This window comes from Enhydra lutris, unplaced genomic scaffold (assembly GCF_002288905.1).
Source record: "Enhydra lutris kenyoni isolate GAN:26980312 unplaced genomic scaffold, ASM228890v2 scaffoldscaffold21, whole genome shotgun sequence".
In the NCBI taxonomy this organism is placed as follows: domain Eukaryota; kingdom Metazoa; phylum Chordata; class Mammalia; order Carnivora; family Mustelidae; genus Enhydra; species Enhydra lutris.
Genome location: NW_019154105.1, coordinates 16,983,177 through 17,055,265, shown reverse-complemented (window position 1 = coordinate 17,055,265; position 72,089 = coordinate 16,983,177).

Here is a 72,089-nt window from a genome sequence, read left to right as displayed (position 1 = left end):
CTTGTAGAATCTAGTTGATCCCCATACCTTCCCACTTCATGTTCCACTTTCCTTTCTGATTACTGTTACTCCTAAACTTCAATGACTTCATGCTCACCACCTGACAAAGAGGCAAAACTCTTCCACAGACACCTTTACATGTTCCTTATAAATGCTCAATATCTAATTTCTATAACATGCCTTTTATTTCATATCATCACATCAATTCTATTTCCTTGACTGCTCTGATATATAAATCCCAAATATATCCTGTTTATATAACAACATATAAAACAGGCAATGGTAATAGAAAGTGGCAAACATATAGCAGACAAATGTAAACAATTAAAAAAAAATGGAGACTAATAATCTTCACATCAGGCAAAGTACACTCAGGTCCCAAAGCCCTTGCCCCCTGGCCACATAGAATATGCTGGCACCTGAAGTCCACATAGCTCTTTCATGAAATTTGACAGTATATGGGCTCACAGTCAAAAGTTTAACAATTTCATAAAATAAAAACAAAACAATACAAATAAAACTCAGACCACCAGTGAAATATTGAAATTATTACAAAAATAAAAGGGCCTTCCACATTGTGTGTGTGTGTGTGTGTGTGTGTGTGTGTGTGTTTTGTTCGTTTGTTTGTTTTTAGCACATTGTAATATGGCACTTAGACTTAAGAGGAAATACAAACAAAACTGATAGTTTCTAAAAGTAATAATAATGAAAATCCTATCTATAAAAAAAGTGTGTTTGTAAAGAAATAGAAGCAATAATAATAATTTTAAAAGCATAAGTTAATGAATTATAAAACAGTAAAATAAAACTGATCAAGATTTTTTTTATTAACATGTAATGTATTATTTGCCCCAGGGGTACAGGTCTGTGAATCATCAGGCTTACACATTTCAGAGCACTCACCATAGCACATACCCCCCAAATATCCATAACCCAGCCACCCTCTCCCTCCTCCCCTCCCCCAAGTAACCCTCAGTTTGTTTTGTGAGATTAAGAGTCTCTTATGGTTTGTCTCCCTCCTGATCTCATCTTGTTTCATTTTTTCCTTCCCTACCCCCCACAACCCCCTGCCTTGCCTATCAAATTCCTCATATCAGACAAATCATGTGATAATTGTCTTTCTCTGATTGACTTATTTCCTTCAGCATAATACCCTCTAGTTCCATCCATGTCATTGTAAATAGCAAGCGTTCATTTATTTGATGGCTGCATAGTATTACATTGTGTGTGTGTGTGTGTGTGTGTGTGTTCATATATATATTTATATCACATCTTCTTTATCCATTTATCTGTTGATAGACATCTAGATACTTTCCATAGTTTGGCTATTGTGGACATTGCTGCTATAAACATTTGGGTGCATGTGCCCCTTTGGATCCTTACATTTGTATCTTTAAGGTAAATACCCAGTAGTGCAATTGGTGGGTCATAGGGTAGCTCTATTTTCAACTTTTTGAGGAACCTCCATGCTGTTTTCCAGAGTGGTTGCACCAGCTTGCATTCCCACCAACAGTGTAGGAGGGTTCCTCTTTCTCCGCATCCTCGCCAACATCTGTGGTTTCCTGACTCGTTAAATTTAGCTATTCTGATGATGCGAGGTGGTATCTCATTGTGGTTTTGATTTGTATTTCCCTGATGCTGAGTGATGTTGAGACTTTTTCATGTGTCTGTTGGCCATCTGGATGTCTTCTTTGCAGAAATGTCTGTTCATGTCTTCTGTCCATTTCTTGATTGGATTATTTATTCTTTGGGTGTTGAGTTTGTTAAGTTCTTTATAAATTTTGGATATTAGTCCCTTATGAGATATGTCCTTTGGAAGTATCTTCTCCCATTCTATAGGTGGTCTTTTGGTTTTGTTGACTGTTTCCTTTGCTGTCCAAAAGCTTTTGATCTTGATGAAGTCCCAATAGATCACTGTCGCTCTTGCTTCCCTTGCCTTTGGTGATGTTTCTAGGAAGCAGTTGCTGGGCTGAGGTCAAAGAGGTTGCTGCCTGTATTCTTTCTCCTCAATGATTTTGATGGATTCCTGTCTCACATTGAGGTCTTTCATCCATTTTGAGTCTATTTTTGTCTGTAGTGTAAGGAAATGGTTCTTCTACATGTGGCTATCCAATTTTCCCAACACCATTTGTTGAAGAGACTGTTTTTTTTCCATTGAACATTCTTTCCTGCTTTGTCAAAAATTAGTTGGCCATAGAGTTGAGGGCCTATTTCTGGGCTTTCTATTCTGTTCCATTGATCTATGTGTCTGTTTTTGTGCTAATACCATACTTTTTTGATGATTACAGCTTTGTAATAGAACTTGGAGTCTGGATTTGTGATGTCATCAACTTTCGCTTTCTTTTTCAACATTTCTTTGACTATTTGGGGTCTTTCTGGTTCCATATAAATTTTAGATTTTTTTTTTCCATTTCTTGGAAAAAAAATGATGACATTTTGATAGGGATTGCGTTAAATGTGTATATTTCTTTAGGTAGCCTAGACATTTTCACACTATTTTTTCTTCCAATCCATGAGCATGGAACACTTTTCCATTTCTGTGTGCCTGCCTCAATTTCTTTCATGAGTACTTTATAGTTTTTCTGAGTACAGATTCTTTGCCTCTTTGGTTAGGTTTATTCCTAGATATCTTATGGTTTTGGGTGCAACTGTAAATGGTATTGACGCCTTAATTTCTCTTTCTCTTGTCTTGTTGTTGCTGTATAGAACTGCAACTGATTTCTGTGCATTGATTTTATATCCTGACACCTTAGTAAGTTCCTATATGAGTTCTAGCAGCTTTGGGTGGAGTCTTTTGGGTTTTCCACATAAATTATCATATCATCTGCAAAGAGTAAGAATTTGACTCCTTCTTTGCCAATTCAGATTCCTTTTGTTTGTTTGTTGTTGTTGTTGTTGTTGTTGTCTAATTGCTGAGGCTAGGACTTCTAGTACTATGTTAAGTAGCAGTGGTAATAGTGGACATGCCTGCTGTGTTCCTGACCTTAGGAAAAAAACTTTTAGTTTTTCTCAGTTAAGAATGATATTCACTACTGGCTTTTCATAGATGGCTTTGATGGAATTGAGGTATGTACCTTCTATGCCTACATTGTGAAGAGTTTTGATCAGGAAAGGATGCTATACTTTGTCAAATGCTTTTTCAGCATCTACTGAGAGTATCATATGGTTCTTGTTCTTTCTTTTATTAATGTATTGTATCACATTGATTGATTTGTGGCTATTGAACCAAATTTGCAGCCCAGGAATAAATCCCACTTGGTCGTGGTGAATAATCCTTTCAATGTACTGTTGAATCCTATTGGCTGGTATTTTGGTGAGAATTTTTGCATCCATCTTCATCAAGTATGTTGGTCTATAAATCTCCTTTTTGATGGGCTCTTTTTCTGGTTTTGGAATCAATCTAATGTTGGCCTCATAAAATGATTTTGGAAGTTTTCCTTCCAATTATATTTTTTGGAACAGTTTCAGGAGAATAGGTATTAATTCTTTAAATGTTTGGTAGGATTCCCTTGGGAAGTCATCTGGCCCTGGGCTCTTGTTTGTTGGGAGATTTTTGATGACTGCTTCGATCTCCTTACTGGTTATGGGTCTGTTCAGGTTTTCTACTTTTTTCTGGTTCAGTTTTGTGATCAAATTCTTTTTAAAAATGAGAAAGAAAGCATATACACACAACATAAAAGCCAAGGGAAGAATAACTCTCAAAGCAAATAAAATTTTTGAAAACAGAGACTTATTTGCTCAATATTAAGGAAATAATTGTTAACCTCTATCAGGGTTAGAAAACGTTTTATAGAAAAGTCCACATAGTATTATTTTCAGCTATGTGAGTCAGTGCTGTCTCAACTATTCAACACTGCACTTTTAGTGTGAAAGCAGGTATAGAAAAGTCCCAAAGAAATGAGTATGGCCAGATTTTTCCCTGAGGGGAGAAAAATCTGTGTTTTGCTGATGCTATCCTCGATGATGTAGAAAATTTCCAAAGAAAATATAATTTGTCAAAAATAAGTCTCACAAAGAAATGAAGTTCAATGAATTTCTATTAAAGGCATAGAAAATATTTTATCTACCCTTACAACAGTGAAGTAAACTTATATGTCTTCACAGAAAAAATATCAAAATGTGAAAAGCCAGATCATAATGCCCCATGTACTTTGTGTGGAGCATATAAAAATAAGTATGATCAAAATATTATTTCAATAAACATGTTGGACATTGAGTTATTGATTCAAATATTAACATATTAACAAAAAGAATCTAAAAATAATTTAAAAGTGTATGTAAAAAAGTGGAGTTTGATCCCCAATACAAGAATTATTAAATATAAGGACAGTCAGTAAAATATTTCACCATTAAATATATTTAAAGAAAAAAATCGTGTGGTTATCTTCAGTATGTTCAACAAGAATTCAATAAATACTCTTGATTTTGTCATATCTACCCTCATACTTGTATATCTAGCCATCTGTCATCTAGCATATTGTGCAGCTGTTTTGTAAGCCACCATCTTCCTTGATAAGATAATGCTAACACCATTCCTGATAGAATAAAAAAATGAGGCAAAAGTACTGTTCCTATTCAATACCATTGCAGCCAATGCAATTAGAAAAGCAAAAGACAGAGTTACAAGAAATAGAAAAGAAGAAATAAAGACATTTTTATTTAAAAGTAATATACCTGGGTGCCTGGGTGGCTCAGTTGGTTAAGCAACTGCCTTCAGCTCAGGTCATGATCCTGGAGTCCTGGGATTGAGTCCTGCATCAGGCTCCTGGCTCCATGGGGGGTCTGCTTCTCCCTCTGACCTGCTCCCCTCTCATGCTCTTTCTCACTCTCTCTCTCAAATAAATAAATAAAATCTTAAAAAATAAAAATAAGATACCTGAATTACCAAGAAACTTGGTGATAAAACTGTAATAAAGGGGATAAAATATTAAATAATCTAGCAGGATATAAAATTGGCATACAAAAATAGCCTTTTGTATATAATTGAAATAATCATTTAAAAGGCATAATTGAAGAAAAAAAGTTACGTTAGCAACAAAACAGAAAAAAAGTATTTAGAAATATACTTGGCAGAAAGTATGAAAATCTATGAGGAAAACATTTCAAAATTATAGAAGTTATTGGTATAAATTTGCATAAAATTAAAGACATCTCTTCTAAGATACAGTCATTTGACATAGTGGGGATAGTTGAATAAGTGAAAATATGATTTTCTTGTTGCAGAAAAGAAATGTGGATTTTACTGGGAAGTGAAACAGCTTTATACAATGCTGATAAGACTGATTTTGTAGGTGGTGACTAAGATGGACTGAACCCGGTCATGGAAAATGAATTGTTTATTGTGATAACAGGGCTAGGGAAGAGTCATCTGAAGGGACATCAAAGTCACTCTGAATGATATCGGGAGGAGAAATGAATAGAAATACAGTGAATCAGGTATGCAAATCATCAGTACATTCAAGGGAGTATCACAGAACAAGGAGCTCTCTAGATGGGGATGACCCTGAGAGGGTGACATTATGCATTATAATTTGTGATCAGATTAGCTGCTCTTTTAGTGTAAGACTTTATTTACTGCTTTAGGAAGGGGCATATTTTTAATTACCATTGTTTGCTTTTATATTCTCCTTGTCGAAGGGAACGTGTTAAAATTTGTACGCACTGATCTTTTTTATATTATCTAAAGAATAAAATTATATATTGAACCCAGAAGAACAATTTCCATAAGGATAGGAAGGAAGTCTTGTAGGTAATTCAAAAATGGAAATAAGAAAATAAAAATTAGATGCTATATCCTTATCTGTTTTATGAAAAGATAAAAAAGGGTATTTTGGCTGTTTTTTAAAGAAGAAGCTGTTGTAATTTTAGGCCACAGGACTACATGGGCCATCAAACCACAGAAGGATTTGCCTTTGAATTATGTACCTCAAGTTTTAATAGGGACATTGACATCATAATGTTTATCTTAAGAAGAACAACGGAAATTATGTTATGAAAAAAAATTAAGTAGTTGGACAAGTTCACTTTAAAAAACAAAAGCAAGAGGACCCCAGCAATTTAGGATGATGGTCTATTAAAAAAAGGCATGATATCAACTCATTCAAAATAAATGGTTGGTACACAATGTTTAACCCTGGAGAATAGCTCTTCAAGGAACAAGTGCTTTGTCTTTGGAGATAATTTTCCCTGGAAAAGATTGAGCTTCTCTTAATTTGATTGATATAAGTGAAGACTCAAATTGCATTTCTTAAGAGACAGCATGGAATGTTCTCCTCTTTAAGAAAATAACTGTATTAGATGTTTTTTAGACTCTTTAAAACCCTGATAAATAATTCTACATATTATTTGATACAGTATAATGTGTTAGTAAACCACTGGAATTAATAATTCACTTCACCTACTCCAAAAAGAGTTTACTTATGATCTCATTAGTGTAATTAAAACAATAATTTCATTGATTTTTTTATGTTATCAATAGAAAAAATATATGAACTTTAAGTTTACTACCTAGAAATAATTCCAGCTAATCCTTTTAGCCAAAAAATATAAAAAAAAAATAAAAAGGCTTTATGTCTTGATGTCAAGGTCTAAAACTAAGCATTTGGTGTTCAGAAAATGAATTTCTTTGTCTTCAACTTCTATGGGAGAAATTAGTCTACTTTATAGAAAAACACTTATAAGTAGTGAATTTGAATTTCCATGAAGTTAACAAGAATGTTATAAGAAATAACTCTTAAAATAGGATAGGAGAGGAAGACATTACTTGTAGTACATATTTTAAAATCCATAAAATTATATGATACTATAAAAGCAGGAAAATAATTATGTGATAATCAGCCATCAAATTCAAGGTCACAATTTCCTGGGAAGGATGTATATTTATTAATATTCACACTCCTAATTTTAAAATGAATTATGCTTAAAGTTCACTTATATAAATGGTTTTAGCAAAAATATAGAACGTCAAATCTGCCTTGAATGAATTAGGAGATCACCTACATAAAGACAGACATAGATGATACATTTTTAAATAAACCACTACTAAAATTATGTTGATGCATTATTCTATATACTTTAGAAGAATTTCCATGTGAAGTATCAGTTTAAGTTTTCTGAAAAGAAAGGATATGCAATAAATTACTTTACAAATGGATTTTAAAACAATGAACAAAACTACTTACATTGATGTTTTTCAAATGTTCTTTTATATCTACATTGCTTTCCAAAAGTACTTCATATTTATGTATGCATTATATTAGAATGAGGAAAGCTAAGGTCATTCTCAGGAATGACAGCTGAAATGTGAGAGGGAATAGCCATACTCCTTGAAAATGAAAAAAGACAAAATTTATAGACTAGCTATTTATAGTGATAGCAACTTTATAATAAAAATAGTATGTGTACACGTTGCGGGTTTGATAATTTCTTAGCAATTTGTAGACTGAGTGAAAGTTTGTAAGTTGCAAATCAGTACCATCATTTTTTTTTTTTAATAAAGTAACAACTCTATGGTTAAGTTTGAGAAAAGTTTTGTTGTTTTTGATTGTTTCTTTTACTTTAGATAATATCTGAGATAGGCTGTTGAATTTGATGCAACAATAAGATATTTTTATAAGTTTTAGGACACCTGTTGGTTCAGTTCGTTAAGCATCTGCCTTTGGCTCAGGTCAAGTTCCCAGGGTTCTGGGATCCAGTTTCGCATTGGGCTCCTTGCTCAGCCGGGAGCCTGCTTCTGCCCCTGCCTGCCACTCCCTCTGCTTGTGCTCTGTCTCTCTCTCTATCACAACTCTGTAAAAAAATCTTAAAATCTTAAAAAAAAAAAAGACATGTTTATAAGTTTTGTATATTTTAGATAGTGGTTTTTATTAATCTTGTGTAATGGTTTTCTAGTGGTTGTGGTAATCCACATATTTTGGAAATAATTCTTTTCACTAGCAAATGAAGCACAAGAATGATGTGGGAACTAATTTCACAATTGGGTGAAAGTTACTTTAGTATTTTTGTGTATGTGATTTTATTCAAGACTTTTATTTTTTATTTTATTTCATTGTTTAGAGAGAGAACATGCGTATGAGTGGGGATGGGAGGGGCAAAGGGAGATAGAGAGAATCTTAAGCAGGTTCCATGTTGAGCATGGAGTTTGACTAGGAGCTAGATCTCACAGCCATGAAACCATGACCTGAACAGAAATCAAGAGTCAGACTCTTAACTGATTGAGCTAACCAAGCTTCCCTTAAGAATTTTAAATTAAATCCTATATGCTTTAAAAAAATGTATACACATAGAAATGTACAAAAAGTTTCTTTGATCCAAAGGGAAGAAAAATCAATTAATATTAATTATTGATTTAACTTAAATTTTGTCAAACTTAAACACTGAACTTTGGTAAACCAAAATCTTTAGCTGAGATTAATATCATTCATGTTCTGAATATTACTAGTAATTATTTCTGTTTTTTAAATGTCATTTCTGTTATATATGTAATGACAGTTATATGAATTTCTAAATCTATTCTCAGCATCTTATATGTCTAAAAGATATGCAAACATCTTACAGTAATACATGTATAGATATTCATATAAGCTACTGAGAATAAATTTAGAATTTTATATAATATAGTACATTTTTTCTAGCATTTCTGATGCATTGCCTAAAAGTTATAAAGTGGTATAATAGATTATATGTGTTTTAAATTTTAAATTGAAAAACATAGTGTCATATTAACAAAAGAAAGACTGTTAGTGAGTGACATCAGCAAAATGGTGGCATTTCCATGGGCTAGTCACCCCATAGAAACATTAGTGTGAGCAACTATCTATTCACAAACATACCTTCACAAGAGCCAAGAATTCCAGGCTGTTCTTCACCCAGGTGCCTGCCGACCAGTGGCTTCAGGCAGCTCCTGTGTCATCAGGGTCCCAAAGGGTTCTTAGGAACCCTAGCCCCCCTAATGGCTTCCCAAGCTTGTGCAACCCCACCCTGATAAAGACACACTCCCCTTGGGAGAAGGACCGTAAAATAAATGCCCAACATTACTGCAGACCCCAGAGTGTCCCACCTTATCACCAGATCAAATTATGCAGCTCTAGTTGGCTCCCATTAACTCAGGCCCTTCCCATCCTAATCACCCAACACCTATCAGCTCCAGTGGCCCAAGATAACTCCAATGGCTTCAAAAGACATTCTTGGTGCCAAGTTCCTTGTGGGCTCTTGTGAAACCATAACCTGGTTAATCCCTGTGCCTGCCTACTGTAGTGGCCCTGGTGATTTTCATGGTAAGGAGCCTAAGGGCTCCAGGGAATTCAGGCCCATCCTACCCTGGCACTTGCCAACTCCAGTGATCTCAAGCACCTCCCACAGGCCCAGGTAGTTTCCACAGCAGAGCTCCCCACAAGATTCTAGGACCCATGTCCTCTGTCTCATGTTGGCATCTGCCTGCTCTAGCAGTTCCAGGCACCACCCACAGCTCCAGGCAGCTTGCAGGACAGGGCTTCCTGTCGGCTCCCAGGAACAAAGGACTTTGTCTCATCCTGATGCCTGCCAACTCCAGCGGACTCAGGCACATGCTGTGACAGCAGGCTCTCAGCAGTACCTGGAACCCAGGCCCCAGTTGCACTCAGGTGCTTGCCAACTCCAGCAACCCCAGACAGTTTCCATAGCTGGAAAATTATCATAGCTGGGGTGGTTATCAATTTGACCCTCTCAGAGGGCCTCTGCAAACCCAGTTTCTGGCCCACTTGTGTGCCAGCCAGCTCCATAGCCCCAGGTGGCTCCACAGCCCCAAGTGGCCCCTATAATTTCAGACAGCTTCAACAGCTCCAGACTCCCTGACAAGTCTCATGGACTTAGGTCCACAATCCATTTCAGTGTCTGTCAGCACTGGATATAACCTCAGGCAGCTCTGAAGAGCCCAGGCTTTTGTCCCCCAGCCCTCTCAGCATTGGCCATCTCCCATGAAATCTGGTTTCTGGCAGATTCCCATGAACCCACATTCCTGACTCATTTAACACTGGCCAGCTCCCATTGGCCCAGGTGGCTCCCTAAGGACTCTAGCAAACTCAGGCTCCTGGCACATCCCAGCACCAATTGGTCCCTGGAGCCCTGAGTGACTCTTGTGGCCTCAGGTTCCCAATGAGTGGCCATATACTAAGGCTCCAGAGGGGTCCAGTTTCAACCTCAGTATCACTGCCCCAGGCTTTTGACCCACTTCAGACGAGGCTGCCCAAGGATTCCAAGCAAGCCCATCCACAAACAAAACAGAATGGACACCTACAAATGTCTGGATAAGCTGACTGGTGAAGGGTTTTGCCTATTAAAGTCAGTATGTTAAGATTGGAAGAAATATCAATATCTTTAAGTGTGCAGATACAATGCAAGACAACAAGAATTATAATAATAGGATTATTATATATACATAAGAATATATATTCTTATATATACAAAAATTATAATCAAGGAAATATGGCACCATCAAAGGAAATTAAAACTCTAATGACTGACCCTAAGGAAATAGAGATCTATGAATTGTCTAACAAAGATTTTAGAATAAGCTTCTAAAAGAAAATCAGTGAACTACAAGAACAACAGTGTTGGCAAACTAGAGAAAAAGGGTTTGTGGGGGCGCCTAGATGGCTCAGTCATTAAGCATCTGCCTTCCTCTCAGGTCATGACCCCAGGGTCCTGGGATCCAGCCCCGCATTAGGCTCCCTGCTCATTGGAAGCCTGCTTCTCCCTCTCCCACTCGCCCTGCTTCTGTTCTCTCTGTTGCCGTGTCTTTCTCTGTTAAATAAATAAATAAAATCTTAAAAAGAAAAGAAAAGAAAAAGTGTGCAAAATTATGGGGAGTATCTTTTAAATCTTTTTAAAACTTTTTAAATCTTTTTAAATCTTAAATTTGAGTATTAAATGTTACCACTGTACTCACACAAATATTAATTATGTGAATGGGTGGAGATGTAAACTAACCTTACTTTAGTAATCATTTTGTGATATGTATATATATTTAATAATCACATTATACACCCAAACTTGTTATATGTTAATAATATTTTAGTGAAACTGAAAAAAAGACTATGTCAAATTTAAAAGAAAACCTAGTATCATGTATAATAATATTGTTTGAGGACAGACTATTTTTTAATATATATCATGCATATGTATTATGTAATATGGAGTAATTTTAAATAACTTTAAATAACTGCATTTCTTTCTTTTGCTTTAGTTTAAAATCCCAATAATGAAGATTATGAAAAGCTACATTTTATTATATGATTATAGTTAGTATAATGTTATAAGGCTTTGAATATATATTAATTCATTTAGTTTGTTCAATATTTCTACTAGTTAGCTACTATTATTACTCACATTTTATAGATGAAGAAATTGAGTTACAAAAAGTAGGCATAATTTCCCTGTTGCATACTTAGTGGCAGAGCCAAGCTTAAAACTAGGCATTCTGGCTCCAAATCAGACATTTTTCCCCTAGGGGTACAGTGTTTATTTGCTCATACAAGTTATGTTAGTATTTATAGTGATATGATAAAATGTTTTATTTTTTTATTTTAAAAAGTTTTTCTTTGTCTCCTAACAATGGAAGTAGTATCTGAAATAAATAATGCTTAAGTTCTAGTGCATTACTTCCAAGAATAAAGTTTATTTCAGATAATCTATGTTATAACTGGCATCACCATAAACAAAGAAATTTGAGTTCACAGCACAGTATTTTGCAAAATTCCTTTTCATTTTAAAAAAAGTGAAAGTAAATTGAATTCAAAATCATATGACATTAATCATATTAAATTTTAAACTAAATATCTGTCAAGATATATTAAAGATTAAGAGGGGTACCTGGGTGGCTCAGTTGGTTAAGTGTTTGGCTCTTGATTTCAGCTCCGGTCATGATCTCAGGGTCCTGCAATGGAGCCTACATCAGGTCCTGCCCTGGGTGTGAAGTCTGCTTGTCCCTCTCCCTCCCCCTGGTTTTCTCTCTCAAATAAATAATAATAATAATAATAATAATAAATTAATAAAACATTTTTAAAAAGATGAACAATAAAATACATTTAGAATGCTTGTTTGTTAAGTATACATAATTTTCTATATGAATATTGCAGTAGATGATTTAAAGGAAATAGGAATTATTGACAAGTAACAATTAAACACATAATGTAGAGGGTTAACCATTAACGGGTGATGAGTTAAATAATAACAGGAAATATATTGAATGTTCTGAGAAAGAGGGAGGAGGAAAAAAATAGCAAATGCAGGATAAAATTTATAGAAGTAAAAAATAAAAAAAATAATTTTGTTATCAGGTATCTGATTATCAAAAAATTAAAGATCTTTAGAGTTCTATAGGTTGTTAGAGGAAATTTACAGCATCTATATTTTGAATTAGATAATTCCCAAAGATCCATAGCATCCAAAATATTCATAGCATCTTTCTCAAGTGGTGATTCCAAAAAAAGCTTTTACCAGCTGTATTTATGGGACAGTCAGCGTATTTGAATGCAGCCTCTTTCATCTTCGTTATTTCTAACTGCTAGATATTCTTCCTTGAATTGATATCTAAATAGCTTTCTTTAGTGATCATATTTTTGCCCCAGGGATAAACGTATTCAGTACTAATCCTTCTTTTAAAGGACACTCTTAAACTGTCATAATAGATGTAGTTAAGAACAACATTGGATGTACTACAAAACATGTCTCCAAATATCCTTGCCAAGGATATTTCTAACATGAAAGAACAAGAAGGGAAAAGTAATTTCAACATGAAACTGTACACTTAGTCTAGCTTAAAGACAGAGAATGACAAATTGCAAAATAACAGTGAGTAAAAGGTGAAATATCACCAGATTGCTGTATGTAGCATGTTTGGGTGCCACCACACCTCAGTCCAACTGCAAGACTTTGAGAAAAGCAAATACAGACAGAAAATCTTTAGGAAAGACAGATGACAGAGACTAGTGAAGGGCCATGAACATGATTTGGAATAACCACCAAGAAGATTAATCCACTATAAGACCAAACCACGGGAAATGTGTCCAGACAGACTGAGTTCTATAGTGAATGGAGTCAGAGGGTCAGCAACTTGAAAAGGCACAATTTTAAGCCACAGGTATTATTTAAAGAGGCCAGTCAAATTTTAAAGGATTGTATGGTTTAAAGACTAGTTGTTGTAACACAGATTCTGTGGGAGACAAATAAGAAGCAAAAAGAAAGGGAAAAGCATTCTTTATCAACTATTGGGAAGGAAAGGGGAAATTCTAAGGTGCTGAAAGACAAAAGTAGACTATCAATTTGGTGTTCCCACAACCTTTCACATTCCCGTAACAAACTTAAAAAAAAAAAGCTGAAGTAACAAGACTTTGCTATCCTGACAGAAGAGGGCACCATTCAACTAATAATCTTATGACATACTTCATTTAATGAAAATCAGTTAAGAGGAAAGTAAAACTCTCAAATAGCTATTGTAGAAAATCTAGAAAAAAAAAATTCCAAATATGTCAACTGAGATGCAATACCTATTGAAAAACATCAATGAACAAGAAGAAAATGTAAGTCAACACTCCAAACAAAATTAAATGTATTCAAATTCAAATAAGCATTGAGTATATAGAAATGTGTTGAATAAAAAATTTAAAAACTAAAACCAAAAAATGACCAAAAAAAACACAAAAGAGTGACTCATGAAGAAAAGAGACTGAAATCAGAGAAATGTTAGAAAAACCCAAACTCAAGTTGAGGGAAATTGGAAGGGGAGGTGAACCATGAGAAACTATGGACTCTGATAAACAACCGAGGGTTTTGAAGGGGCGGGGTGGTGGGGGGAGCCAGGTGGTGGGTATTAAGGAGGGCATGTATTGTATGGAGCACTAGGTGTGGTGCAAAAACAATGAATACTGTTATGCTGAAAAGATATTAAAAAAAAAAGAGAAAAAAAAGAAAAAAAAAAGAAAAAAAAAGAAAAACCCAAATTCTCAGAAGTGAAAAATAAATTTTAAAGGTCTCTAAGAGGATTCAATTCATATGAAAATTTAATAAAGAATTTTGAAGAAAGTAAGAAAACAACCAAGAGAAGGAATGTGACAGAAATATATTAAAAAAAATAGAAATGAAAAGATCTAGAAAAAAATTAATATGGGTTTAAACTTCAGAATTCCTGAAGATAGTAATTAAACAACGAAGAAATAAAACAAATTTTAAAAAAATGAAAAGCAAAACTACAACTGAAGAGACTTTCCAGAAACAGAAAGAAAAAAAAAAAAAAACATGAATCTAAGCATTTTAAAGTGGTTATTGAATATTTGGAAAAATAATGAAGAAATAGTAAATCCAAGTTTATCCTAGTGTAACTATTAGGTTTTAAAAACAAAACAAAATAAAATTATCAAGGCCTCCAGGAAAAAGTATCAAACAGCTTACAAAAGCAGTAGTTTCTGGGACACCTGGGTGGCTCAGTCAGTTAAGCCACTGCCTTCAGCTCAGGTAATGATCTCAGGGTCCTGGCATGGAGTCTGGCACTGGGCTCTCTGCTTAGCAGGGAGTCTGCTTCTCTCATTGCCTTTGCCTCTCCCCTGGCTTGTGGTTTCTCTCTCTTGCTCACTCTCTCTCTCAAATAAATAAATAACATATTAAAATCAAATCAAATCCAAAGCACTAATACCAATGTCAATGAGGCTACAAAGCAATAGTAGCTCAATGGTTGATGGAAGAAGTGAAAACTAGTAGACACTTTGGAAGACAGTTTAGTATTTTGTTATAAAGCTAAATGTATTCTTACCACATAATACAACAACTGAACTATAGTTGTTTGCCCAATTGATTTAAAGATTAGTGTCTACACAGAAATCTACCTGTGAATGGGTATAGCCCCTCCATTAATATTCATCAAAAACTGAGAACAATGAAAATGTTCTTCAATAATTGTTACAGTTAGCATGTGAAAGTTTGAAATATGCTATATACATAAGTTTAAAGTTTTGTCCCCAAGACATTAATTAGTATAAAGATAGGAAAAAAAATAAAATGACAGTGGATAAATCCCAATAGACACAACTGTTACTAAGTGGTTGAGGCTAACATTTTCTGTAATCAATAACAAGAAATACTGACATTATGATGTGATGTACTGGGAAAAGCACAGCACTTCTGAGGTAGTCAAGGCAAAAATATGTAGCTTTATTCTAATCATGGGAAAGTATCAGACCATCCCAAATCGAGGGACTTCAAAATAAAAACTGACCAGTAATCATTAAAAGTATTAAGGTGATGAGGGGCACCTGAGGGGTTCAGTCAATTAAACATCTGGCTTCAGCTCAGGTCATGATCTTGGGGGCCTGCGATTGAGCCCTGAATCGAGCTCCTCCGTCCTTCCCCCCATTCCTCTCCCTAGTCCATGTTTGCTCTTTCTCTCCCAGGTCTCTCTCAAATAAATAAGTAAAATCTTTAAAGAAGAAAAGAAGTATCAAGATGATGAAAGATAAAGAAAGAATGCAGAAATACCACAAATGTAATATATAATCTTTGAGTCCTAGATCAGGAAATAAAAGGTGATTATTGAGAAAATACTAATGGAGGTCAACAGGGTAAGTACAATATTGTGCCAATGTTAATTTCCAGGTTTTTGGTGATTATGTTACGGTTATGCACAATGACAACAATAGAGGAGTCTAGGTTAAGGGTATATGGAGACTCTCTGTGATATTTTTGGAACTTTTGGTAAGCCTAATATTAGTGCACAATTAAATGTTTCAAAATATATGATAGATATGTCTCCCTTCATTTTTCACTTCCACCAAGCTAGATAAATATCATCAGTCTCCACAGACATTTTCCATATTGCATGGGTTTATATTCCTTTCTTTCTCTGTTCAATATCATATTAAAATGTCCCATTTGTTCCTATTTCTTTCAAACTGTGTTGAGAACACATTAACAGACATTAAGAAACATTTAAAAGACCAGTTTATAGTAGAGACACATTCAAAACACCAGCTAAAAGCATGGTAATACTGTGTCAAAAACATCTCCCAAATCCTTTTCTATAGAAATAAAAATGTCGTACAAACTAGCTTATAAAAACCACCTCTGTAAACTAATCAATAAAAACTAGGTAACAAGGTATTCTCATAAGCAACATACTAGAAATACTCACCAAGAGGGACAATATCTATATAATTGTAATCCACTTAGAAACAAGCAAAGGGGCACCTGGGTGGCTCAGTTGGTCAAGTGTCTGCCTTTACCTCAGGTCATGATCTCAGGGTCCTGGGATCAAGCCCCACATCAAGCTCCCTGCTCAGTGAAGAACCTGCTTCCTCCTCTCTCTCTGCCTGAGTCTCTGCCTACTTGTGCTCTTTCTGTCAACTAAATAAAATAAAATCTTTATTAAAAAAAAAAAAGAAACAATAGTATACTAAAGAAACATTAAATGACCTTGAGACCTACAAAAACAGAATCTATAACAAATCTTCATTATGTTAGTGAGTCTTAATTTAAAATGGAAATTTGGTAAGACTACCTAAGAAAAAGGCAAATGATTTTTAAGTTCTGGTTTGTGCCGAGTAATACATGTATGAGTTGTAGCAAATAGGAAAATATCTGGGTATTGCAATACACCAGTATTGCTAAAAATACTCAACCAGCTGGCCAAAACATCCTGCTGGACTCTAAAATGAGTAGACATTTCTGAGAATATCAGTAGATTTGAGTCAAATACAGTCAGTAGGTGGTAAAGGGAAAATAATTTTCAGGTAGTAGATTGAGAGGAGAACAGAGTGAAAAAACAAAACAAACCAAACCAAACAACACTGAAGTCTAGCTCTAAAGACGTGCCCATAATCAGAAAAGATGTGTAACCCATTTGTCAAAACAACTGAAAATGAAATTTTGGAAATAGTAGTAAAAATAAAAGAAGAAAATAAATCAGAATTAGCTTAAATGAGAAAAATTATTGAGCAAACACAAAAACTAAAAAAAAAGGATGATATCTGAACTCAGGAAAAAAAAAACAAAAGAAAAATCACTTCATTAATAAGCATTAAAATTAAAACTGACACCAATATACAAATATATAAATGTATACCATAGAAAGTGTTCTAAAGAAAACAAGATTTATGGTACAAAAGAAGAAAAGAAACTCAAGAGAAATGAGAAAGGCATAAATTATGACATGTCAGATTGAGAAAAGTTTGGCAAAATCATACCGTGGAATTACAGAAACTACAAAATGGACACAATTCTGAAAAACAGCCATTTTAAGAATCTGGAACTTGATAAAAGGAATGCAACAAATTCGAAGCTTCTTTTCTTGGAAAATTATTAAGCTTTGGTTAGGAAGAGTACAAGTCCGTGGCATTCCTGCTTGAGGCTTTTTTTATGTGCCCTTCTTGGCTTACTTCCAGTAGAAATTTTGTCAGGGTGGAACAGGTCATGAAGACTATCATCTCTGCCAAAGGAGGCTTATTTCATTTGGAGCAGAAAGCAATAAAAATGCCCAGCAGCTCCTGAAATTACCTTCCTGGTTGGGAAAGCAATGAACTGGTAGACTAGTTACAGATTTAACATGTATTATAACACTTGGTAAACGTGATTGTGTTTCTCTGTATCAAGACAGGAAATACAATGAATAATGTGTGTTACATTTGAAAATCTAGACTCCGAAGTTTTAATGCCACTTACTCTCAATGTTCAATGGCTATAACTCAGTCACAAGGTTATCCTTGACTCCTTCAAACTTTGAAATATGTAGTGAAGCAAGATGCCCAGGAATAAAAAGCACTAGGTAACATCATTATTCAGTAATTTCTGACTTATTAAGATTATAATCCTAAATTGGAATCCATTTTTGGTATTCGACTGCATACAACTTTCCAGTCCCAGCACTGCCACTTTCCTTCTCTCCCACATCTGAGCAAATAGGTTAGAGAGCCAAGGGGCTCCCTGTTTTGCATTCCTAGAGAAATCAAGCCATGCAAGCACTCACCCAAGCTCTACACTTTAATCATCACAAAGTCAATCAAATTTCCTTTCCCTGTCTTGCACAATAATCTTGGACAATCTTGTTCTTTCTCACAAGCCTTGCTTTGTGAGCAATAAACTTTCTCATAACCTCTTGGTGCATGTGTGGCTCTAACCATCTCAACGAACCAAGTTTTGGGGGTGTGGTGGAGTACATTCCACCTCTGAGGGGTTACCACAGCAGATGTGTGATGACTTACTATAAAGAACATGATAGGAAATTGATAATAACTGGAAAAGAGATAGTAAGGGAACACTTGAAGCTTTAAGAATAGTTGTTTTTCCATTTAACAATAATTAAGTATTTGGAAATATTTTTACACCTTCAAATATACTTTCCCTGGAGGGAAAATCTTATTAACATAAAGTATATCAATTAAAAGACAGTTGACTCTCTTTCAGGGCTGTCATATTTGCCTGGCAAATCGTGGGCCAATCGTAACTAATATATGTAAAACATCTTCCTGCTAACTTTTCACACTTTGTTTTTAAGTATATTCCCAATATGTTTGAGTTTGGCTTTTGAAAACATTTAACATGAATTCTCAGTATTTGTACAAAATTTTGAGTGTAAAATTTTAATAAGGAAGGCAGGCATCCAATGATGCAAACAAAGTGAAACACTAATAAACTCTGCAGATGATTAAATTGTTGAAAGAATCAATTTCACCATCCTTCAGTTGTTTGAATCTGTGAGCTTATGTAGAAAAATAGCCTGTGTTTTTGTGTGTATTGAAGTAATTACTTCTCTCGAATCAAACGCTTCTTAAACAATTCTCCTAATCTTACTTCTTAACTCACTCTTCAATAATGTGTGTTGCTTAGTTTTCACAGCTTCTGAGCACATAATATAATTAATTCAAATGAGTCTCCAAGCCAGCAAGATTTTTTTTTATTAAAATGAAATTAAAGTCTGGAAATGATTGTTACTGTGTGAATAATTGAGTGCCAGTTATTTTATTAAATCAGTATGCAGACTTTAAGGTATATAAGAAAATCTCTTCCTTTCCTTTATTCTTGTATTCCTTGCTATTTACCCATGTTTTATTTGTTCAATAAATGTGAATTGGTATTTACCATATACTTAAAAATACGTGTAACAGGGGTACCTGGGTAGCACAGTCAGTTAAGCGTCTCACTCTTGATTTCAGTTCAGGTTGTGATCTCACCGTCATGAAATCAAACCCTGCATGGGGTTCTTTGCTTAGTGTGCGGTCTGCTTGAGATTTTCTCCCTTGTCCTCTGCTCCCCACCCACTAAAATAAATAAATAACTAAATAAATATCTAAAACAAAGAAATCTTTAAATAAAATAAATAATATATTCATAAAATAAATTTTTAAAACATTAAAATGTTTAAAAATTTAAAAATATGCATAACATTTTATGATTGAATTTTCTAGTGTCTTTTAATGTCAAAAATGCATGTAGCTAAGAGAAATTATAGACCATTAATTTTAACCTTTGTGTTTACCTTACCAATGGTAGTCTGTTCTTTCCCAGTTTATTGAAAACAAAGATACAATTAACTATGAATATGATTTTATGATTAAAATCATAAAAAGTAACTATACAAACGAAAATATATTGAATTAATGCTGTATATTAATTACACGCTAATTACTGAAAGGAATAGAAGATTTTAGGTTAAAACATGGAATATTGTCCTAAATCTATTTCTGCTTGGTCAGATGTTCCCATTATAATGAGAAGTGTGAACTGAATTCAAATTTAAGAATGTTTGAAATATATCAAACATACAAAACCTATAAACATATAACAAAATATATATATAGTTTATAAAGTAATACAGGCCAACAGAGGTCTCGGTCTGTGGACTTCTCACTAGGATCACAATACTCTATCTCTCCTCATTCCTTCACACCCAGAGGTTACACCAACCTTAAATTAGAAATTTATCATTTCCATGCATGACTGCATATTTTTATTACATATATATATATAATTATAAACAATATGGTGGATTAATGGCCTAGTTAAAACTTATACATGGGGCACCTTCTACTGCATTATTTTATGAAGCTATTTTCTCTTGCTTACATCTGGGTCCTCTTCAAATATTCATTCAAGGGCATGAATTTCTTTAATCATGTAGTTCTGCTATCCTCAATACGTGTGTTTAAAGATAGCTGTGATAGTATAAGTCAGGTTAAAGGAAGGAGATATTTGTGTACATGTAAGATATTTCATTACACTTAAATAATGGAATATAACAGAAGTATTAAAACAGATAAGGTGGATCTATATAGTGACATGGAATTTCTGAATACCATATTACACAAGAAAAGTAAGAATATTAAACATTCAGTATAATTTGCCATCATGTACAGAAGTGCCATTTATACTTAAAACATGTATGTATATATAGGATACATTGTATATATAGGATATATATATATATATACACACACACACACACGTGTATATATAGGATTGTATATATAGGAGATACACACACACGTATATGTAGGATTATATATCTAAGATATACATATATACCTATACATGTATGTATAGGATACATTGTCAATTTTGAACTTCATATAAATGATATTATCTGTGTGTTCTCTTAAAACACTTGATCAAAACTGTATTTGCTGTATTTGTTACATTAATCAATGTAGATATTAGAATGTCAGTGCATTCTTTATTGCAATGTAGGATTCCATTTGCACAAATCTGTCATGATTTATTTAGCCATTTTCTTATCAGTGGAAAATATTTTTCATTTGTTTTGCAGATTTTTTGTTGCTGTTCGTTGTTGCAATGAGCTTTCTTTACATGTTTCCTCATGCACATTTGTGAATTTCTCATATAAAAATGACATGAGGGGCGCCTGGGTGTCTCAGTGGGTTAAAGCGTCTGCCTTCAGCTCAGGTCATGATCCCAGGGTCCTGGGATCGAGCCCCACATCCGGCTCTCTGCTCAGCAGGGAGCCTGTTTCCCCAGCTCTCTCTGCCTACTTGCAATCTCTGTCAAATAAATAAATAAAATCTTAAAAAAAAATGACATGAAATTGCTGAGTGTGTGCATCTTAAACTTTTTAAGTTATACTCAAATTACTCTCCCAGGTAGTTGTATAAATGTTCATGTAGAAGAACTCACCTAAGTCACATTGTTAACATCATATCTCACTGAAATTTTATTTTTATTTCTTTCCTTGCTAGTCAGATTGAGTACATTCATATGTTTATGGTATGCCAGGATTTCCTGTTCTTTTAATTGTCTTTAGGACAATTTAACTCTTAATTACAAGGTTTCAATAGGTAATGGAATGAGAAATAATATTTTCTAATGTTTCAATACATACAATTTCAAGGTGAAAAGGAGTAGAATGGCAGTAAAGTCAGCTAAATTTGTATTTACTATTTCAAAATGTTAGCAGATACTCTTTTAAATTAATAAAATATCTGGTATGGTGAGAGCTGTGTATTGTGTAAGACTGACGAATCACAGACCTATACCCCTGAAACAAATAATACATTATGTATTATTTTAAAAAATTTAAAAAAATAAAATAAGAGATCTGGTAATACTAATGTGTTATTTCAAGAAATGCAATTAACCATCACAAGTGGAAACTTATCAGTTAAAAGAATTTTCCTCTTGAGAGTAGGACTGATGTTTGATAATGGAAGTTTCTTTCAATAACTATACATATGCATACAAAACATATATGTACATATACAAACAAACACTTGCGGAGTTATATATATATGTATTCAATATTTTCATAAGAATACACAAAAGATGGACAATTGCAACCAGTACTGGATCTAGAAAGAGGAAAGCTGAGGGATTGGCAAGCAAGGCTTATTTTTCACAGCATGACATTTTTTTTCCTTTTCATTTTTTCCTTTGTAAATATATTATGCATTATAAAATAAATAAAATATAATTTAAAAAATCGAGCATACCAAACTATATTCAAATATGTTTTAAGTATTCCTGGAGGATAGTAGTTGTTAAAATAAATTTAACAAAATCTTTAGAGCAGAGAGAGAAAAAAGAAGTAATGCATAGTATCTGCATTTAATGAGTTATCAATTTCTGTATATTGAGAGTGCAGGGATGTGGTAACTTATCTGTCATAAAGAATATCCACACTGTTAATAGCTCTACAAAGACTCTCACATTTTCTAAAGAATATACTTTATATTTGTTGCATTGACAATAATGTCTTAAGGCAAAGAGCCTATTTATTAACTTCAAAATCCCATTTTACAGGTTATAAAGTTTGAGGTCATTCATCTTTCCTAACATAGACTCTCCACTTATCACTGTATAGAACATGGTGACATTGACAATTGAGGAATTACTACTAGTCTTTTTATGTGTATTTTACATTTCATATTCATATCAGGAAATCTAATTGTAGGATTTCATCTCCTTTCTTTCTTCCCTTCTGTCACCCTGTGATTTCCAGCCCTTCCTCAAATTTGCATACATTGACATTTTCAGCATTTCAAAAATTAGACAGCTTTATTTTGCTAAGCTGGAATATGAAAGCATCTAGCAATTACATCTCATTGATATTCAATCCTAGTAAGTGTACTTCTCAAATAAGGGCTAGCATTTGTTCTTTTCAGAACTGTCTCCTGGTGTGTTTTGTTGTGATATGTCCTTAATTTCCATATCTGTATCTAATATCTATGTATTTTACAAAGTTGTGAAGTATTATGATACTGTGGGAACCATTTTTATGGCTTCCACACAATAGATGTAAAACTTAAATTAACAGATTTTTCTGACTTTCATATTGAATTCATTTAAGAAGGAAGACAATATTTTTTACATGTTGTTTAATAATAAGCTTTACATATTTGCAAGATTTTTGATATGTGTCTTATTACTTACTGGTTGCCGCTTTAAAAATTGCCCGAATTTAGCAGCTCCCAACAATACTCATTTGTTATCTCAGTCTCTGTTGATCAGAAGTCCAGGAGCAGTTTAGTATTTCACAGGGCTAAAATCAGTTTGTCTGCCAGGAGGCTGTCTCATCCGGAAAATTAAGTAGGGAAGATTCTGGTTCAGGCTCTTTCAGGATCTTGGATGAATTAATTTCTCTGAGGTTGTATGAATGAAATCACCATTTTTATTCTGTCAGCGGATGAACCCTCTCAGCCACTAGTAACCACCCTTAAGTCCTCACCGCATGACCCCCTCCTCTCAAAGTATGGCAACTTGCTTTTATAAGGTCATCAAAAAGTTGCATACCATTGGATTAAATTTCTGATTTAAACAGAATTGGTAGTGAAATGATTAAAAGTAGATTTGTCATGAAATATTAGACAACATGATTGTACATGTTGAAATATCTTTAGCACATGTATATTACATACATGCACATACATACATAGGCATGTATGTTGTGGATAGGGCAACTTTTTTATGTTTAAGCATCCGTCTAAAGGAAGGAATCACAACACTTTAAAAATCAAATCAAACTTAGATCTGAAAACCAGAGAGACAGATGCTGATCTCTGTGGGAGATGGGTTGATTCCAAGTACTCACAACTGCCCATTGGGTAACCTTCACTTTGTTTTGACCAAACTCTACTCAGGCTCTGTCCTTCCTATTGGTCCCCCAACTCCATTCACCTCCAAGGATGTGCAAGAACTAAAGAAGTAGGCGGGCATCCTTATTAGCTTCTCCTGAGTATAGGCAGACCACAGGCATTCATTTTTCTTGTCAGAACCCCCTGATCATTTCAACTAATTTATTCAACTTCCTTTTGCTTACTATCTATCCCTTCCTAAAATGAAATGCCTCTCTCTGCTTGTTCTTGAGAAACTTGCTGATTTAACTTTGGATCATTTTCCCTACTGCAATAATCTTTCTAACTAACACATCCCTATCTAACTCCAGATTTGTTTTCATTTGGCAGTGGATATTTTATTAAATGTGATCAGGGAAATATGTTCTGAAAAAATAGTGATGATAATAAGCCTGTTAAACAACTTTCCACCAGAAGGAAAGTGAGAGGCCATATACTGAACATTCTTCTTTTGGAGTGTAAGAATCTCATTTTAGAAAAACCAAGAGAGTTTAGTCATTTGCTTAAACTGAGCAAATTAAGTAGTGTCATAGCTCTGTGAAACTCTCCTACTAATCTAGTGTACTTAGATTTGCCTAGAATTAACTGAAATGTGCCTAGAATCATTCTCACTAATTATTCATTTTCTTAAAGTTAGTACTAAAATATGAGTATCAATTTATTTACTTTTGCTCACTCATATTTTCTATATAATGTATTAATAATTCAAGGCTAAATTAAGTATGAATGGTAAAAAGAAGTAAAAATATATATGGGTGTATGTTTATATATTAAATGTATGTGTATATAGGTATATGTCTACCTGTCTGTGCATCTATATTGAGAGAAAACCAAAGACATACTACACCCTACATCCTACATTTGGACCCCAAATCTCCCATCTAAAAATCTGAAAACAAAAAATTTCTCACAAAAAAATTTTATTTAATTACAGATTTATTAGGAAGTCTTATTTGACTCAAACAATGTATTTGTAGTCCATATTTAATGAATATTCACTCACTTCCTTGAGGAAACATACAGTTGATGGAAGGGAGACATCCTAAATTCTGAAATGATATCATACAATGTAAGATACATATACCTATTACTTTCATTTATAAAATCCAAAAACATTCTGGATTACAAATTAAATGTACACTTAATGTTTTAGGCTTAGGCTTTGTAGATAAAACATGTATATTGTACAGGCACATATAAAACTGTATTCATTTTCTTTTTAAAGAAGACAGAATACAGTGAGAGTACCTAATTGTTTCTAATGATCTTGCTTCACTAAATAGTAGGAACATTTTGTAGTTTGAAACAACTTTTGTATTTTGTAAAACTCATGGAATAAAATACCCTTAAAGAACTGAATGCCTGGAATTTTGTTTTTCCTTCTGAAAAATTCTGGTAGATGTTCATAGTAGTTAATGAGCTCTCAAAATATGAAGATTAAATAAAAGAAGCAATTCACCATAAGACTTGTTTGAAATTTTCACATTTTTTCCTTTTGATTTATATAAGCATTTAAACATCTGTTCATATTCCACAATTGTTAGTGTTTCATTGTTGTTTTTACTTGAATTTAATTGTTTTAAACATTATTTATTGGTGCTGTCTCTCACTTGTTTTGAAAAACAGAACATGTTTCTGCAGATACATGTTCCTCAATAATATTCTTTTGTATTTTCTTTATCTATTAATATAATAATGCTGATAAAACTATTTCAAAAATGTTCTCTATCTGTTCTCTTCTGAGAACTGTGGTCTCATAAAATCTCTAAATACTTATTCTTTAATTATATGTAATTATTCATTCAGTCACAGATACAGGTGACTGTGTCATCAGGCCTGTCTCACCAGAAATCTTTTGTCTTCTCCAAGCATATCAGACCACAACTTTTCCCAGAAGGATAACCCTTGAATCAGAATTTCCCATTTCTATTTTCTATCCTACATGTTCTTTTGCAATATAAACTTACCGAGTAAGTAAGTTTATTCCCTCAAGAGGTGGCTATCTACTCCATTTTCTCATGAATCTGGGCATACCTCTGACTATAGTATGATAAAAGTTAACATTGTATGACTGTCAAGTTTAGGAAGTAAAAGGCCATGTAGCTTCAACCTGGTTATCTTTGGACATTCACTCTGGGAAAATCCATGTACTCAGTGACCCTTATGCTGGAAATGCCATGTATTAGGGTTCCAGTCAGCGGGACTAGCTGAATTTCTAGACAACAGAAAGCCACATGAGCAAGCCATTATGATTGCCCAGACTACTCAAGTGTTTAGATTATTTTAGTTCCAACTAACATCTAACTGAAACAGTACAAGACATTCTAAATGAGAGCTGTGCAGCAGAGTCCTGCCCCAACTCCTAAACCACAGAGTCCAAGAGCATAATAGAACTGTCATTGCTTTATACCACTAAATTGGATTAATACAGTAGTCATAGCAATTTGGAAAAATATTTTAATACTAATAGTGTTTATAATTATATAATGCATTAATAAGATTCAGTAAGCTTTTTAATTCAAGGAAAATCACAAACATGCATGATGATGAAAATATATGTATATGAGGTGGCAAATAATTTTTATTTTTATGTATCCAAGTTTTCAGTGTACTTAATATCACAAGTTTTTTTTTCAATTGTTAACATTTATTGAAGTATCCTATTAAACCAGTGCTTAATCAGTTTGTATTAATTTCCTTTGGATATCTACAAGAAATCTGAATTAAATGTTATTTTATAATGCAGAAATGCATATTTGAGAGGATAAATATCTTTTAAAAGTTAGGACACCTGGCAAGTGACAGGTCTAGCAAATCTTAACAACCTTTAATTCTCAAACTATGGTATATTCAGAAAATAGAGTCATCATAATGGTTTAATGTTGCAGTGGATATACTATATTGGATGTTTTACAAAATCACACAGCTTTCCCTTCTAAGTACGTTCTTTCATTTTTGTTCCTATTTCTCATTTGAGTATATATTTCATATTTTCTTCAAAGTGTATGCTTTCTTTATGTGCCTGTTTATTTTATACAAATGAATGGCTCTGGAATTTGTGCTGAACAGGTGGCATTAGCCAATCAGTTATGGTTTGGGATATTAAAGAGGTCCAGCTGTCAGACAGTGGGAGAAGTATGAAAATGTTGCCTGTGGTAAGATTACTTATTTATCTTTGCTGCATATTTAGAAACCAAGGGTTATTTAAATAATTTGTGTTCTGTGAGCCTTGAAAAATGTGGCAATATATTGTGGTTCACATACTCAAGGGTACATTTGAAGACATTTGCAAAATGAAATTTATATCCTATTTTGAATATAATTTTCTTAGTATATATAATTTAGAAAAAAAATAAATGCAAGATATCTTGGTCGCATGAACAGAATAAACATTTCAGACGTAGACCATGTTAAATGTGAAAGGATATTACTTGTTATAAACATCCTAAAAGAACACTTTAGTAAGAATAATACTTCTATTTACAGATCCATCTGTGTAGTTGCAAACCACCTTAATATTGTCCTTACTGAATAGTTAAAAAAATAAGCTGCTTAGAAAGTGGGTTGATTGGACACCTAGGTGGCTCAGTTGGTTAAGTGACTACCTTCGGCTCAGGTCCATGATCCCAGGTCCTGGGATGGAGCCTGACATTGGGCTCCCTGCTCTGGGGGGGAGCCTGCTTCTCCTTCTCCCACTCCCTTTGCTTGTTTTTTCTCTCTCTGGCTATATCTCTTTCTGTCAAATAAACAAAATCTTAAAAAAAAGAAAGAAAGAAAGGGAAAAAAAAAAAAGAAAGAAAGTGGGTTGATTATTTTGAAATGTGCCATAGAATCAGTTTTGCTTTGAGGTAGATTGTGATTTTGAAAATTTTCATTGTACTTGGTTCCTAGACAACAAAGCAAAAATCAAAATGCTTCATGCTGAAGACTTTTCTAAGTACATATTCTCTTCTAGACACAACAGTAAAGTGCAATAGGAAATAAATTTTAATGCATATTCCAAAAGGATGAAAATTTGCAATCAACAATTGCCCTATCACCATTTTCTCTGATGTTGCAAAAAATTCTTAGAGGTTGATGCGTTGACAAATCAAAAGGAGATTTTTTAACTCTATTTCACTTATTTATCATTTCTTTTGGTAATAGTTCCTTGATTCCACATTGCTGCAAAGACCACTTTTTTAACAGGTTTTTTTCTTTCTAATTTCCATTGTACTTTTGTTCATGTGAGAAAGCATTATGCTATTCCAATGCCACACTAGAATGAGTAAAAATCTGGATCCATCTTATGCTTTATATAGATGTGTCACATACTTAATTTTGGGGTGTAACCTGATCCTTCTTTAAGATATTATTAGAAGAATAAAACACGCATTTTCACTTGCTTTTATTTATTTATCTTTTTATCTTTTATTTATTTTTTTTCTCCTCTCTATGTCCTCACATGATGAAATGGGCAAGCAAGCTCTCTGGTGCCTCTTTTATAAGGGCACTAATCCATTTTATGGAGGTTCTGTTCTCACAACCTATCACCACCCACAGACCCCATCTCCTAACACCATCACTTCAATATATGAATTTGGTGAGGGACACATGCATTTAGAAAATAGAAATGGAAATAGTCTATATCTTCACTGGAATGTCTCACCTGATTTTAAATATCATAAAATGGGAATTTGGTAACTCATCAGTAGACTTCTGATGTCCAAGCTCTCAATCTCCTCAAATCCTACTCAACTCATAAGTGTGAATGATTTTTTTTCCCCTGTTACAGGCTAAACTTTTTCTATATATCAGCAATTAGCAATTAAGGTTTTACTTTTTTTCTTTTATCTTCTTTTAGAGGATTAAAGTGAGAGAAAGGGGAAGATGAAGAGGGAGAGAGAGGCTCTTATGCAGGCTCCATGCCCAGTGCAGAGCTGGTTTTGGGCTCAATCTCACAACCCTGAGATCATGATCTGAGCTGAAATCAACAGTTGGACCCCTAATTGACTAAGCCACCCAGGCACCCTAGCAATTAAGGTTTTAAATTAAACATACAACACTTTATAATAATACTATAAAATGAACTTTTAGGTATAAATCTAAGAAAACATATACCGATTCTATATGTAGAAAACTATAAAATTCTGTCACAAAAGACACCCAATGCCATCTAAAAAAATGAAGAGTCATCTATGATTATGGAATGGAAAACACAATGTTGTGAAAATATCAATTCTTCCTAACTTGATCTAGAAATTAAATATAATCTCAAAGAAAATCCCAGGAAGTTATATTATGGATATTGAAACACTGATTTGAAGTTTATATTCAAAGGGAAAAGATCCAAAGGAAGCAGCAAGACACTAAAGAGGAACAAAGATAGAGGACTGACACTACTGAAATTCAACATTTACAAATTAAAAATCTGCAACACTTCTTAACAGATTTCTCACTAAACAAGATAGGCAGGTGGTAAATAAACATGAATGATGTTCATCATCATTTGCAAATTAAAACAATTGAGGCATCACTGCACACTACTTAGAATGGCTACAATGTCAAATGCTGGTGAGAATGTAGAGCAACAGGAATTCTCATTTGTCACCTGTGAAAATGAAAAATGATATGTGTACCTTGGAAGACAGTGTGTCAGTCCCTTAGAAGCTAAACAGTTTTACTACTTGATCCATCAGTTGTACTCCTGGATATAAGTGAAATAAGTCCATGAAAAGCTTCTGCATGCAGAATCCCAACTTTGTATCATTTTTGACAAGGCAAAATTATTGAGACACTAAAATGGTTAGTGTTGGCAGAATTTGTGGTGAGAGATAAATAAGTGAAATCCAGGAGCCTTTTAAAACGGCAAATTTATTTTATAGAATACCATAATAGTGGATAAAGGATATTATGCACTTGTCAATGTCCATAGAAATGTATAGCAAAAACATGAATCTTAATATGTGCAAACATACAAGATGTCCTCCTGGGCCCCTACCACTGATACAAGAGAATCTAGTTGTATGAAAGAACCTCACTGAAGGTCACAGGGGGAGAGGTGATGACAAAAGTAACTTTAGGAATGAGCTATAAGGAACTGCACAGAAGCACTACATACTAGTTAATAAAGTAGTTAAAAGAGTACAGATTGGCAAAACTTGGAGTGTGAAACAGTTATATGGGAATGGAATAATTAAGTAAAAGGATGGCAAATGGCTGAAGCCTGTTTGTCACTGTGGGATTAAAAATGTACTAATGAATAAGGTAAGGAAATTTAAAATGATCCATGTGGCAATGAATTAGAATCAGAGATATCTGTATAAAGTCATGTTTACATTAATAAAGATACAGATGTTTATGTATAGGAATCTTCACAAATATTGCATATAGGTGGGTTAGTAAAAACACATTTTTTTTGTTTTGTGAGTAGCGAGGACCCCCCAAAAAAGACACCCCAAATACAATAAGTACCCATATCTTGGTTTCTAATACTATTTTCCAATAAAGGGAAACAATGCTCCTTGGGAAAAATGGCTGATTAGAGGATTAGAACAGGAAATATATAGAATATTAGCCTGAAGTATTTTGTAGTGCTAAGAAGAAATAAGATCAAATTTGGGTACCTGCAATTCTAACAAAACTTACTCTGTGAATTCAAAGACAATAGTAACTGGAGTATATTTCTTTGAGTCATAAGGAAGACAACAGTCAATTATATCCACAGTAACTTGGTACATTCAAATATTAAGTATGATTATTTGTTGCTTTGGCAGAAAAAGAATAAAGAAGAAGGGAGGAAAGGAGAAAGGAAAGAAGCAAGAAAACTGACAGACATTTGAGTTAAACATGATTTCTGGGTGTCTGTGAGGGTGTTTCTGGATGAAATTTGCATTTGGATTGGCAGACTGAGGAACGCAGATTGCTCTCCCCCCTGAGAGGGCCTGAATAGAACAAGAAGATGGAGAAAGGGAGAATTTGCTCTCTCTGCCTGACTGAGCTGGATATTGGTCTTTTTTAGAATTTACACACTATCATTCTCCCAGTTCTGAACAGACCTCTAGACTCAATCTAGAACTATCCCAATTACTTATCCCAATTACTTATAATAAATCTGCTGGTTCTATTCTTCTAGAAAATTCTAATACAATGGGTTGTCACAAAAAATTTAACCATTTGCAGAATGTTATATCCTTATATAGTATCTTCAGATCAAAGGGGAAAACAGAAGTACTCTCTTATAAGTCATGTCTTTCATTCACTTCTTTTTTCCTATTAGACATTTCTAAGTGCTTCATGAGGCATTAGTGATGTGCTTTTAAACCCCCTCTAGTGAGTTTTCTTCATCTATTCCTTTTTAAAATTTAACTTACTATCACAGCAGTGATTTAAGAAGTATTTTGTGATGCAAAAAGGATTCAGTCATTAAAATATGCCAGTTTATTCTTTTTTTAATTTTATTTTTTATAAACATATAATATATTTTTATCCCCGCCAGTTTTTTCTTATCTGTTCTTTAAAAAATATGGACATCGGTCTCCATGTTTAGAAAAACAAATATCATGTGGAATGTAATTTGGAGTGAGAATCTGATATTTTTATTGAAAATATGTGATCTCTTGGCATCAATAAAATAATTTACATATCTGAAAATGTTTTCATAAAATCATTCTGTAAAAATCCAAGTTAAACATATTATAAAAATAAATAGGAGTTATAATATTGTTCCATTTGGTACTGTGGAGCTTACACCATTTAATTTAGATCAGGAGATTTACCACTAGCCTGAGAGGTTTTGAAATTGGCTTATTCATCAGCTTTATTTTCTGTCAAATTGCAATCATTACCTTTTTTTTTTTTTTTCCCCCTGATGGTAATTCCAAAGGAGTATTGACTGTCTTAACTATTGAGTGTACAGAAAATTTCCCATTCTCTCACTGACTGGAAGATTTTTAAAGAATATGGATTCCTTGGGAAACATTCCATTACACACAGGATTTTATACAATTTCTTTATATACTCTCTGTCTTTGAGATCTTTTCACTTGTCATTTTATAGACAGGTGAGGACTTTGTCCATTTTTCTCATTTATATAGTGCTATATACCACATTTGTTAGCAAGGTAGTCTTAACTTGAGAGCAGAGGGAATTAATATTTACATTTCTTAAAAAAAAAAAAAGCTCTGATACTAACATCATCAGGAAAAATGAAATTTTGGAAATCATAAGTAAAATAAACTAGCGGATCCCAACTGGACCAGAGGCAAAGGAAAAAAAAAAAAGTTATAGCCAAAATTTTGATTCATCAATAGTCTGATTAGAACATAGTAGGTATTGATAACTATTGAATGTGGCCTTTCCCTGGCACTGAGTCCTGGATACTTACTGTAGTACTTCCAGACTCTGTGAGTCCAGAATCCTCCCAGATATCATATTGTGACTGAGTCATTCTGCTTATACTTAAAGTTACAATTAACAACTATTTATTTAAAAAAAAAATCTTTACTAGTTAAAAAAGACAATAGGGATAATCCTTGCTCTGGGCTATTCAAAGCTTAGCAGGATTTAGAATTAGTTTAAAGATGTGTAAAAGCTAAATATCTCATTGTTACACATAGTGCTTCTGGAATCCAGAAAGGTTTGTTTAACAAGTATAAAAATCAAATGGATAAAAATATATAGGACTTTCTGTTCTACATTTATTTGACATCTAACTTTTAATTCAACTCACTAATGGTGTTATATGATTAAGTAAAATATTGAACCAGTGGATATGGAAGAAGGATTGTACTAAATTATTTTATTTCCCTTTATTTTGGACACACTTTATAGCTGTGCAAGAATTTATCTACATTATAACATTATATATAACATAACATTTTAAAACTCTTGATTATAGAAGGTAGTTAATGTATACACACTGGTCATCAGAACTGTAACAAATTTTTTAAAACCTCTCTAACAAAGTGTGGTGGTTAGTTTTATACATCAACTTGGCTAAGCTATAGTAGTATCCAATTACTTAGTCAAACATAAATCTAGGTGTTGCTGTGGAGGCATTTTGTGTATGTGGTTTACATTTACAATCAGTGGATTTTAAGTAAAGATTACCTTCAATAATGTGAGTGGACCTCATCCAAGTAGTTTAAAGGCCCTGAGGATAAAACATGAGGTTTCTATGGAGGACCCTAACTTATCTTTTATTGTTTTCTTTTGTCACATTCTTTCGTAATAGATAGTTTGAAAATTTTTATAACAAAAGTGAGGAATGTGAAATTTTTCAATCCTAAAATATTGAGTTTTTAAATAATTTTTCAATGTTTTAAACGTCTGTTATAAATACATAGTCGTGCACTTTTGTAAAATTAATTAAGAATTTCTTCAATTTGATAAAAATATATCAACTATTTTATGGTAGCTACAATAGAAATTCCATCTGCTTCAGCCATGATCATTAATCCAAAAACTTCTGTGTGTGTTGCTTTAAAGTTTTATTTTTCTTTTATCTATTGTATCTAGCAAACCTGTTAAGAAGATGTCACTTTTTGAAAGACAAAGCATATTAACCTATTACCCTTCAAGATGCACTGTTTTACACAAATATGGGAAGTGTGCTATAATGGTTATAAGAAATTTTTTTGGAGTTAGAACAAATTCAGTGTCCATCTAAAGCTTTTGGGAAATTTAATTAAGCTCTAACTAAGCCTTGGTTGCCTCAAGTGTAACAGTGATAATAAGAGTGTTTACTACCCAGGCTAAACAGGTTCCCTAGGGACTGAACAGGGTGAATTTCCCGCCACCTAACGTTACTAAACTCTTAGTCCTGTTCGACCAATACATTAGCTGGAGTCATCTCAAAATATATGTCCAAATAAACATCCAGAAAATCTTTCCATGCCACCGTGTGATGCATTTATCTCCCAAATGTGAGAACTGATGAAGCTAAGGAGTTGGGGATGCTGAAATCTTTACTAAATAACAAAGATATTTGCTGGTCATCTCTAAAAATCTCATTTATTTGCACTTTCTTTGGATAGTATGTAAACAAAGCTTAACCTCATGGTAAGGGGTATGGATAATGAGTCTACAAATGAGCCCCATGTGTTTCATGTGTATCTTAGTCATATTAGGTTATTTTCATTACATTTGTCATTCTTCATTGACTACGCAATCTCACTTTATGGACATACATATGATTTTTGTATTTCTGGGGCAAAATCAAAGGCCATAGCTTTCAGTGGCCAAATAGAATAGGTAACTATGAAACTGTCTCAATTTTAATGTTCATAAAATGAAGTGCTTGTGGTCACTTCTGCATTTTCTATCTTCTACTCCTAAAATAATTAAAATGTATGAGAACAGAAAGGGCAATATTTTCTATGCATTTTTTCTTAGATATATGTTAATTATTAAACAAAAATTCAAATCATTAGAACTTAACAACAGAAAACTAACATCTATAAATCTGAATGTTAAAAAAAAAAAAAAGTCAATTCTGGAGCACCTGGGTGGCTCACTTGGATAAGCGTCTGCCTTTGGCTCAGATCATGATCCCAGGACCCTGGGATCTAGTTCCACATGTATAATATATTGAAGAAAAAATCAATTAGAAAGGATTAAAAATTCTGTCTGCATGTGTGGTATATAGTTGGCTCTGAGTCTAGTCACAGATCCACAGTTGACCTCTGAACAATTGTGGGGTTAGGGATGATCACATTTCACACAGTAAAACCTGCATATAACTTTTGACTCCCCCTAAATTTAACTATTGATAGTCTACTATTAGACTGGAAGCAATACCAATAACATAAACAGTTGTTAACATACATATTTTATGTATCATGTAAGTATTATATAATGTACTCTTACAATAAGGTAAGCTGGAAGAAAGCAAATGTTTTTAAGAAAATTATAAGTAAGGTGTGTAGGTGGCTCAGTAGGTTAAGCAACTGCTTTCGGTTCAGGTCATGATCTCAGGGTCCTGGGATCAAGCCCCACATAGGGCTCTCTGATCAGTGGGGAGTCTACTTCTCCCTTTCCCTCTGCCCCTCCCTCTACTTGTGCTCTCTCTCTCTTTCCCTTTCTCAAATAAATAAATTCATTAAATAAAGAGGGTTATCTCTGCTTATCTAGGCTAGTTGCTTAGGGAAATATTGACATCATTTTGTGTCAGAGTCTTTTAATTGCTTACATAAACATCCTCCCTCAATAATAGTTTGTGGTACTATCCAGAGATCCCAAGTAACTTGCTTGTCTACTTTCTATCATAAATTGAACTTTTCAGCTTTCAATTTTCTAGTTGAGTACTTTGAGAAAGACTTCTATTATTCTATGGAAATTCATGGAATGTAGAAAACTCAGAACTCCCTCAAAAATAGATACCTTTAAAAAAGCACTTTTAGCACTTGATTTCTGACCTACTACAGAGTTATTGTAATTAAGTAGTGTGGCACTAGTTCATGGTTCAACACATAGCTTTATTGAACACTCCAGAATAGACCTACAGTTTTATTTATTTGCTTTTTTATACTGGATAATATTTAATAAGATCTACCCTCTTAAAGAAATTTTGAGTGTACAGTATAGAATTGGTAACTATAGGTATAGTGTTGTACATCAGATCTCTAGAACTCATTTATCTTGCATAACTGAAACCTTATACCCATTGAGTAGACATTCTCCACTTTCCTCTTTTCCTGAATACTCACTGCATTTTTGATAAAGGTACTAAATTAATTCAATTTGAAAGAGAATGTATTTTAAGCAAATCATTTTGAGACCACTGGTTATCTATCAATAATAAAATGATCCTTGGGACTTTCTCATATTATACATAATATTTAATAAGTGATGGATCAAACACCTAAAGAGATAATATTATGAACCTTTTCAGAGGGCTATACTAAGGGAATATCTTCTTGACTTAATAATAGAAAAACTTTCTTAGAAATAATTCAGAAATTATAGCTCAATGGCAGGGAAGCTTTGTCTGTGACAGGCAAAAACATAAGGGAATTTCCTGCTCCACTATGTTGAAGACAGAAGTGGCTTCCTATCTCCCTAGACCAGAAGGATTTTTTCTTTATTCTTTCAGCTGCCTATTGTTTTTTCCTAGGACAAGATTTTTTTTTTTTTTTCTTGTTTGTTAACTTCTTTCTGCATTGGAAGTAGTTTTGCCTCTATCACAACAATGGGTCTTTGCCTGGACCCATTTTTTGCTGCTTTCCCCACAGTGGCTTGAAGCTTTTATTTCCTATAAAAGAAAGATTTGGGGAACAGGCAGCCCTTTGCGTCCATGTGCCACACTGATCTCCATATCTACATAAAATCTTTATCAAGAGTATGGAGACCTATGGAAGAGAGCTTGTCAGTGATTTCAGGCTTTTCTTATTTGACATTCCTATGGATACTAAACTAATTGACAGTTTACATTCAACAGCTGAAATATCCTAAAATTTTAAGCCATTCCTACCTGCCTCTATGGTGACTATGTTTTCTTTCAGTGATCTGCTAAAGGTGAAAGAAAGAATTCAAGTCCTGTCTCACCTCTGTGGGGATTATCACCCTTTGGAATCCAATTGACTAGGTTAATTTACAAATTCACACCTGACATACTCAAGGAATGTTATGATTTGCAGATTATGGAGCTTTTTCAGATTGTTAGGGTTGGACCAACACTCCCTGTATCTTTACCTCATGATTAGAGTTGGAATTCTAATATTATTTAAAGTTATGTTTTTGCAATGTTTTGTTTTATTTCACTAAATGACTTTTGAAAAATTTACAGTGTAATATATATATTATGAAATTCATGTTTTTTGTTGAAAGGTTCTGTAAGTTTTAAAACACATAAAGTTGCACAACCATCAACATGAACAAAATAAAGAACAATTCAATTACCACCTCAAAATTTCCTCATGTCCATTTGTAACAAATCCTTCCATTTATTCTCAACCCTTAACAAGTATTTATCTTTATACTTAAATACTTAAAACAAGTATTTTGTCTTTAGATTTTTGACTTTTACAAAATGCCCTACAATAGTATCATATAGAATGTGGCCTTTTGAATCCATTTTTCACTCAGTATAATGCTCTGAAAAGTATTCCATCATATTTTTAGGTGCTTATTAGTCATTCATATTAACCCATTTTAAATTATATCATTTGTCTTACAAGTAATAAAAGGTAAGCTTATTCTTTATATGGTGTTAGATAAGCTATTTAAAAATGTTACTTGAAAATATTCAAAAAGTTGGGGCATGTGGGTGGCTCAGTGGGTTAAGCCTCTGCCTGCAGCTCAGAACATGATCTCAGGGTTCTGAGATCGAGCCCTGTATCAGGCTCTCTGCTTCCCCACCTCCCATCTACATAAAATCTTTATCAAAATGTCAACTGTTGTTGCACTGTCATATAATAAAAGGCCTAGTCATAAAAATCATATTCAGTGCCAGGAGAGAATAGTCTATAAACGATTTGAGTGATTTTTAAAAATATTTGACATACATAAACATTTGTTTTTGTATTTATATATAGGGGAGTCTGCTTCCCCATCTCCCATCTCTCACCTGCCTCTCTGTCTACTTGTGATCTCTGTCAGATAAATAAATAAAATCTTAAAAAATATATTCAAAAAGTTAAAAATAGGGGCGCCTGGGTGGCTCAGTGGGTTAAGCCACTGCCTTCGGCTCAGGTCATGATCTCAGAGTCCTGGGATCGAGCCCTGCATCGGGCTCTCTGCTCAGCAGGGAGCCTGCTTCCTCCTCTCTCTCTGTCTGCCTCTCTGCCTGCTTGTGATCTCTCTGTCAAATAAATAAATAAAATCTTTAAAAAAAAAAAAAGTTAAAAATAGAATCACCCTACAACCAAGAAGTTGCAGAAATGGGTATTTACCCAAAAGATACAAAAATACTGATTCAAAAGCACTTGTACTCCAATGCTTACAGCAGCATTATCCACAGTGGCCAAATTATGGAAAGAGCTCAAACCCAAGTGTCCATCTACTGATGAATAGGTAAAGAAGATACATACATATATATACCACATAGAGAGAGGTAGATGATAGATAGATAGATGATAGATAGAATAGAATATTATTTAGCCATCAAAAAATTGAAATCTTGACTTTTGCAATGATGGGGCTAGAGCTAGAGTGTATTATGCTAAGTGATATAAGCCAGTCAGAGAAAAACAAATGCCATATGATTTCACTCATATATGGAATTTAAGAGACAAAACAGGTGAATGTCAAGGAAGAAAAAGAAGAGAGAAAAAGATAGGCAAACTATAAAATAGACTCAAGGATAGAGAACAAACCGAGGGTTGCCAGAAAGGAGGTGGAAGGGAGATGGGTTAAATGGGTGATGGGGATTAATGAGGACACTCATTGTGATAAGCCCTGGGTGTTCTATGTAAGTGATGAATTACTAAATTCTACTTCTGAAACCAATATTACACTATCTTTTAAATAACTAGAATTTAGTGAGAAACTTGAAACAAACAAACAAAAAAATTCTCCCAGTCTGTGGCTTATCTTTTAATTATTTTAATGATAATTTTAAAATTTTATTGTCTGTTGCCATTTGCAAATGCAATAATTTATTTAATTTCGAGTTCTGATTGTTTGTTGCTAGCATATAAAAATATAACTGTTATTTGTATAATGAACTTGTGTACTGTGACCTTGCTAAACGTGTTTCTTATGGTAATTTTGTGGTGTTCTCTGTGATTTGTTACATGCGGGATCATATCTTCTCACCTTAAATACAGATTTACACTTTTCTTTCCAAACTAGATGCCTTTAAATTATTTTGTTGTTCTTATTCTTCTTGCCTTAATGTGCTAGCTAATGTACTGTACACAGTACAATGTAGAATAGAATGGCAAAAGTTAACATCGTTAAGTTGTTCATTATATTTGAGAAAGCCTTCAGTCTTTCATCATTAAATACGATGTCAGCAGGGGGATTTGCATAGATGCACTTTACGAAGTATGGAGAAATATCTCTTTTATTCCTAGTTCACTGAGGGTTTTACAGTAAATAGATGTGTTATTTTCAAATGACTGATCAACATGTCTTTGTGTGATCATGTGGTTATTATTTATTCTGTTAATGTGGTATGTTACATTAATTATTTTCAGAAATTAAACCAACCCAGCATTGGAGATCAACCTTAGTTGTTCAGAGTGTACGATACTACTGTCATGAATGTTATTTGCCATATGTCACATTGTTGGCATCAACTACCTCATATTGCTTAATTCCTGTTATACAAAGGCTTTCTTTTTATTTGAGTATAGTTGACACACAGTATTAGACTAGTTTCAGGTGTACAACATAGTGATTGGACAACTCTATACATTATGTTGTACTCATGGTAAGAATAGCTCCCATCTGTCACCATACAATACTATTAAAATACCATTGATCATATTCCCTATGCTGTAACTTTATTCCCATTGCTTATTTATTCCGTAACTGGAAGGCTGTATTTGCCAATCCCCTTCATCCGTTTTGTCTATCCCTCCGCTGTACTCCCTTCTGGTAACCATCAGTTTGTTCTCAGAACTTATAGGTCTGATTTTCCTTTTTATTTATTTATTAATTTGTTTTGTTCTTTAAGTTCCACATATAAGTGAAATCATACTGTATTTTTCATATATATATATATATATATATATATATATGACATTTTCTGTAACTATTCATCTATGAATGGATATTTGAATTGCTTTCTTATCTTGGCTACTGAAAATAATATAGCAATAAACATAGATGTGTATATCTTTTTGAATAGTGGTTTAATTTTCTTTAGGTAAATACCCAGTTGTGGGACTATTGGATCAGGTGGTATTTCTATTTTTAATTTAGTTTTTGAGAAACCCCCATATTGTTTTCCACAGTGGCTGTTCCATACAAAGATATTCTTATCTACCAGGGCATCCCGTGGGTTCAGAGGTTATCTCCCAGGAACTTGTCAAAACCCATTCCTGAAGAACTTTAGAATGTACAGGGTTTAGGCAACCCAGAACTACTGAGCTAATGCTTTACTGCATAATTTCCAAGTAGTGCAGTAATAAAATATTTTTTAATAAAAAATAGTTACAACTCATGAGATTTAACTTAAAGCTCTGAAGGGGTATTAAATCAACTTTTATAAAGCCAGTTTCTTTCAAAATGTCAACTGTTGTTGCACCGTCATATAATAAAAGGCCTAGTCATAAAAGTCATATTCTGTGCCAGGAGAGAATAGTCTATAAACGATTTGAGTGATTTTTAAAAATATTTGACATACATAAACATTTGTTTTTGTACTTATACATAAAACCAGTTTCTGCATTCTAAAAAATTCAACATGTGGAATCTATACTTAATGTATTATTGGCAAGATTTATCATCATATTATTTTCATTATAAAAAGCAGTAGCAAAAAACAAAACTATGTTCTTTGAAATATATGTACCACGTACTGAATTGAATGGCATATTATAATTAAGAATGGGATCAAATATACATGTAATGAAGTGGTAAAAGAGTAACCATTCTTATATGAGGTTTTAAAATGACATAGTTATGATTTTTAGTAAATTAAGTCATAATATTAATAGTATATAAAGATGCATCATTTTTCATCATATAGTTCTTATCATTCACACATTTCTGTCTCATAAAAATAACAGAAATATCGGTAATTTTGTCTATGTTGGATACTTACTCAAAATGAGGTTTATATTTATGTCATATGATAATTATTTTGTTAAATTTCTCATTTTTATAGTTTAATGAAATTCACTTACTTGAGAAAACGTTTTCAATTTTTTTAAAGATTTTATTTATTTATTTGACAGAGAGAGATCATAAGTGTGCAGAGAGGCAGGCAGAGAGAGAGGGGGAAGCAGGGTCCCCACTGACCAGAGAGCCCAATGCAGGGCTTGATCCCAAGACCCTGAGACCATAATCTGAGCTGAAAGCGGAGGCTTAATCCAATGAGCCATCCAGGCACCCCAATGTTTTCAATTTTATATGTTCAAGTAATAGACAAGTTGAAATGCCATGACTTAATCAATAGTATAAAATCAAACACTATGACAAAGTTATTTTCAGTATATATTCATGTGTTTTAGTCTTTGTCCACAATAAAATTATGCATGCTTTCCTTTTAGCTATTCATGTTACATTCAATAGCTCTAACGCATAATAAGTTATTTGCAATCTAAATGCCATCTTCTTCAAAGTAGGATTTTAGTTGACAATATGTAATTATTTAGAGCACTCTATTGAAGTACTAATATGTTTGAAGATTTCTACGTGTGCAGATGGAATTTGCCTGTTTAGTTATGCCAATTTCACTAGTCTTCAAGGCTCTAGGATGGGAAAAAAGAAAAACAAAGCTTTTAGGTTACTCTTAATGATGGGACATTATATGGACACTCAAATATATTTCATGGTGGTCATTTTTTTAAATTGTATTATCAAGGACTGCAAGAGATTCAAAGTGGTTCCACATGGTTGGGGCATGGGATGTGACATGCTGATGGGAAGAGTGGAAGTAAATGGGGCAAGGGAGATAAGAAGTAATGTATTTATGGATGTCCTTATAAACTACATGATCTATTATGCTCTTTTTCCCCTGAGGGCATTGGGAAGTCACAGAATATTATGATTGACAGATAATATTTACATATTGTGGAAAGGGCTAATGTACTTTAAATTGGGGGTAACATATTTGAGTTGGATGAAAATGGTGGACATATGGTCTTTGATAAATACAGACCTAAAAATGGGAGTGGGTAAATAGAAGATGATTTAACATTTTTTCCAACTGTAGAACCATGTAAACAAAACCCATTTGGCTGTTGACACACAATGTAAACTCCATGATAACTGAAATTTCACTTTCTATTGTTAAAGTAATTAAAGAGGCCATTAGACTGAGGTGGATTTATTGCTTTAGCCATCTATGTAAGCAAACAGAAAGGTAAACCAGAATAAATTCCTCAAGGTTAAGAAATTAAAACTTGAGAACAACCAGTCACAAACAGCCAACTAGGTTTTTCCAAATTAAGCAATCAGTTAAGCTTTACTTCTGTCTGCTCTACAAGAATCTTTCCCTTAGGTTCTGTTGGCTGAGTGCTCCTAACCATTTTCATTTTGGCACTGCTAGATTCAAGTTCATGTTTGCTCAAATAAATTCCTCAAAATTTTAATGTACAATTTATCTTGTAATACTCTTCTCTTTATTATCAGTCTCCATGGTACCTGACACACATGTGCACAATAAAATTTTGAATGAAGTAATGAAAATGGTGATCATTTGAAGTTGCATAATACTATGGTATCTAAAGTTTGGTTTTTAAGGAGATAGTGAAGAAAAGAGGTTGAAAGCAAGGTAGTCGATGTTAAAACACTTATTTAAATGTTAAATACACTTTAAAGAACACAAAGTAGAATATGCCAAATAAAGAAAAATGTTGATATGAATAGAAATATCTTTGCAGGGGTGCCTGGGTGGCTCAGTGGGTTAAAGCCTCTGCCTTCAGCTCAGGTCATGATCTCAGGGTCCTGGGATCAAGCCCCATGTCGGGCTCTCTGCTCAGCAGGGAACCTGCTTCTTCCTCTCTCTCTGCCTGCCTCTTTGCCTACTCGCGATCTCTTGTCTGTCAAATAAATAAATAAAATCTTTAAAAAAAAAAAAGAAATATTGTATCTTTAACATAGTGATTCTGATTTGCAAATGAACACATAACAAATAATTGGAGAGCATAAAAATAAGGCCTGGAAAACCATGGTCAGGTTAGGTAAATTAATTATATTTAGAATATTTAACATAGAATGTTGGATTTGGTTATGAATATTTTTCAGAAATTTATAATTTCTGGTATACTATACTTAACACAGAATATCCCAAGGAAATCTTTTAAGTATTCATATCTTCTCTATTTCCATAGTTTATTTTTATCCATTTTCATTTTCAGTTACTTTTATTGCTAGTGCAGTAAATGTAACATTTGTAGAAATTTAAAATTGTTGGGAAGAACTGAACATTTTGCTCTGACCTAGAATGAGAGTCACATTTATAATTTTTAACATTTATTTCAGACCCTGAAGGAATTATGCTAAAATATATAGAACTTATTTTTTATAAAAATGTTTAAAATATGACTATTTAATGGTAAGGTACTAATAGAAATTACATTTAAGGACATTAAATTTCCAAAGATTAAGACAGGCTCTGCTTTTGATACAATTGGACCACTTAGATGGATACTACCATCAAAATTGATATCTTTATGATTTTTTTTTAATTTGTTCTCATTGGCAATTTTCCTCAAGATTCAAATCTCATAGTCATTTCATGTAAACTATTTGGTGATAGTCACATTTCTAGGTCGTGTTTATCTTCAACTAAATTTACCATGTGCCAGTTTGTCTAGGGCAATCTCGGTTTATGCTTACCATCCAAAATTAATTGATTAGCAGTGTCCCACTTTCATTTCCAAATCTCCTAATTTCAACTGTAACTTTATAAAATATATTGTCACCCAATCTTTTATTTTTATTATTTACTTAATTCTTTGTTTATTCATTTATTGTTATGTTCAGTTAGCTAACATATAGTATATCATTAGTTTTTGATGTTGTGTTCAGCGATTCATTAGTTGTGTATAACATCCGATGCTTATCATACAAAGAATTTTCCCAAGATGCTCTAAGTCTGAGGTGGGGAGTAGAGAGAGGAAGAGAGAAAGAGAGAAAAGAATGTGTAGATGAAGAAATTAATTTAAAATGGAGTTAGTAATGAAAGAGTACTTTACTGGGTTACTGAGTCAGAAATAATATCACACCACTAAATTTAAATTAAAATACTGAGATCTTTATTATTATGAAATCACCAAGATAATGGTACATAGTGACTGAGTTAGATCAACAAATCAGATATAAAATAGCAAATCCTATATTCTGCACACTGTCTCACTAAGCAATCTAGGTTCTACTGAAATTTAGATAATTGAAATTTTGATATAATGTTTTTATTCTATGTTTCTTTATTTATAAATGAGTTCCTGAACCACTGGATTCAGAATCCTAAAGTATCTTTTAATAAGAAAACACACACATGTACAAACACATAAACAGTTATATAGCATAAACAGTTCATTTTCTTTCTTCTTCTATGTCTTATTTATTGATCTTATTTATTACATTTAGTTTAACAAAGAATAAATAATTACCATTAATTGTTATTATATGGTGTACTGGATATTTCTTTAGAAATGTATGATATGCATTGTGTATAATGCATGGTTTATATCCCCAGCTAAGTTATGAGTTTCTGGAATTTGAGGTAAGGTGGTTATTCAGATTTCTGTCTCCTGATATTTATGAGAACATACATTATTTAATAAGAATGCAAGAATGTGGGACGCTTGGATGGCTCAGTTGGTTAAGCATCTGCCTTCGGCTCACTTCATGATCTCAGGGTCTTGGAATTGAACCCTGCATCAGGTTCTCCACTCAGCAGTGAGTCTCTTTCTCCCTCTCATTCTGTGATCTCTCTTGCTTTAGTTCTCTCTCTAATAAATAAATAAAAATTTTTAAAAATGCAAAAATTTCTATTACCCTAGTAGCCATATTCACAGAAATGCAATTATTTGATAAAGTAAGTCCAAGTACATGGACTTTTTATTTTTTTGGTTAAAAATTCTCTTTGTTCTTTAATAATTAATTATTTAAGATTTTTATAGTATTCTTGTTTATTTGCAGGTGTTCCTAACAAAGCTAATTCTCTCTTTTCCTGTTCCTGTAAAAACAGGGTCAATCTGTATGAAGAATTCTATAATTTTGTGTTTAAGGAGAATGATGTCTTATTTTGGATATATTAAAATTCTATCACACACAAACATTTTAGCACATCATGTTTTATTTGAGGTGTGAATATTTTAAAACCTGCCACATAGTAACACGGGACATTTGTAAGTTGGCTGGTATAGAATTAAGCTTTTTCATCTGTCAGATTTTTTGTTCTCGCTAATTCTGGCACAGCTAAAGAAAATTAATAGGTTTTTAATTTAGCCGAATGGAATCTAATGAACCAGATTTTACAATCAATAGTTTCATAAAAGTAATTCAATCAAATTCATATATAAAAATGGTTTGGAGTTAATCAATCAATCAAATCAAATAAATGGTTTGGAGTTAATCAATTGAGTTCAAAATGAATTATTTCTAATTTATATTCTTGTTACCTATTTAGACTTAGTGTTGCTTCTTGGTTACTTCCCATCCTAATGTACTATGTTATTAGTTATGTTGAAGGTCATTTATATTTTCCTAACTGAAATAAGAAGAAGCTGGAAGAAAAAGAAAGAGAAGAAAAAGAAGAGAGAAAAAAGTCTTTAAATTGATGAGAGGTCTAGTCATCAATGAGCTAGAAAAGAAAAAAAAAACACAGGAGGAAGAAAATTATTATTTATTTGTTATAATGGCCTTTATTATAATGGCTGAGGAGGAGTAAAAGTAACTTCATAAAATCAGTGTGCTCCAAATGCCAACAATGAGGCATAAATATAAAATGTACAACGTGAGCCTCTCCAAGTCAGAAGCAAAGCATTCATTGCTTCTCCTCCTCCTCCTTCTCCTCCCTCTCCCTTTTCCCCTTCTCCTTCTTTTTCTAGTTCCTGATACTCAGAAATTATGTTACAAGTGATCATCTCATTTAATTCCAAAAGCAATCTTATGAATTTGTAGCTGTTGCCTATCAAAAATAAAGAAAATTGAGCTTAAAGAAAAAACAAAAACAAAACTAATGTGTGTAATGTCCACAACTGAAGAGCTAAAGAGCCAGACTATTTGTCTCTAAAATATGGATGTTTCAGGGGAGCTCTTTTTTTTTTTTTAAGATTTATTTATTTATTTTAGAGAGAGAGAGTGCATGTGTATGAACAGGGATGGTCAGAAGGATAGGCGGAGAAAGAGAATCTCAAGCAGATTCCCCATTAGGTGCAGAGTTGGACAAGGGGCTCAGTCTCATAACTCTGAGATAATGAACTGAGCCAAAATCAAGAGTCAGAGGCTTACTTGATGGCTAACCAGGCACCCCTCAGGACAGCTCTTTTTAAGCTATCCTAAAGAGGTCCTAACCATGGAAAAATCATTTTCTCTAACTATGACATGTCTTAGTTATTATTCAAAGATTTTTCTACTTGCCTCATGCATCAGTGTGATTTGAGGTTTTTTTTTTGTTGTTATTGTTTTTGTTTTTTATTTTTAATTTAGATTACTCTAGAGCTGTATGGGAGAAGCAATCTTTTCAGGGACATTTCATCAACACCATACATCACATACTCTAGACAGTTGGCCAAAGCAACCTGGAACTTGCCTTCCCCTTAAGAGACCTCTAAAGTCATCACTGTGCCCTTATTTTAAAGTCATGATGTATTTGAAATGTGCTTGTGCTTAGATTAATACAGTCCCTTTGCCATTTAGGCTAGTTTTAAATCAATTACTTTGCAGTTTACTTGTAGACTCTATATTGCTCTGATAGCAATTTATATTATTTTACCTAACTCTTAAAAGTTTTAGCAGTTCTATTCTCTAACTAACTTTCATTTTCCACCTAAATCACTGGTTTCAAAATATAAATTTCATATATTTTTTTCTATTTCTCATTGAGGCCTACATAATAAGGCCACACTATTTAACCCTTATCTATTACTATTAATACCTTTTAAAATTTCAATAGTAGTATGATAGTCAAAAAGGGTATAAGACTATTTCCAAAGAGTTAGAAAATGTCAGCCGCATATGGAACAAATAATTACATCAAGAATATTTTTAAAAATGAAAAAACAAAAAGAAAAGACAAATGAATGGCACTATATATTGAAATGAAGAATATACATAAAATTTGATAAAGTAAATTTATTTCTAGATTGATATTCTTCAGAAATAATTGGAGTGTACAGATATAGTCATGTGCAAATAAGGGAAGAAAGCATGGTTTGTAACAACTAAATCTTTGAAAGTAGTCTTAGAGATTTACAACCAATAAGGAATTGAATTTGTATATTATAGAATACATATTCTATAGAGTAATTTGCAATTTCAAAAAGAACAAGGCAGAGAAAAATGTACTGGTAAGGGAAAGTTTCCAAACCATTGTTAATTGAAAAGTAAATTCATGTCTGTGTGTGTGTGTGCATGTAGATAGATTGTAGATATAGATATAGATATAGATAGATATAAGTATAGATATAGTGTTTGTGTCTATCATATAATTAGCTACAGCTAAAGGTTTTATACATGGTTATTCAGGGAATTAGAATGAATTTTAGGGGCGCCTGGGTGGCTCAGTGGGTTAAGCCCCTGCCTTCGGCTCAGGTCATGATCTCATGATCTCAGGATCCTGGGATCAAGTCCCACATAGGGCTCTCTGCTCAGCAGGGGGCCTGCTTCCCCCCTCTCTCTCTGCCTGCCTCTCTGCCTACTTGTGATCTCTCTCTCTGTGTCTAATAAATAAATAAAATATTTTTAAAAAAGAATGAATTTTAACCTGTTTTTTTCTAACTTGAAACTTTTTACAATAAAACAAAATGTGTAAACTAAGTATTACAATATTTAAATAATAATTACTAGCAATCTGGAAAATTAGGAAATACAAATGAATATAAAGCCAAAATAATACTCACTTATAATCCCATTATCCAGAGATTAGACCCTGGTAACATTCTGGTATAATTCTTTACATTATTCACTTGATAGATAGGTGATAGATACATATTTATATGTATGCATTGAATTTTACTATACAAACAGTCTCCAATTGAGAATGCTTCAACTATACAATGGTGTAACAAGTGATATGCATTCAGTAAAAAGCATGCTTTGAATGTAGAGTTTCCATCTCTTCCTGAGCTAGCAATATGTAGCAGGATCCTCTCATGATTCTGGGCAGCAGTGAGCTGAAGGGAGCTGAAGCTCCCAGTAGCCCCTTGATCACCAAGGCAACCAACCAACACACTTGCAACCACTCTATACCCATACTGCCATTCTGGTTTTAACTTTCAGTACAGTATGCACTAAATTACATGAGACATTCAATGATTTTTTTTTAAGATTTTATTTATTTATTTGACAGAGAGACAGCAAGAGAGGGAACACAAGCAGAGGGAGTGGAAGAGGGAGAGGTAGGCTTCCCAGCAGAGCAGGGAATAAGATGTGGGTCTCCATCCCAGTCCTCTGGGATCATGACCCGAGCTGAAGGCAAATGCTTTAACCCTGAGCCACCCAGGTGCCCCCATTCAATGATTTCTTATAAAATAGGTTTGTATTTGATGACTTCACCCAACTGTAGTCTGATGTAAGTGTTCTGAACAAGTTTAAGGTAGGAAAGGTTGAACTATGATATTTAGCATTTTAGGTGTTTTAAATGCATTTTTTACATACCATACTTTAAACTTACAATGGGTTTAACAATGTAACCTCATCCTAACTTGAGGAAGATTTGTATCCAGATTTTGTTTTGTTGTTAGTTTGAATGCTGTTGTTTTGTATATTTCCTTAAGAATGATGCCAGGACAAGAACTTTTAATATTTATTTTTCCCTGATCTACTACAGAGTATGAGTGTCCAGTTCAAAGCCTATTTACTAACATTGCATAAATCTTAATTTGCTTGAACTTGTTGTTGTTTTTATTTTATTCATTTATTTGAGAGAGAGAGAGAGAGAAAGCACAAGCAAGAGAGCAATAGACAGAGAAAGCAGCAGAGGGAGAGGGAGAAACACTGAGCAGAGAGCCCACAGGGAACTTGATCCCAGGACACCTTGATCATGACCTGAGCTAAATACAGCCATTTAAACAACTGGGCTACCCAGGTGCCCCTCAACTTGTTAATTCAGTGAAATTTATTTTCACTTTTTTTTTTTTTTGAAGATTTTATTTATTTATTTGACAGAGAGAGATCACAAGTAGGCAGAGAGGCAGGCAGAGTGAGGGGGGAAGCAGGCTCGCTGCTGAGCGGAGAGCCCGATGTGGGGCTTGATCCCAGGACCCCGGGATCATGACCTGAGCTAAAGGCAGAGACTTTAACCCACTAAGCCAGCCAGGTGCCTCTATTTTCACTTTTAAAGAAAAATTTCGTTTTAACTTTGAGTCATGTCTCCAAATAACTGTTTTTCAGGGCATAACTTCTCCATCAAACTTTCCTCCTGATAACTGTCTTCTTTATTGTTGAAATTATTTCTACTCTTACTTGGTCAGTTTTCCTTTATTTTTCAACTGATACTGTTATATAAAGATTTTTTGTTGTTGTTGTTGTTCTGAAAGAAAGGTGGAGAATAAAACCACTCTTAGGAAACATAGTTGTAACTATAAAACAAAACCTTAACTTTTGATTTTATAAAACAGTGAAATTCGGAGATAACAAACAGATATTAGAATTTCTATACTCAAATCTTCTGGGTAGAAAAGGCTGCAAAACTAAAAGTCCTATGAAAGATGATGTTTCATGAATAAAGGGTAGGGGGTTTTGGGGGGTTGGGAGGAAATGAAACAAAATGGGATCTGGAGGCACACAAACCATAAGAGACTCAATCTCACAAAACAAATTGGGGGGTGCTGGGGGGTAGGGAGTTAGGGATAGCGTGGCTGGGTTATGGACATTGGGGAGCGTATGTGCTATGATGAGTGTTGTGAAATGTGTAAGCCTGATGATTCACAGATACCTGTAACCCTGGAGCAAATAATATATTATATGTTAATTAAAAATTAAAAAATAAAATAAAATATTCAAATAAATAAATAAATATACTGAAAATATGCAGAAATACATGAGATACAAATGGGGATAAGGAATGATAAAAATTCTATCCTTGGTATATTTTAATTCAATGAACCCCCTTTTTCATTTTTCATTTTATCTTTTGTCTCAGGCAAAACTAGAGAATCAAAAGAAATGTAGATGGAACAAATTATTTAGAATACTCTCAAAGTCAAGTTAGACATGCAGACATCTGTTCATGTTCCGAAGCTTCTTAAACTTTATCAGCTGCTTAAAGTTTTGAATATTGAAATGACTTTTTAAAACAGGAACGGATTCTTAAAGAATGCCATGTAAAGAGGAGAAAATTAAAATAAAAGGACACCATCATTTTATTAAGTATGTGCTTTACCTCATGTTACCTTTCTGAAATGAGTCCTTTGTTTAAAAGAACTTTATGCTTTGATCAGTGATACAGGGACAATGATTTAATTACTCAAGAGTATCAGGTCACTCTCTAGGTGCTCTCATTAAGCACTAAGCACCTATTCAGGAGGGAATTCATTATGGTCCTTATCAGAATATTAGTGTAATTTTATATAGCAAATCTATCACTTTTTAAATTATTTGTTAAGTACTTAAACTTGGTTTCCTCTTTTTAGGCTTTATTTTTTTTTTCCATTTAGTATCCCTGAAAATGAATTTGAAAAAATATCTTTATGCTTATAATATGACATTTCAATATATAAAGATGCAATCATTAACAATACAGAATTTCTAAGTTATATATTCTCTAAGTTATATCAAACCACACATATTCAGGGAATAGGTGAGATTCAACAATACTTCAAAAATGTAGGGGCGCCTGGGTGGCTCAGTGGGTTAAGCCTCTGCCTTCAGCTCAGGTCATGATCTCAGGATCCTGGGTTCAAGCCCTGCATTGAGCTCTCTGCTCAGCAGGGAGCCTGCTTCCCCTTCTCTCTGCCTGCCTCTCTGCCTACTTGTGATCTCTCTCTCTGTCAAATAAATAAATCTTAAAAAATAATACAGACTACTTAGCTAAGAAACTTAAATTTCTAGTCTTAAATAACCTGAAAATTATAGTCTAAATAAAATATATTTCCTCCATTGTCTATAATAAGTCAATTATAATTTTTGTTGTGTGAACCATTATCACAAATTTTATATACACAAATCTACATTATGCATATGGGCAACTTATGTCTTCTACTTAAATAATCCAAAGAAAGATAAAATAGAGAGAGAGAGATAATCAGATTTCATAGATAGATAATGGGATTGATTGTTTAAAGTAGAACATAGCACTTTCCTTTCTGTAGTTGCCCAGGTAACTGTTAAATCTTGATTTGAGCACATATACCCTACATTATTTCTTCTTCAAAAATACCTACATTAAAAAAAAGTCGCATGAAAATCACAGTTTTAGTTGATGTCATTTTATAATTTTTAAGCTTTTCATTTAGGAAGCATATTTCTTCTGGAAGACAAGTGAATATTTGTATTTCATTAATTCTCTATGCAATAGACCAATTTTTAAATAATGAGAAAATAATCAAACCTCAGCTAAAAAGCAACACTATTATATGTTTTGAAAAAACTAGAATAGAAAAACAATTTTTAAATGAATAATTGCATCATGCTTCTATTTTGGTTTAATACAGTGCTTAAAAAAATGTGTTTTGTGCTACTCTGCTCTCTAAAATGCTTTAAAAGAATGAATGATAGAGGGACTTAAAAAGGAATAGAGGAAGGGAGGCAAGCAGAGAGCTAATAAGGAAAAAAAGTTTTATTTTTAAGTAATTTGAAAATGATGCATAATAGGTCTCTATTCTCTTTTTCTTCTTTTTTTTTTAACAGATGTTTATTCATTTATTTGACAGAGAGATCACAAGTAGGCAGAGAGACAGGCAGAGAGAGAGAGAGGAGGAAGCAGGCTCCCAGCAGAGCAGAGAGCTCAATGCGGGACTTGATCCCAGGACCCTGAGATCATGACCTGAGCCGAAGGCAGCGGCTTAACCCACTGAGCCACCCAGGTGCCCTAGGTCTCTATTTTCAAACTCACAATAGACCTTTCCATTTTAAGAGCTCTAAATAATGTAAAACAACTGTGCTATTTTTAATACTACAATGGTTTTATATTGTTTAGCCATATTATTCCAAATTTACTTGGCTGAACTGAATCATAATAAAAAGGGATAATTCACCGTAAAGGCTGACCAAGAATGATGACTTGTATTATGTTTATGATTGTTTTCACTTCTGTTCATCTGAAGCCAGGAATAGCCATGCAAAACTTGGATAACAAGGGAAGTGAAATGGGAAGGCTGCTAACCTGAGAGAGGTAGCAGTGATTCTGAGACCAGCTAAGGGTGATGAGGAGACAGGTAGAGAAGGGTGACTCACTGTATGGGTAGTGAGGAAACATTAGCTCAACTGTATCATGCGATAACATGCGAAATAGAAAGTACACTTAAATGATCTATGGGTTTGGGTCAAATGGCCTCAAAACAGAATGTTGATTGTTGAAATTTGTTGTTCCTGGAAAAAAAAAAAAAGCTCACAAAACAACAACAACAAAACTGGTTAGATTGCAAGAGAATTTACACACATATACACACACACACACACAGAAAATCTAGGTCAGGTGAATTTGGAAAATGAAATGTTTTCTCAACAATCCAGAGATGTAGGGGTACCTGGGTGGCTCAGTCGTTTAAGCATCTGCCTTTGGGTTGATAAGTTCAACATGGCTGTATTAAGTCTAGCTGTAGGCGTACAGGTTATTATTATTCTATCATAAATTTGGAGGGGGAAAACCCACTATATCTTGCTTACAGTATTACTGAATATTAGATGGATGTCAGTCTAATTCTTCCTTGTAGGTGATCGTCTTATTTTCTAATGTATGATAGTCATTTCTGTCTTACACCCTGAAGTTTCACTAATAGATTTAGATAGTTAGATGTGTAAGTTATGGTATTTGTGTGTTACCTCCCCACTTTTAAATCATGATCTGCATTTCTCATCTCTTTTTACCTGAAGACAATACTATTTCTTCAGTTTTGAAAATGGTCAGGCTTTTTTCCCCCCATGTTTTCCTTCATCTTTTTCCCTTTATGGTCTCCTTGATGCTCCAATTAGAAAGGATTTGGGAAATTCTGGATATATCTTTTCTTTCTTCCTATCTACCTCTTTTCCTATTCTATGTTCTCTGAGAATCATTCAACTGGACCTTCCATTTCACTAATATTGCTTCAGCTCTATAGAAACTACTATTAGAGACTGTTGTATGGATTTTATTTTAATAATTAAATTTCATCTCATTTTTCAAGCTTCCATTTTGTGATATAAATGTGTCTAAATATTGCTTTATAACAAATCACATGTGGACACAAAAATTAGGATTTAAAACCTGGAAAAAATCATTTAATGTATTAATGATTTTTTTTTGCACATATAGATTCAGAAATCATTGGCACATTTAATTACAAGTTAATTATTTAATATTAATAATGTTTGCTTCTGGTAATTTTAATGACTAACACATTTAACTAGATCATTCATCTTAATGTTTTATTCAAAAAAGTTGCAATCAAGTTTTCCATTTTCTTCAGGCTTCAGCAATTTAAATATCAGATTCATGTTAATTCCTAAGATTTACTAGATTTTTATGTAATTTCTTTCTATGACATTCATTACTACTTATAATAGAATGAAAACAACAATAACAATTATGCACAAATATATGTATATTTGTATATTTGTGCATAATTGTTATTGTTAGTCAAGAAACTATTGGTCAAGATTTGGCAGAATCCCTGATTCTCAGTTCCCATAATGCTAAAATGGGAAGGTAGAATGCTAGAATTTTGTTATAGACAACATCTGGAAGGATGTTAGAAAGGAGTATTTTTAGGTCTCACCTCTCAAAAACTTTGAAAGGCTTTGTATTAGAGAACTTCCAAAACATTTTTCACTTTTGATCAAAGTGATCCTGAGATGAACACTTTGGTGTGTGGGCTTTATTTCTTTTTCAGCAACATAATGGTTGTTTAATGCCACATGGAAAACACTCCAAAATTCAAAGACAACACATTTATCATTTATAAATTTATATAATTTAAAATATAAACTTTTATACACATTTTCTCATTTATAAATAAAACATTTGTAGTACTTTAACCATTTAATCATTGTCATCTTATGATGATGAGCAGCTCTGATCTGGCTGAACCACTCATGTTTTCCAGTAGGCTGCTGGTTTGCCTGGACTTAGCTGTTTTCCCATGGCCTTGACTAATATAGTCAGGAAATTGGGATTTCCTTATACAGTCTCTCATCCACCAGCATACTACCAAGGCTTCTTCACATGTTGATAGTTACAGTGTTTCCAAGTGCAACAGAAGATGTAAAGCCTAAACACGCAACATTCAAGTCTTCATTTGAACCACATATACCATCATTCCATTGACCAAGCTTAGATTCACAGTGGGAAGGGATACAGAGAGGGATGGTGGGCACAGGAAGGTGTGAAATAATTGGGGGAGAGATTCTATAATAATCTACCCCATTAATATAATAGGAAATAAAAACAGAATTCCTATAACGTAATGGTGGAAAGAAAATGTTTCCTAACTAATCCTCCCTTATAATGTCTGTCATTATCTCTCTTGTAGTCTCTTTGTTGTTTAGAAAATTAAGGAAAAGCTAAGTTACCTCATTATACTTACATCTAAAACTGCTGTGTATCTCACCTTTATGGTGTGAAATTCATAGGATGATATGGTCCCAAGTGTAGAATCCAGTACAAGTGTAATGTCCTTTCTATTTACTCTCACACCTGTTTACAGACTGTCAGCAGACATCTGTGCTGCTCTCTGAATAAAGAATTCATCGCTCACACTGGGTCCTATCATAGACTTTCTCTGACTTGCTTGTCATCAACTTTCATATGTGGAAAAAAATTATGAAAATGATAAATATCACAGCTTTCTGTTCCATAAGTTAACCACATAGCTAGTGATCAACAAATAAAAATGCAGTCTGTGTCTGAATAGGAAGGAATATCATCAGACACAAAAAGTTCAAAATTTATAAGCACAGAGTGAACCACTGTTATTTATAAATGGCCAAATTCTATTGCTTTTACTCTGGTTGCTATTTATTCCACTAGATTTAAAACACATACACACATACACTCCTCTGTTTTTCCCTTTTGACCATATCAGCAACCACATCAATGGGAAAGAAGAGAGGTAATAGAGGAAAATATAGATCTATTCCAGCTCTAAGGTGCACACAAGGGGTCCCCAAGGCCTACCAGGTCATAATTGTAAGCTGGCACAATGCCTGCCCATACTAGCTACTGTTTTTTTAATGTTGCTGTTTTTATCTATTGCAGAACATCTTATAAGCAGACTAGGCTCAGTATCGTCTCCTTTGTGTGCAGAAGACTTCTCAGTCTAGGAACAGGTCGAAGAGACATACACCAACTTCAGCTAAAAGCTACCTGCTGTGAAGAGAACTGACACATATGATAAAAAAAAAAAAAAAAAGAAGAAAAAAGAAAGAAGGAAGGAAGGAAGGAAGGAAAGAAAGAAAGAAAGAAAGAAAGAAAGAAAGAAAGTAGATAGTGACTATTTTCACATTATCAGTGTTTTTCAAAGTTTTTTTTATGACATCTGATGTCATAGTGGTCACTTTTTCATGCTGCTGGTCTGTCTCTCTCATTTAAATGAAGTCATTAGACTTTTGAGCAGCAGTACCAAGTTCATTATCTTTCTCTATCAAACTCCCCCCCACACACACAACTATATTTGATAATATTTTATAACATTATTTAATTAATACAATGAAACTAATTTATCTAACCAGGACTGCAGGAAAAAAAAATCTTAATTTTATATAATCTTCCATGTTTTTTTCTTCACTCATTTTTCTGTAATGCATTAATAGATTTCTGTCAGTTTGTACGTATGGGTTGTCACTTCCCCTTAACTATAGGGATTTGGAAAGTACTCTTACAAAAGCAGGTTGGAGTAACCTATTTGTTTTTTTTAGTCTTTGGTCCAAATAGCTTCTCTCCAAATATTTAAATATGAAGAATGCAAAGTAAATAAGTTAGGATATAATAAGATACCATGATGTAGGTTAAATTTTTATTAATATTTAATTTTATTTTCCACTTTTTAAATTTTTAGATCAGTAGCTTTTAGCTGAGAGCTGGTTAAAGTGGCATGCACTATTTTTGCTGTTTGGGATGTCCCAAAGACAAAGCTCTTTTTGTCATGAGAGTTTATGCTAAAGAACCACACAACCATATTTCTTACCAAAGAGGTAAAAGATCTATACTCTGAAAACTATAAAGCACTGATGAAAGAAATTGAAAATGACACAAAGAAATGGAAAAACATTCCATCCTCATGGATTGGAGAAACAAATACTGTTAAAATATCTATATTACCTAAAAAATCTACGTAGTTAAAGTAATCCCTATCAAGCAAAATACTAACAGCATTTTTTCAGAGAGCTAGGACAAACAATCCTAAAATTTGTATGGAACCACAAAAGACCCCAAATAGCCAAAGCAACCTTGGAAAAGAAAAGCAAACATGGAGTATCACAATTATGGGCTTAAAGTTATATTACAAAGGGGTAGTAATCAAGACAGTGTGATACTGGCATACAAATAGACACATAGATGAATAGAACAGAATAGAAAACCCGTAAAATGAACCCACAACTACATGGTTAGTTAATCTTCAACGAAAAAGGAAAGAATATCCAATGGAAAAAAGAAAGGCCCTTCAACATGGTGTTGGGAAAACTGGACATCAACATGCAAATGAGTGGAACTGGACCACTTTATTACACTGCATATAAAAGTAAATTCAAAATAGATGAAATACCTAAATGTGAGACAGGAAACCACTAAAATACAATAGGAGAGCACAGACAGTGACCTCTTCGACATCAACCATAGCAACTTCTTTCTAGTTATGTCTCCTGAAGCAAGGGAAACAAAAGTGAAAATAGGCTATTGGGATTCATCAAGATAAAAACAAAACAAAAGTGTACAATGAAGGGTGAAGAAAACAATCAGCAAAACTAAAAGGCAACCTATGAAATGGGAGAAGATATTTGCAAATGATATATCTGATAAAGACTTGGTATCCAAAATATATAAAGAACATATCAAACTCAATGCACAAAACACAAATAATCCAGTTAAGAAATGGGCAAAAGACATGAATAAATAATTTTCCAGGAATACATCCAGATGGCCAATATGTACATGAAAATATGCTCAATATCAGGGAAATAAAAGTCAAAACTGCAATGATATATCACCTCACACCAGTCATGGCTAAAATTAAGAACACAAGAAACAACAGATGTTGGTAAGGATTCAGAGAAAGGGAACTTCTTATATTGTTGGTTGGAATGAAAACTGGTAAAGCCACCCTGGAAAACAGTACGGAGGTTCATCAAAAAGTAAAAAATAAAACTACCCTATGACCCAGCAATCATGCTACTAGGTGTCTTGTACTAGTTCTGCATTTTTAAAAAAGATATTATTTATTTATTTGACAGAGAGAGACACAGCAAGAGAGGGAACACAAACGGGGAGCAGGAGAGGGAGAGGGAGAAGCAGGCTTCCCCCTGAGCAGGGAACCCGACGCAGGGCTTGGTCCCAGGACCCTGGATCCTGATCTGAACCGAAGGCAGACACCTAACGACTGAGCCACCCAGGAGTCCCCTAGTTCTGCATTTTAAAATTATTTATTTATTTATTTATTTTTTTGTCTCCTCCCAGAAGCCATGTGCAGGGTAGTGATTAGGGCTTATAAGCTCTGGAGCCATATTGTGTGTGTTTGAATCTTTGCTCAACCACTCACTAGCTGTGTGACCTTGGGCAAGTTACCTCTCTGTGTGTCAATCTCTTCAACTGTAAAATGGGATAATGATAGTACTGTGTTTATGGAGTTCTTGTGAGGATTAAATGAATAAAAATGGATGTAAAGCCTTCAGAACAAAAAAACAAAAACAAAAACAAAAAGACAAGGGGTACAAAAATACAGATTTGAAGTGGCACATGAATCCCAATGTCTATAGCAGCATTATTAAAAATAACCAAATTAGCATTATTATAAATAACCAAATTAACCTGGGTATTGTACATAAACAATGAATCTTGGAATACTGCATCAAAAACTAATGTATTTTATGGTGACTAATATAACACAATTAAAAAAAAAGAAAAAAAAAACGGATGTAAGAATTAGATTTTTGTACATCAAGACTGTGTTTGTCAATATCATTCTTTCAAAAACAATAAGTTTATGATTTTATGATCAATTTCTTCCTTGTGAGTTCATGTGCATGCAAACCACAAGGTTGGTTTCATTTAATCTTTTTTTTTTTTTTTTTTTTTTTTTTTTAAGGCCTGACAATTTTGATCTTTTACTTTCTTGGCCACTGTGCCCCACCTATATCCCTTCCCCTAAATTGATGCTGAATTCCTTGGTACTATGCAAAACAGGAAACGTGAATTGAGCAGGGAAGGAAATATCTTAATTCTAAGCTTTGCCACTGAATAACTCATTTGTCAGAGCACTTCAGAAGAAACCCACTGCTTCATTACTAACCTCACACTAGTGTCAGGGTGCCATACTGAAGCTGCTGGTATTCAATCTCAAAATGAACAAGTCTCCTACTATTCATCAAATTAGGTATACGCACAGTCTAGCCACCTCCCTGATCAGATCTCTTTTTCTTTCCATGTTTTCTGAGTCACTGACAAATTACAGCATGAGTTCATTTCTCCTACAGAAATTTGCTAAAAGTGGCTAGAAGCAGTCTACATAAATCAAAACCCAAAATTGTCTATAAATAATTTCACCTAATTACTAGCATTGGGTGATCAGCTTTCAAAAGCAAGAAGTGAAGTTTACCATGTCTTACATCACCATATAATTTGGTCTTATAATGACAAGTCTATCTTATCAATGGGTAACAGATATAGATGTAGTTTTGTAGAGTATGCAAAGCAGGTAGGCTTTAAATGCCTAAAAATCTTTATTTCCGAGCTATTTTTAAAGTAATTGATGTGTAAAAATTTGAATTTGGTTTCTGAGGACTTTTGTACTAATGAACATCGGCCTGTAGAGAAGAAATAGGGATCAATATACAGAGATAATCTTTGGCACATTTGTTTAACAATAAAAAAATTGCACCCAGCATTAAAGAAAAGATAAAAAGATATTCTTCTCCAGAATATGGAGGGCATTTTCGCCAACTGACCCAATTTTCAAATTGCAAAAGATCAGTAGTAACAAGTAGAACACATTTTGTCAACAAAATCATGCAGTCTGATGTCTGCTGTAAAAGTATCACTATCTCCACGCATTTTACAATTTGGAAACACCTCTAAAAAAATTTTACATCAAAAAGAAAACTTTAAAATATTAGGAATTGAATGATTTAATTTTATGTTTTAGAACACTTGGGATATTTCACTTGGTAAATTTCTAGGCTCAAAAACTCAGAAAATATGAAAGACTGATTGGACGAACAAATTATGAAAGTGAAGAAATTACAACATCAGGATTAATACATATAAAGAGAAAGATCATGAAGGTAAAAGCAGAAATTAATGAAATTTGAATAAGGTGATTAGAAGAAAACAATATATACAAGTAGGTGACTTCTATGGGCAACTGCTCATAAATATCACTGTGGATCTCTGAGCGATGGTATAGGACATGGCTTAGACTTGAGTTTCAGTAAGTCAGAAACCTGAATTATTTATCCTCCAACTCCCATTAGTTGGTTGAGGGCTTTTCCCAGGGGTATTAATTCCCTGACATTTCTGCACTACCCTTTGTAGGCTAGACAAATACATACATGGAATAAAAAAATCACTGATACTTATATTTAAAGAAAAGTGCTTTCCTGCAGCTGCCACCTAAAATACTTAAAATATATCACTAAATGCAGGCAAAATGGAGTGAAGAAAGGTTTATAAGAAAACATGATAAAAAAAAAAAAAAATCAGCAAATCTGGTGCTGGCCGAAATCAGTTTGTTAGATTTCAGTTGCAGATCCAATATTATCTTTTTTTATTATGTTATGTTAGTCACCATACAGTACATCGTTAGTTTTTGATGCAGTGCTCCAAAATTCATTGTTTGCATATAACACCCAGTGCTCCATGCAATATTATCTTAACTAAAACTGGTGCTATAACCATTAAAGTGACACCAACACAAGGATGAATATTTCAAATGAAAGTAATTTTTCCCCTCCAAATTGGTGCTTCCAATATATTGTAACTGAAATTCTTGAAATGCCCAACTATAAATGATACACTGTTGAGCTAATCCACTGTTGTCCATCTGTTCTAGCTCATCATATATCATCCTCATATTTATATTAAGGAATTCTAGTTTATTTTTAAATTAATGGTTCATGCTTATGTATAACCAATTACAAATCTGAATTGAGTACTTCATCATTTGAAAATTCACAATATAATATAAATGCAAGCTATATATATATAGAGGTAAAATATAAATTACAAAAAATAAATAGCTCAAGATAACACATGGTTAAATACAAAGACCAATACTTATAAGCAATCAATAGTGTTTTTTTAAATAAAATAAATACAGTCTCTGAGTGTTATGTATTTGTTCCATATTTATTCTTTACATATATATTGATAACTTAATATGCTATGCAGTATTGATTTAAAGAGTATAATTTTGATTTTATTATATTATAATCTACTGTGATCTACATACGTGTGTGTGTTACAATTAATTTACATTACTTTTTTTTTTTTAACTGCCTCTCCCAAACTATAAGGTCTGCAATCCTAAAATGCTGGAAACTTGATATAGGAACTTCACTTCCCAGGGTCTCTTGCTAAAAGGGTTTTGATTTAATGAGTATTCCTTTAAATTAGGATTAGAAATTTGGATTTTATTCTCATTTTATTCTCAGTGAAATGGAAAATCATTGTTTAGTTTTAATCAAAGATGATATAACTGAACTTACATTTGAAAAGATATTTCTGGCTGTGAAGAAGATAAATTATTCTGAATTAAGAAATTCAAAGCAGGGGGAGCTATTAGAAAGCTTTAATATTAACGATAAAATATAATGTTGCCTTGGACTACAGTGGTGGAAGTTAATATAAAAAGAAATGAGGGTCTTTTGCATGTACTTTGGGCTAACTCAACTAGTGTGGAAACCCATAATATCACTAGTTTAATATCAGAAACATTTGTTTTCCACATCACATTCTAACAGGCATAAATGTAAACCAACATAATCACTAAGGGATTAAAGTTCTGCTTTGAATGAGACACCATAATCTTTCAAGATCTTGTCCTTTTTGTTGTTGTTGTTGTTTTTGTTTTATTTTTAATATTTTATTTATTTATTTGACAGAGAGAGACACAGTGAGAGAGGGAACAGAAGCAGAAGGACTGGGAGAGGGAGAAGCAAGCTTCCCATGGAGCAGGGAGCCTGATGTAGGGCTCAAACTTGGGACCCTGGGATCACAACCCGAGCCAAAGCAGATGCTTAATGACTGACACACCCAGGCACCTAAACTTGTCCTCTTTTAAATTAAATAGAACATTGTGAAAGAAAACATGAAGAATTTCATTGTGGGTTGTCTTTTTTATTAATGGACTTTTCTGAGAAGTAGTTTATTTTCATTTATGCTCACTTTACATTGCCTAGAACTTAGTCACTTTATTCCATATACTTGTAAAATAGACTGGAAGAGATAATTAACTGAATTCCCGGGATGAAATGGAAATTGTCTCATAGACAATTATATGATTTCTGCCGTAAGTAGTGAATAAATACATTCACCTTTGAAGATATTGAATTATTGGCATCAATAAAGCGAATAGATCATGACTGGAGAGTCATTTTTAATCCATAGGGAAACTTAGATTAGATTTAGAGTTTGGGGAAATTTAGAAAAGAGTTCATGAGGGAGATAAAAATCAAAGTGGATTTATTTAAAGCTGGGAAGACATTAGAGACACATTTTTTTTTAAGATTTTTATTTATTTATTTGACAGACAGAGATCACAGGTTAGGCAGAGAGGCAGGCAGAGAGAGGAAGGGAAGCAGGCTCCCTGCTGAGCAGAGAGCCCGATGTGGGGCTCGATCCCAGGACCCTGGGATCATGACCTGAGCCGAAGGCAGAGGCTTTAACCCGCTGAGCCACCCAGGCGCCCCTAGAGACACATTTTTGAAGGTCAAGATATTCCACATTATATGAACATTATAAAAAACAAATATAAAATGGCAGGAGAGTAATAAGATGTATTTAAGGAATAATGACATTTATAATTTGGTTAAGCAATAATGTATGAGTTGAGCTTGAAAAGTCAGACTTTAAAGATATGTGTATCATATCATAGAGTTCCTCAAATGCCAAGTTGAGGTGTATGAACTTTCTCTCATCAACAATTGGGATATATCAAAAGCTTTAGTAAAGCAGTATGACAAGATAACAGTGATGTTTTGAGTAGGTTACTATGGAAACACAGGACAAATCTCATTGAAATTAAAAGTCTGCTTTCAGAGAGTCATTCAAATACAATGGAAGTAAATGACAATGTGTATCTTAAGATAGTAAAGAATATTTACAAGAAACATGAAAGAAATACAAGGGGAAAAACTGGTAGAAAGAAATGACCCAAAGTAGAACTAGGGTGAGAAAAAGTACTAATTAATTAATTAATTAATCACCTAAGTAATTAATACCAATGTCAGAAAATGGGAAGTTATGAGGCAAACCATATGGAAATATAGAACTTAAAATAATAGTAGATCCACAAAAGTATTTTATTTTAAAAAACGTGGGGGTAGGTATACAGAATATACATGTACAAATATAATTTCCAAATTTATCAGAAATTCAATAAATTAAAAGTTTACATCTTTTGGTCATAATAAATAATGTATAGATGCTGTGGTACCCTATTATGAAAAAGTTACCCTCAAGTCTTTGCAAAATGTCTTCCTAGTTTCTTAATTGCTCTGTCTGTGTAGGATGTGGTGCACACTTTTCCTCATTATTAGATCTTGACACTACACCTCCCAGGAGGTAGAAATTTTCCACATTACATGAAGAAGTAAATGGGATTATTTGATTAAAAATAGGGAACAGTGGTTTCTCTCTTTCATTGTGAATTCCTTTACTAAATGTGAGACACACTTTTTCCTTGCTCTCCTCTGTAATATAACATGCTCCTTGGGGTGAAACTTACCTTTTGTGTTGTGGGAAAAGAATACTTTGTTCCTCAATTGCTTCTTCTAAAACCATGTACTTAGGTTCCATTCACAGAGAAGAGAGAAGAAATCCCCATTTTTTATTTTGGTCCAACTTCTTACCTTAAACTCAGTTTTGTCAAGTAAATGATGATTTTTAATTTCTATCTGGCTAATTGTGCCTAGCATAAATTTGTCTCAGAACATGTAGGGTCTGTGGATGGTTAACTGGCAACATACTTTCTTCATCCATTCCATGTATACTACACAGAGACCCACAGTGTCCTCAAGCACATGAAGAAGTGGCTTGGAAACCTTGAAATTTAGTGACTTTTGAGATATATGGCCTGAGATATATATTTTGAGATATATTAAAAAAGTGATTTTTGAGATATATGGACTTTTTATCTATGCAGTTTACAGTGGCTATTATCCCCAGATGTCTCTCTAGATTTAACCAGGATGGGTAGTTCTAACTATGGGGATAAGGGATAAGTGTAAATAGTCTTTTTAATCATTAGACTATGGCTATGTTGAGCAAGAGAAGAGATGAAATTTAGTAGTTAAGACAAGCTTGACTGGGATTTCAAGCTAAAGAAGTTGAAATGGGTATTATTTAGAGTAGAGAAAGGCTTGATTCAAATCTGTCTACTTGGAGTAGAAAAATGACTTCCTATGTTCAGGAAAATTGAGTCATACATGGAGACTTTGTAAGGATCAGTAAAAATTCATGTGAAAACAGCCAAAATATCAATATACTGATGAGGTTCAGGACACAATATCTTAAACTATGGTACCTTAGCCTATTAAATATCTTAAGCTGAAAACATTTGTTAAAAACTGGTGGAAGCAGGAAGGGCACTCTGACCTTGCTCCTTTGTCCTTTTTCCCTGAAATCAATTATGAAAGTCCTATGTGACTAATACCTTCCCTGCACCAGAAGGAAAGAAAACATCCTTGTTACTAGCGATGGTAAATTTGAGACCAAGAAATATGTACAATTTTTTTTAAATTAACTCTTACCTTTCTAGTTACTTCACCATTTACTATCCCTGGTACAAATCTCTTAGTTTTGTCAATTCTTTACAAACTTCTTATTTCTTTATCAAAAACGTATAAAATATTCTTTCTCTGGTCAGCTCTTCAGTCTTCATTCCCTTGAGAAGGCTCTTATGTACATGAAAAAAATTCAATAGAATTTGTTTGCTTTTCTCCTGTTAATCTGTCCTTGTCAGTTTAATTCTCAGACCCAGATAGAGACCCTAAAAGGTCAAAACAAACTTTTTCCTCTGTTAAAGTACAAGTTTTGTGAACATAGGTAAGTGGATCTTTCTTAGTGTGTCTCAGTGTATATGCTATAAAGGCAAGAGAGAAAACGTCATAGGGAATAGGTCAATCATTAAAAAAAAATAAAAAATAAAAAATAACCCAATAGGGCCATCCCAAAAACAAATGTTTTGGAGAGTCAAGTTTGTAGAGACACAATGAAGGAAGGGATGAAAAAAACATGAAAGTCATTCTTACCTTACTCTAAATGTAAGAAGAATGAAATAAGGGGGCGTGGGTGGAGACAGCAGACTAAAGGAGTTGTAGAGAAGGCAATGTTAAAGGAAAGATCCATGAAAGTGCAGAGCCCATACCTGACGGGTCTTATTGGAATGAATTAGGAAAAGAGGTTGGGATTTTATTGTTACTTGATTGGGAAAAGTAATTGGAATCCAAAGAGTCTTAAAAAGCTATGAGAGGGGCAGCTGGATGGCTCAATGGGTTAGGCCTCTGCCTTCGGCTCAGGTCATGATCTCAGGGTCCTGGGATCAAGGCCTTTATTGGGATCCCTACTTGCTGGGAAGCCTACTTCTCCCTCTTTTCTCTGTCATTCCCCCAATTGTGCATGCTCACTCTCTCGGATAAATAAAATATTAAAAAAGAAAAAGAAAAAGAAAGCTATGAGAAAGATCTTAAGAGAACAAATTGAAATGAAGATTGCAGAGGAATCTCGGATCCAAGAATATTGAAAGAATGTCTTAAAAGAGGAGATAATTAATCCAAAATTAGAAAAAAAAAAAGTGGCTCTATCTCTTGAAAGCATTATTAATAAGAATTGTCAGTACCCTTGGCCAGCTGAGTAGTAAACATTGGTAGGGCAGCCATTCTGTAGTATTGTTATTATCTCTTAAATAGTTTTTGGAAGGAAATGCTGTGGAACTCAGTAAGAATATTCCATGCATTTCAAGTAGACACAGTTGTTGAAGGTTAAGGCAGGTAACACTGGTCAAAAGAAAAGTGCTGAAACATTGTAATTTTTCCCCACTGGGCAAAAAAGTGTCTGGACTAGAGAAGCTATTTTTGAAAATTTCTTCTTTTTCTAGACTGCCCCTTCTTTTGTATTTTGGTTAGAAAAGCAGTTCGTTCGTTCTTTCTTTCTTTTTTTCTTTCTTTCTTTCTTTTTTTTTTTTTCTTTCATATGTTCATCTGGATATTTCTGGCTTCTCCAGCCCTTGGTCTGAGATAATCAAATATAAACAAGGAAACTCAATCTTGTATCAATCCTGGGTATAAAGTCCTTAGGCAGCTAACCTTCTTTTCTTCACTTTTAAGTCTTCTTGTGTTAGTTATTTGTATAATGTCCAGGATTTTTAACTGCACTTTCAAGAGAGATAGGGAAAAGCATGTATTCTCTATCTTTTAAGAAGTAGAAATCCTCTGCCAAATTGTGTATATTTGTTATGCCCAAGTTTTCGTGTCCGAGAGACCACCAAGGAGCCAAGCACCGATGCAATCACACGAGGGTTTATTTGACAAGCTTAAGCTTGGGCCCAAGTATACCCAACACAGCGGAGTAGGGACTTGGACCCCAAGGTGACATGCTTAAGCTGATTAGCTGTTGCTGGGGTGTTGCAGGGTGGGGTACTTTCTTGGAACTAAAGCAGGGTGGGGGTCCCTGGAACTAAAGTAAAGTAGGGGAAAGCTCAGCCCTTAGTCACAGGGGCCTGAGATGGCTGCCGAAGCGAAGATGGCTGTACTTAATGCTAAGGCTAAACCTGAGGTGGGATGGCCTTGATTTTTCTCAGCCTCCACATATTAAAACAACAAGAACAACAACAACAACAACAAAAAACAGAATTTTAATAAATTACTGAGGCTCCATTTCTTGAATCAAGAAATGGAATAATAAGCTTGATTGAGGTTGAAGATAAGGTTTTATAAAAATGATAGTGGAGTTAATGAAATATAAATATAAAACAGTAGAGTTAATGAACCCATAATTTAAATTCCTGGTTTATAAGATCAATATATTTTAAAAAGAGAGAATTTATAAATTTTAAAAAAGGTCTATAATTACAAGTACAAAAGAGATGAAAGAGAAAAATATATGCTCTATATTTGAATATATAACTAAAATATAAATTTTCTTGAAAAATATAATTTACCAACTTATCCTAGATATTTAAACTAATAACAGGAAAAAAAAGAAACTTAAAAAAAAAAATCAAGGTTCAACTACCATCCTTTCCCCACAAATAAGAAAAGTCCCAAATAGGGAGCCAGGATGGTTCAGGCAACTGAGCATCCGACTCTTAATTTCAGCTCAGGTCATGATGTCAGGGTCCTGGGATTGAGCTCCATGTGGTGCTCTCTGCTCAGTGTGGAGTCTGCTTGAACCTCTCTCTCAACTTCTCCCCCTTCTCAAGCTCTCTCTAATAAATGTTGGGCACCTGGGTGGCTCAGTGGGTTAGGCCTCTGCCTTTGGCTCAGGTCATGATCTCAGGATACTGGGATTAAACTCCACATGCGGCCCTCTGCTCAGCAGGGAACCTGCTTCTTCCTTCCCCACTGTCTGCCTCTCTACCCACTCGTGATCTCTCTCTCTCTCTCTCTGTCAAATAAATAAATAAAATCTTTAAAATTTTTAAAAAATAAATAAGTAAATAATAAAATTTAAACAAAATCACAAGGGTCATATGGTCATTATTATTGATTACTTGTGCAGAAGATAATTTCTACCTTATAAAACACTTCACCAGATAATATAAAAATATGCCAAATCATACCAATTATTTTTTGAAGCTAATTCAAGTTTGATTCCAACATCAGGAAAAAAGGAAGACTATTAGCTTTTTGCCAAATATGACAAAGCTTAATTGAAACATTAGTTTCATTCTTTTTTTTTAACCATTCTCCTGATCCAATAGTATTTAATCCATAAATGTAACTAATATTTAAAGTAAGTAAACTTGTAGTTGTATTTTATCATATTAATAAATTAAGGGAGAAATTCAATATGATCACTTCAATAGCTGATCTAAAATAATTTGAATAAACTCAACAAAATGTTCATAAGTGAATAGAATAGATACCCAATTATTAATAAAACAATATTTCCTTAACTCATAATCTACATATTACCAAAACACTGAACAACTATTAAACATAGATATTGAAATTAACTTCAAAATATGAATCCATAAGTTTGTTTTTTCACAAAATCTTTTCCATACATTGAGGGAATAAAGCAAAATGAGTGAGAAATACAAGAAAGAGGAAAATAAAATAATATCTATTGAAAAATGAATCTAACCAAGAAATGCAATGAAAGAAATCTCATAGAAGGTATAGCTGTAAGACAGGCCAAGGCAAAGATCAGAAGAGGAAGCACATTTGCAGACTTCCGGCATAAATATCCAAGGTTCTTTTTAAGAGTTTTATGTATGTAAATATTAGTGGGACTGCCAAGATTGAAAACATTTGAGTATATCTGATTTGTATTATGCTGTTACTATTAAAATGAACAAAATTTCAAAATCTGGAAGGAAAAACAACAAAAAATGTAGACAAAGTTATTCAGGAAAAAATATGGTCTAAATACCAAACAAAATGAAATGGTAAATGAGGTATGAATCAAGGGCATGTAAGAAGAAATACACAAGTTTGCCTGAATGGGAACACAATCCATCAAAGGAACTTTGCATTATATCACTGGGGATTTCAGTGAAGATGCACTATTCAAAGCACATTTTCCAGTACAGCAGTGAAAAAAAAAAAAAATATATATATATATATGTGATTTTAATATCATATATGTTACTGTTCTTTAAATTTTAAATCAATAAATTTTAAATCAGATAAAATCTGAAAAGTCTAACTAAGGTTAGAAGAAACTATATGTAAATGCATATTTGTATTTTTTAGATGGTGGATATGGGAGAAACAGTAAGGGGAATAGATAAATAATGATATCTTCTTCTTAGAGGGATTTAGCTATTAAGAAAAATTGATAAAAATTTTTATAAACTTTAAAATACATTGATAGGTCCAGTAATAAAATTAAAATTCATACTTCATTACCAAATATTTTCAGAAGGGGAAGGGTAATTGGAACTTGTGGGGTTGGATAAATTCTCATTTTTCTCATAAAAGACACTTTTTATATAGAGGAACATGTAAATCAAGAAACGGAGAGAAGAACATATTTTTTAACTAATGGGATGAAATATTAGAATCCCAAATATAAAGGGTTAAAAGAGTCTGCCTTTGGAAATGTAATTAAGGGTATGTTACACTGTGAATTTTAAATCTTGTACTTCTATTTCATTTACTATACTATGGAATAAATATAAAGTAAAATGAAATAAAAGAAAATGTATTTTACATAAACAATGAATCTTGGAACACTGCATCATAAAATAATGATGTATTATTTGGTGACTAATATAACACAATAAACATTTAAAAAAAAAGAAAGAAAACATTGAGTGTGCATTCAAGCAGGTTGCGTGCATATACGTGATGTGCAGGCATGTGTTCATGTGCGCGCACAGATGCACGCGCGCACACACACACACACACACACACACACACAACATTCTAATCCATCTCATAAACATGGTCAATGCATGTTAGTTGCTGATTTCTTCCCACTGGAACACAATAAGCTAAACCAACATAGGATATTGTATCTATTTATTAATAAAATTTTGAAATAACGATATAGAGGAGGAAAAATAATTTTCTTTTCCTGGAATGTAAATATGATCTGACCATAGCCTTTTCTCTTTGTGGGTCTCTCTCTCTCTCTCTCTCTCTCTCTCTCACACACACACAAACACACACCACACACACAGACACACAAGCTTGCGCACACACACCCGCTATTTTTGGCTACAGGATAAAATAGTTGCTTATACCACTATTCAAGATGATCTCTTATATGCCTAAAAAATTATTTTTAAAATTTTATCCCAGATAACATATGCCCGAAATTTTCTTACCACAATGCAATAGTTGTGGTTTACCTTTGATAGCATTGCCTTTAATTTTCAAATTTTAAAATTACACAAATGTCACCTCACTCATGAAAACTCTGATCACCTAACTATAAGTAATATTTTTCTGCTATCTTTAGTGATTTTGTGATGTCTGTTTCCTTCTATTTATATGTTATTTAATGGAGAATATTGGATGTGCTGCACACAGTGCTGTTCTTCCTACAATAGTAATTGTTGATTGACATTTGTTCAAAATTTGATTGTTTTCTGTATAAATAATAAATATAAATAAATAAAATGAATATAAATATAATATAAATATAAATAAAATGAAAATGGAAAAGCACCTATTGGCATATTTCAATAATTTCAATTATTGAAATTGAAATTGAAATTTCAATAATTAAAATTAGATTTAGAATAGAAATATTTATTTCTTTTACCAAAAAATCTTTAAGTCACTGGAATAAGTAATTGCAATAATTTAATTTTTGTTTTGTTTTGCTTTACTATTTGAAAGGAGTATACAGTGTTTCTAGTCAGAAGTATAAGAACACAGTTGTACAAAACATGCTTATTTTCTATTAAAGGTTTACATTAGAATAACATACCTTAGCTAGATTATTACTACAGTGAACTAAAATATATTAAATTTTTTATAATTTTTATCAGAGTTGCACTATAAGATTCTCTTTAGATCAAATATCTTGATGTAAATATCTAATATGTGACTTCCATAATGTTGAATTTTTTATTTAAGATATTATTTCTGTAGCATCTTTTATGTTTGATAATTATGGGTGTTTTCTTTCAGAAAGAATTTGTAATTTGACTTCATCTTTTTTGGATAGAAATGTTAAAATTATCCCCTGTTATGGAATTAACATTTGTGTTTCTTCAAAATTCATATGTTGAAGTTGCAACCCTCGATGTAATGATATTTATAAGGGGTTCATTGGGAGGTAATTAGGATTAGGTGAAGTCATGAGGGTGGAGTTCCCGTGATGGGATTAGTGACCTTATTTGAAAGGGGAGTGACACCAGAACTTGATCTCCCCACCATGTGAGGAAACATTCAGGAGGCAATTTTCTTCAAGCCAGGGAAAGAGTCTCATAAGGAGCTGAATCAGCTAGCACTTTGATCTTGGACCTCCCAGCCTCCAGAAATATTAGAAATAACAGTGGGCTTAGGAAATGGCATAATTTGGGAGTTGATTTGTGAAAATTGTCAAAGGTATTTTAAGAATTACAATGACTTTCCTTTATACAAATTCTTCATTGAGAACTTCCTCCACTCCCCAAATCTTGCATAAGTAAAGAAAATATTGTTTTTATGTTTTTGTGTGTGTGTGTGTGTGTGTAATATTGGTGATTTTTTTTAAAGGTGTTGAGTGTCTATTTGATTCAATGTGATGAGGATAAATGGTATTATATGTAGAATATCAAGATATTCTGTAAACTAAATTATTAAAGAGAAACAAAAATCATTAGCAAGAGGAGACTAAGGAAAATCACAAGTTATCACCTACCATCTTTTCCTTAGACTCTTCAGGAAGATTGGTATTCAGGTGCAATTTCCAGGGGATATGCCAGGAGTACAGACAAATTCTTAGATACTTCAAAGGAGAGGGTGCATCAGGTCACATATTCTATCATACTATCTTAAATTAAAAAAAAAAAAAAGACAGTCTCTATTAATGAAACACATATGTTAGTTTTCTAGTTTCCTTGGTAAAAGCAAAAAGACAAGTAAAAGTGTTACAAAGTAATGTTGACTGGGCTGACTGGTTCCAACTGTGTTCTGGGTTGTGTATTTAAAAGAGTGAAAGTGGAAAAAAAGAGTGAAAGTGAGTGATAAAAAAAGAGTGAAAGTGAGTGATAGGATAATTGTGTTTCCTAGGATTTTCACATTATACTCAGGACATATTATGATTCTATCATCATAGGATACATCAAATACCCATTCTGGTTTCTACCTTGCATCTGATACAGGACTAGCACCATAACTTGAGTTAGCCTTCACATCTCTTGAAAAATTACCAAGGTTGCCAAATAAAAAAATTCCCACTACTGTAGGTAAGCAAGAGCAATGTGGACTAATAGAATTATTTCTATAATTTCTAACAGACAAAGTGCCTAGCATGCTAATTTTGCAATCTAAATTTGTATGAAATTTTGTCAATCACATTATGGTTTCTTAAGTGATTACAAATTTATTTTGTCTGTCTAAAGTATCCCAACTGTTGTCTGTAATATATACATATTTAAGTAGATGTAAGACTTAAGTTTAGTTTTGCTTGACATTTAGAGAATCCATTTTAGTATCCAAACTCTTAGATCGCTAAACCATTTTCCTCTTCTCCAAAAGACAAAATTTTATTGCCACCCAAATCTGTGATTCCTAAAGAATTGTACTTGTTCCCTTTAAACTGTATTCATGTTAAAAACATATGGTTTTTATAAAAATAAGTTTCTTAATTTTTATAAGAAATTGGCAATTACTTTGTGATTACAGAATGTTAAAAAGGAATTGCCACAGGGGCGCCTGGGTGGCTCAGTGGTTAAAGCCTCTGCCTTCAGCTCAGGTCATGATCCCAGGGTCCTGGGATCGAGTCCCGCATTCGGGTTCTCTGCTCAGCAGGGAGCCTGCCTCCTCCTCCTCTCTCTCTCTGCCTGCCTCTCTGCCTACTTGTGATCTGTCAAATAAATAAAAAAAAATCTTTAAAAAAAAAAAAAAAAAGGAATTGCCACAAAAGAATATCCAGATGGCCATAAGAAGTAACTGGTGATAGTTGAAGTTTGAAAAGTATGGTTCTTCATCTGTTCTTGATGGAGGTGTGACTCCAAATTAGTTTGGTGATGTAATTTTCTAATTTTCATGCAGAAATATGTTGTGGGTACGAGTGGGTTACAAATTTTGTCATGCATGAAATGTGACTATTTTTATGTAATAACACAATTTTTACATTTAGATAAAAATTTCTCTGGGTGACTGAAAATAAAACTCAATCATTGAGGATTCCTCTGGTAGTAGAAACTATTAGTTGTGCTATAATTAGCTGTCTCATCTCTTTTTTGTATAATATTATAATGTAGGAACATGGCTGCAGAGTCGAAGATTACATTTTCTCTGTGCCTTTTTTACAGTCAGGTATGGTTACAC